This window comes from Loxodonta africana, chromosome 10 (assembly GCF_030014295.1).
Source record: "Loxodonta africana isolate mLoxAfr1 chromosome 10, mLoxAfr1.hap2, whole genome shotgun sequence".
NCBI classification, from domain to species: Eukaryota; Metazoa; Chordata; class Mammalia; order Proboscidea; family Elephantidae; genus Loxodonta; species Loxodonta africana.
Window position 1 is genome coordinate 31,215,091 of NC_087351.1, and position 71,629 is coordinate 31,286,719.

Consider the following 71,629-nt stretch of genomic DNA (forward strand, 5'->3'; position numbering starts at 1 on the left):
AAAGGAATTGAAGGATTGGTGACCCACCTCCTTCCAAAGGCTGAAAGGAAAAACAGATTTACAAAGCTTTGCCAAGAATTAAAGAGACAGGAGGTATTTTGTCTCCATTTGGCCTCGCAAGATTCCCATGGGTTCCTACTCATCAATTATACCTTAAAGGGGAATTGTACTGCTCTGGTAAGGGCAACTGGAATTAAACCTCAGTTCTTTACCTTGAATTGTGCCAAGAATAGGTTTACTCACCTCCTTTCCTTCTGTCTTCTACCCAGCCTCAGGTCAGGAATATTTAGTGATATAGCAGGAAGCTGTGGACCATCACTGACCACTGGAAGTAGCACTAGATTGGGATTCTGGACCTGGGTTCTTAATCCAACTTTGCCACTAATTGGCTGAGTGACCATGCAAATCATTTTACCAGTCCCATCATTTAACACTAAGATTCAATGACATTATAATCTTAAAAATGAAAAAATAAATTCTAGAGAATATTCTCTTTTGGAAAGCAAGGTCTTGGAGGCAAATGTGAACTTTACCATGTTGTGGAGAGACAAAAAAAAAAAAAAAAAAAGTTCATTTCTCTCCTAATACTAAGAGTCCTCCTTTATCTGGTTGGTAGAAATTGTTAGGGTTGGCTTACTTATTTTTCCTTTCAGCTTACAACATCAGATTTCAAGGATCATGAAGATTAATTCCCCATGGTCCACAGATCAACTGATGTCAGATAGGTTGCTGGCCTGAGGTACAAGGAAGAATGATAAAGAAACAGCTTTCAACCTCCCAAACAAACAAAACATAAAAGGCTGGTGGTGGGAGATTCTAGCCTGTATTGGCAAAGAGAAAACCTAGACAATGACTGGACGCAGTAGGAAAATCCCCTACCTTTTGAGAATAGAAACTCCATTTCCACAGGGAAATTATATGCATTGGAGGTTGTTTTAGGACAAGGCTGAATAAATTAAATATGTCAACACCATATGTTCTGCTTTGGCAGGAGAGCTAGGTGGGAAGGAAATCTCAATGTTAAGGAATGCCCAAATCACACTCCAGCTGGCTATTTTGTCAAGAAATAAGGAGAAACACACAGCTATTTGGTCAAAACACCTTTAATGATAGAAGGAAAGACACTAACATCTCCCTTGTCTGCTCTTTACATTTTACTATGTTAGGAAACTTTGGAGCCTACACCTTTGGAGGAGAAGCCATCATTCAAGTCAGTTTAGCAGAACCCTCATTTTCTCCTCCTCAGAACTCCTGTTCCAAATGATCCTATGTTAACAGTAAATACTAAATCTCATTACAAGACAGAGAAGCAGGGAGGATACCACCTGGAGTTGGTTTCCCAACGTCTGGGGCTCTTAAGAACCAGATGGTGGTAAACACATAGGCCCCAGTTCATAAACAGGCAAAACAGGGAGGTGGAAAGGGGCCTTGAGAGAGGAAGATGAGGAAAATACAAGGGGCCAGGGAATAAAGGAGGGAGTTATCTAAAACTAGAACACTAGTGCAAGGAAATCCCCCATGATCCCTGGTGCACTGCTGCACACTGTGTCAAACATTCATCAGATCCATTCAATCAGAATTTAAAGTCCCCTCCCTTATATCACATCACTTTCTTAATCAAATAGATTCCCAACGAGCCCTGTGGTTCGGCAACACTCCATCATTACTCAATTCAACTCAACTCTCCATCATTACTCCAACCACCCTCACCAACAGTGCTCCTTAAAGTTATAAACTAACTTCATGTTTCCCAAAATATTCCATGGGAAACTTCTTGGCAAGAAATCTGCTTGCTTCCTAAATTCCCATAATAAGGGAATACGAGCCGCTGGAGATATCTTGGCATATTGACCAGTTAACACCTTTGCCTTAATGTGACTATTGGTGGTTTACCAGAAGAGTGTCCTATACCCTGTTTCTCCCTATCCCTAGGGCTGAGCCACCAGTTACTGACTGCTGCATCTTCATTGCTGGCACCTTCTGGAGCAGAGGGAAGAAGGAATGTACAGTTTGCTACTTCTCTTCTACGATGGGGTTCTCAGGCACTGCCTTGGATGCAGGAGGCCGAAAAAGGAGGAGGGGGGCTTTCTTCTCCTTGGCCTCTCTGGATGCCGTTCCTGGGAGCACTTTCCCAGCCACAGTTTTTGGGCCAAACAGCACTGGTGGTGCCAGGCCTGGAGTAGTGGAGGAGGAGCTGGAACTCCAGGGCTTGGTGGGCAGGCCACTTGACAGGAAAGCCGTGTACTGGTTCCAGAAAGACAGTGGACCCACCCCCATCAGCTGGGCAGGAATGTTCTGGGACACGAAGCCCTGCAGGTTGACCTGGTCATCAGAGAGGAGTGGCATTGGGCCCTCCGGGGACAGCTGCTGGCCCCTTCGGGCTGGCCTACAATTCCAAATGGGGGTGCTCAGGTGCACCTGGGAAAGGGAGAGGAAGGGAGGAGAGGGGAGAAAAGGTCACCCTGGGGAAGTTGGAAAGAGTTCCCCTTGGGAATGTGAGAGCTGTAGAGAATCTATTTTCTTCAGGTACAAACAATGAAGAGGGGAGAAGTTCCTCAGGGGGACATCCTCCCTATGAGCACAACACTCTCCAAGCTCAGGGACTAGAGAAAAGTCACTAGGGACATACCATGTAAGAACTCAGAGAAAGGAACAAATAAGGGCTCATAAATCTTGGAGGCCCTTCTATGGAGCTCTCGATTTCTGCTCCTTGGGTCAAGGGGCAGCAGATACTGAAAAACAGGTTCATGGGATAGTAGGGTCATCTTTCCGGGGGAAGGGTGAGAGCCCCGGGGAAATGATGGAGGGTGAACACCCCGGGACCAAGGAAAGAGCAGCAATATTCTGAGGGCCGTGGGGGGCAAAGGGCTGTACCTGGTGGTGAGCCAGCAGCATATGCTTCTTGAGGGTAGCCCGCTCGAGAAAGCCCTGCTTGCAGAAAATACAGGTGAAGAGCGGCCCCTCCTTGGTGTGGGTCTTCTGATGCTCCTCCAGAGCTGCCTGGGTGGGAAAGGTCTGGCCACACACTTCACAGGCTTTTCTACTGCTGCTCTCTCCTGGCTCCTTTCTTATTGCTTCCTGCATGCCCAACCCCTCCACCAAGACGGTGCTGGGGCCTTCCCCTTCTGGGGTGAGTGCTAACATTGGGCTTGAGCTCCTCTCTGGTTTGCCCCCCACTTCTGTGCCTCCTGCAGCATCACTGCTTCCCTGATCCATTGGCTGTGGTTGATCCAGGCTGTCAGATGGTGGTGGTGGTGGTGGTGGCAGAGAAAACTGTTGAGTGGCTTTTTCATTACTATCCATCTCCTTCCCAGCTGTGGCCACCGTCGCCACTTCTTCCTCTGCCCCAGATGCCTCTTCCGAGTCGCCTCGTACTGATATTGCTTTCTCACCTCCACTCTCGGAGCCTCTCCCTGCCAGGGAATCTTCATCGGTCACATCATCCTCTTCTTCCTCCTCCTCCTCCTCCTCCTCATCAGACAACTCCTCTTCTGGGGATGCCTGCTGGGATTGCTGCTGGGGGAAGCTCCCTGCCCCAGAGCCCGTAGATTGTTCGGAACCATTCTCCTGGGCAGCTCCCCCGCTTTCAGAGAGTGTGGTCCCACCATTGGGGATCTGGCCCCCCAGGTGCATGCGGACATGCTGCTGCAGAGTGACGGCATTGGTAAACTTCTTCTGGCAGATGGGGCAGGAGTTCTGGGCCCGGGAAGCTGGACTAGCCTTGTGGCCAACGAAATGTGCACGCAGATTGCCCCGAGTGGAGAAGGCTCTGCCACACACTTTGCATTTGAAGGGCCGCTCACCTCCATGTTGACCATAATGCAAGCGCAGAGCCCGAGGACAGCTCAGCACCCGGAGGCAGATGACACACTGGTTAGGTCCAGATGAGGCTGAGGATGAAACTGCAGGGGCAGAGGTGGTGGGGGCTCCTGAGGCAGTAGAGGCCACTGCCACAGCTCCTTGACGGTCAATCTTTTCTACCAGTTGCTGCAGCTTTGATGTCTCAGAGGGCAAAGCTCCCAAGGGCTCTAGCACATAGGGGAAGGGAAAGCTGCCAGTGGACTTGAAATGGTTGGTAAGCAGTGCCCAGCTCGGTAGTGAAGTCACCAGCTTACTTAGCTGCATGCGGGTTGCGGTGCCACTTTCTGCCACACTGGTTATGGCTGAGCCCTCGCTCCCTGGAGGAGTGTTTTCATCAGCTTTACTCTTGGGCTCCACGGCTTTCATGAGCACAAACTTATTAAAAGCAGGGAGCCCAGGAGCTGTGGCCGTGCCTGCACTGGTGGAGAGCAGTGTCAAGCTCTCTGTGGCACTGAGTGCTGTGGTAGAGGCCACCAGAGGCTTGCGTTCAACAGCTCCACCGGGTGTGGCCTCCTCCTCAGCTTTCTCTGGTGGCACAGACATACCATAGGGCAGGCCGCTGCTGGTGATGACGTAGTCTAGGTGCTCTGGCACGGGATGTGGGTTCATCTGCACATGTGGATACTTCTCACGGTGCCGGTGGAAGTGCACTTTGAGGTTGCCACGGGTGGTAAAGCGGTTGCCACAAACATTGCACTTGTAGGGCCTCTCACCAGTGTGGGAGCGCAGGTGGATCTGCAGGGCACTGTCACTGCCAAATACTTTGGCGCAGAAGCGGCATTTATGCCGTCCTCCAGGCTTCTCCAAGGGACCCATTACCTCTCCATAGCCCAGCTCACTTCCATTCTTTGGCTTCAGGAGCCCTGGGGAGGCAGCGGCCTCAAGGCCACGGGCTGCCCCCAGACACTGTGCTGCCAGCAGTCCCGTGGTACCTGGGAATGCCAGGTGAGGTGAGGCAATCAGCTGGTCTGTGCTGCCTGGCAAGGCTGGAGAGGGGGCAGGGGTGGGTTTGTGGCTTCGCCCAACTCCTCCAGCAGAGAAGGGATGCTGTGTCCCCAGTGGGTGGTAGAGGTGGAAGAAAGCCTGCTTGGGTGTTTCTGCCCCTGAGGAGGAGGAGGAGGAGGAGGAGGAGGAAGGTGCCAGTGTCTTGCCAGTTTGGACTGGCTTGATGGGGCTGAAGAGGGGTAGCAGGGGCTTGGTGGAGGATGGGGTCCCTGTCCCAGGTAGCTCTGAGGGACTGGCAGGGGCACCGACAGTCTGGCCTAAGGAGCCCAACAGCAGCACCTGCCGGCAGATTTGCTCAGTCATCTGCATCTGATGGATTTGCCGCTGCTGCAGCACCCGTAGCTCTTCCAGGATCAGAGGGATGTTCAAGTGGCCACTGCCTACACCTGGGGGTGGAGGAGGAGGTGGGGGAGGAGGGGGTGCAGAGGTCGACTCTGGAGGTAATGGGGTTGCACCCAGTTTGGGACTGGCCAAAATTAGGCCCCCACCTCCCCCGGCTGCTGTACCTGTGGCAGCGACCAGGAAGTGCCCCGCGGGCTCCTCTCCTCTCCGTTCAGGGCCCCAGGTGGGATCCGTGGGCACGGAGGACCCAGAATCCGGGGGACTTCTGTGCTCTGCGTCCATGACCGGGGGACTCTTGTGGCCCTCGGGCCGGGGTTCAGTGGAGGAAGAAGAGTTGTTGGGGTTTTCTTGGCCCCCAATTATCACCATTACAGGGGGTTCAGTAGAGCATGCGTTCTGGTGGGCGAGGAATTCAGCTGGGTCTGTAAATTGTGCGCAGCACTTGGCACAGACTTGGGGGTGGTCCTCCTCGCTAGCATCACCTGGGGAGAAGACAGGGAGAGAGAGCGTGGGTGGTGCTGCGGAGATAGTCCACGGAGGCTCTCGATAACAACAAGCCCAGTAACGGCCAGTTGGGGGTGGGGAGATGAGCTCAGCAGGCCATGCAGATGGCTGGAGCTCAGTCCAGTCCCGCTCCGACCAGAAACACCCCAGCATGGGGCGGTGGGGGGCGGAGCACGCGCACGTTACCCCCGTCCCTCTCCGAGACCCCCTCAGCCCCGGGCCGCTGGCGAGTGCAAGGGATGGGTGTGCGGGTGGGGGCCTATGCAGAGAATCGTGCATTTCATCCCGGCCACCCAAAGTCCTTCCCCCGCGCCTCCCCTCCCCCACCACCCCTCCCGGGGCCCGGCCCTACCGCACCTCCGAGCTCCGCCGGCTCCCCGCAGGGCCCCCCTAAACGAGAGCTCCTCCCGGCTTCGTGCGCCATGGTTGTGGGGAGGTGGAGGGCCGGGTGGGGTGGGAGACAATGGGGATGGGGACAGGGGGAGGCAGTGGTGGCCGCCGGGGCTGCGGCAGTCTGCACCCAGCGACCCAGACTGCGGAGATGGAGATCGACGGCGGCGGGGGCAGGGCGCAGCGGAGGAGGGGGAGGGGAGCGAGGAGCGGGAGGAGGGGAGGAGCTGGAGCGAGAAAGCTGGGAGAGGGGAGATGGGGGAGGAGCTGCTGGGGAGGGGCGAGTGGGGGGAGGAGCCGCTGGAGAGGGAGGCGGGGGCTGGAGGAAGAGGGAGCCGGGAGCTGGGGGGCGGGGGTTTGGGGGCGACAGTCCAGAGCCAAGGAGCGTTTGCGGACGTTCAGTGACAGGTGCTGTGGGGCCCAGTAGGGTCTACCTTTCCTTGCCCCCTGCACGCTTCCCCCCTTCCCCAGATGTCTTTGCCTACTCCTTCCCCCTACCCTCCAGCAAACTCAAGAGGGCACAGTGGGGAAGAGTAGCCCTGCTCAATAGAGCAAGGCATTAGGCTTCTTGTATTTTTCTTTGGATAAAGGATCCACTTGAGCCTGGAAAACGTGGACTCCAGAGAGGGTGGTCTGATCTCAGAGGTTTGAGGGCTGGAGGTGGGGGAGGGGGAGTACCCCCCACCAATATAAGCGCACAAGCAACCCCCAAAATACTCCGATTTTTGGTCCAGTCTTCCTCACCTCAAACCCAACCCTATCCCCATCCCCTACACACAGACACACACACACAAACGCACGAAGTTTCTCAGGGTGCGAGGTAGCAAGGTAGAATTTCCTAGGAAGTCATTTCAGGACACCTCTCTGTGGAATGGAAGCCCCTTCACTCCCCACCCTCCTCCCCCAGAATAGCTGAATGCAAATTACTCCGGAGATGATCAGGCCAACACCTAATTTATAGAGTTCATGCTTCTTTAAGAAGCCGTCCCCTATTTAGAACCTTCTTCTTTACCCCCTCCCATTCTCCTTCTTTCGCACACTGTCATTATTAAGGACAGTTGGGCTTGGGGAGATGTTAGCCTGAAGAGGCCTACAGAGTCCTGCCTAGCTTTAACCTTGGGGAGAGGGATTCCTGAAACAATTGGAAAATGCAGTAGGAGCTACCAGGCAGCCTCTCCATGTCTAAAGCCCGTTTCAGCCCCAACATGGTTTTTAATGTCTAGAAACGACTAACACTGGTTCACCACTACAGAGGCAGCCTCCTATCCAGAGAGCGGATAAGAAGGGGTAAAATGCCTTCTAGACCAGGTACTTTGCCTTTTCTCTATACCTTGGAGTGAGTCTTTATGAGTACCCAAATAAAAACCCAGTGCTATCTAGTCGATTCTGATTATGAGTACCCACTTCCTGAAATAGTTTATCTTACTTGCAGGCAGTGACATCAGAAGCCTTGATTCTGTGGTTTGCTTGGGTATCAGTAAACCCACGTTGTTGGAATCTCAGTTCTGTTCTCGCCTGGCTGGTAAATTGAGACCTGGTGGTCAGTTACACTAACTGTATGCTACCATTTCCCTCTTGGTAAAATGGTAGTATTGTAGCTGCTTTGTTTTCCTCAGAGAATATTGGGGGGACAAAAAACTGAAAAGCTTTTGACAAATTAATACCTACATATGGGACTTTCAAATTTTAGGGGTGCCCCAAATATTATCAATTAGCGAATTTACATTGTCAATAGCAAAATAGGAATTCATCCTGAAATAACATGTATTAAAATTAGATTTTTTTCATGTTGCTTATTAATCTTACTAATTTCTGGGGTACGATCCTGGCTAATATTATTGGCATGTATCAAGGACAAAAAAGTTTCCACTGAATTAATTCTGACTCACGGTAACCCCATGTGCGTCAGAATAGAACTCTGTTCCATAGGGTTTTCCGTGGCTGATTTTTCAGAAATTGGTCACCAGACCTTTCTTCTGAGGTACCTCAGCAGCCAAGCATGTTACCATTTGCATTTGCACACCACCCAAGGACTCCATACCCAGGATAGGGAGTCTTTTTTTGGGGGAAGCGGGGAGGCTGAAACAACCAAATTAAAATATTAGCATAACATCCATTCTACTTTTCAATATAAATTTGCCTGTCTTTTTAAATTGAAAACATTGAACTGAACTACGTTCTGAAACTTCAGATAATTGTAAGAATCTTGAGACTGTGAATCAAGGCTCTGAAACCTATGGGCTCTTAGTGCTTCTGGGCCCCACACTTACAATGAAGGAGACCCAAAAACCAGTGCCATTGAGTCTGAAGAAGAGGAGGGTCTATTTCAACCATGGCAAGTCACAGGTTGCCACAATGTGGTTTGTTTTTACAAATAAGGAAATTGAAGCTTGGAGAGGTTAAGTGACTTTTCTAAGCTCACACAGTAATTCAGTGAAGTAGGCATTCAGGTTTTTGACTCCTAGCCAGTGTTTTCTCAAGCACATCAACATTGTGTGGCTTCTCTGATGCTAGAGAAAGGGCCTTGTGTGGCTCCTACCTGCCGCTTGCTCTCTGGCCTCAGAAAGGGAGAGGGAATCAGATGGAGGCTTTCTACTGAGCATTTGTTAATTAGCATTGAACATTTGATATCAAGTTGCTGTTTTGTCAAGTCTTCTGACAAGAAAAAAAATCCTTTTCTTTTCATCTTCTCCTGGGAAACACTGTCCCCATTCTTGCTCTTTAATGAAACTTGCTTTCTGATGCGTAATTTGATCTGCCCTCTTCTTTAAGGTAAATTTAGTCCCTGGTGAAAGGTGACAGAGCAACAGCCACCTGTAAGAGGAGCCCTCTATTTCTCAGCACTTTGCACTCACTGCCTAGCCTTAAAAGGGGGGAAGACTTCTTAGGCAACCATGAATGGAGTCACAAACACAGGAATAAACTAAGCTGGTAATGGCATCCCTGGATAGCAGATAAGGTGAGGTAAACTATCCTGGGTCACATGCAAAGCCTGGGATGGATATAGGGCTAAGACCTATATTTACAAAGACCTAAAAATGACTAAGAATGACTAGGACAAGGGCACCAGGTGGCTTCCGCTCCAAGCCTGGTGTCCCATCACACTACTGCTTTAGTCTTGGGAGAGAATAGTTGGGGAGAACAAAAAGAAAAACAGATGAATGGAGTGCAGAGGTATATCTGAATAGTGGTTCTCAAATGTTGTTGTGCATTATAATTGCTTGAAGAGCTTTTCAAAAGAGCAATGTCCAGGCCATACCCCACACCAATTAATTCAAAATTCCTGAGGGTAGAATCCTGGCATCAGTATATTATTAAAAGTCCCCAGGTATTATGATGTACAGCCAAGGTGGAGAATCACTGTATCATAAGAATGCCCTTCCCATCAGTCCTTCCAGTCTGCTCCTCACAAATCTTACCGGGGCTAAACCTAGGCAAAACTGGGACAAAGGCAAAGTTAGCTTCGCAGTGTTAAATTTTCCCATCAGGATCACTCTCTACTTTGCCCACAACCATAATTTAGCCCTTTTCTATCCTTTCCCTGTGAAAAACCTGCCTCCAAGTAGAACTATGCTCCATCTCCTTGCCAAACCCGTTGCCATTGAGTCAATTCCAACTCATAGCCACTGCATAGGACACAGTAGAACTGCCCCATAGGGTTTCCAAGGAGTGTCTGGTAGATTTGCACTGCAGACCTTTTGGTAAGCAGCTGTAGCTCTTAACCACTACACCACCAGGGTTTACCTGACAGTGAATTTAAGTGACTGTATTACCTTTCCTAGGGCATGTGCATCTTGAGCCGTATTTCTAATTGTGAATGAAAGGCTTTGTTCTACACAGACAAGTAGCAGAGTTCAAGCATCGTCTAGGCAGTAAGGAAACAAAGTATACTATGTAAGCACCTGCCTTAATATACCCTACCATCAACACTGGAGCCCTGGTGGTACAGTGGTTAAGAGTCAGACTGCTGACCAAAAGGTTGGCAGTTTAAATCCACCAGCTGCTCCTTGGAGACCCTATGGGGCAGTTCTACTCTGTCCTATAGGGTCGCTATAAGTCAGAATCGACTTGAGGGCATCCAGTTTGGTTATTTTTGGTTTTCATTAACATTGGACCTAAGGTAATTGGTAGCTTCCATAATTATGAATTGATTCTGTAACTGCTGTTACAGACTACTTCTAAGGGATCATGTCCCGTCTTCTCTTCCCCACTTCTTTCTCCTAAGCACACACACATATTCCTTTGCCACCCACATCTACTACGCACCTATGGCCTGTACCACACAGTGGACAGAGAGGCACAATGATTTGTAGACCTGGTGCTAAGTGAGAAAATTTCCAGTATAGGAATAGCTTAGATTAAACATGGAGCCCTGGTGGCTCAGTGGTTAAGAGCTCAGCTGCTAACCAAAGGGTCAGCAGTTTGAATCAACCAGTTGCTCCTTGGAAACCCTATGGGACAGTTCTACTCTGTCCTATAAGGTCACTATGAGTCAAATCGACTCCACGACAATGAGTTTGGTTTTGTTTTTTTTTTATAGCAAACATAAATAGATCTTTCAATGGACATTTTCTGGCATGAAAGGACACAACACTTAACATGCAATTTGTAACATTTTGGAGGTAGAATGGATGTTAGGGTTCTGACTCTCTCATTGAACACAGTGTTTAAGAGCTTTGAGTTAAAGTCCAGCACTTTCTAATCTGTGTGATCTTGAAAAAGTTTCTTAATCTCTCTAAGGTTTGGATTTCTCTTCTTTAAAATGGGGGTAATAGTGGGGAAGTTGGCAGGAATAAATAAGAGGAAGTGCCTAAAGGGCTTAGCATAGTACCTGGCCAATAGTAAATGTGCCATAACTATTAGCTATGAGTATTCTTGTTTAACATTATAAGGAGGGATCAGTGCTTGGAGAAGGACATCATGCTTGGTAAAGTTAAAAACAGGGTCAGCGAAAATGAGGAAGACCCTCAACAAGATGGATTGACACAGTGGCTGTAATAATGGGCTCAACCATAACAACAATTGTCAGGATGGCATAGGCCCTGTTGTACACAGGGCCACACTATGAGTTGAACTGACTTGACAGCACCTAAAGAGAACAACAACAACAGTATTGTTTAAAGGCCAAAAGCTGAAGACTTAGGAGGAAAAGGGACTCCCCCAAGGTCACATAACTTCAAAGCCCAAGTTGAAATGGAAACCTAGTTTTCTGCTCCCTTATCCAGTCCCCAGTTGTACCATGTTTGGATTATTTCTATCTACTCTGAAATGTGTTTTTTCTGACCCAGGGATACCTAGGACTGAGTTGCCCAGGGCTCTATAGCCTGAGAGATGTGAAGAGAATAGAGTCTTAAAAACTCTGTTTTTGCCTTCTTTCCCTTTTTGCTGTTCTCACCGTCTGCCAACTTCCATCTAAAAGACTCTCCTCTCTCCCTCTAGATCTGCTTGGCTGTTGTCCTGGTTTCTCCTTCTCCTCTCTCCCTCTAGATCTGCTTGGCTGTTGTCCTGGTTTCTCCTTCGCACTAAATATCTGGGTTTCTGATTGTTTCCTTTGTTTCCCAGATGTACTAGTTTGCATTTTCCCCAGTCACATCCCTTATGTGCTTTAATCCAGATTTCTAGACTCTGTAGGGAAGACAGAAATTTTTCCCTCTCTCCAGAGTTTTTAAGTAAATAGACTATTTCCTGCTTATCACTTAGGTGCAATAGCTATTCTGTTAGATTTACCAAAAGCCTGATCAGGGAAGCTAAGCAAAAACAGGGCTGGAAAACAGGTTCTTCAGACTGTTTCTTGGTGATGTCCTGGATCACTGCAGAGATAAGCCTTTTAAAATGTGCCATAAAGCTCAGCATTTGTTTGTCCACATATGGTAACCCCTCCCAAAAAACCGCATTGCTGTCAATTCCGACTTAGGGTGACCCCATGTATTACAGAGTAGAACTTCTCCATAGGGTTTTCTTGGCTGTAATCTTTACAGAAGCAGATCACCAGGCCTTTCTTCTGCAGTGCTGGTGGGTGGATTTGAACCACCAACCTTTAGGTTAGGAGCCAAGTGTAAGCCCACTTGTGCTTCCCAGAAACCTACCCATGTATAGTAAACATTGCTTGAAAGAAGGCAAAAGGCTCACTATGGGGTAGAAAATGATACTGGTGAGGAGTGAGCTTCTTGGATCAAGAAGACACATGAGACTATGTGGGCAGCTCCTGTCTGGAGGGGAGATGAGAGGGCGGGGGCGGGGGGCAGAAGCTGGCTGAATGGACACAAAAATAGGGAGTGGAGAGAAGCATTGTGCTGTCTTATTAAGGGGGGAGCAACTAGGAGTATATAGCAAGGTGTATATAAATTTTTGTAAGAGAGGCTGACTTGATTTGTAAACTTTCACTTAAAGCACAATAAAACTTGAAAAAAAAAAAAAAGGCAAAACACTCTTGGAAATACTAGTGGCACCCTAGCCTACTAAATAATGTGTGCTGAGGGTCATAATTTCACAGATATACCAAAGGATGCAGTGTTCCTCCAAAGAAGAGTCCTGCATACCTAATTTAAGGGCGTGCAGAACAAGCAAACACATCTCTGGGGTAGAATGAAAAGTCAGGAGACTGAAGATCACAAAAGCAAATTGAGACCTTGTCTGTGCAAATGTTAAACTTATAAAAGCAGGAAGGAATTTTAGATATGATCAAATATAACAAACTCTTCTTACAGATGACAGCCAATGACACTCGAGGCCATGCAAGTAGCCCAGGATCATTCCCTCTCAGGGAAATTCTGATGAGGAAATAGGCTTTGTTAAGACAGATCTTAAGAGAAGTTACTATAGCTTTCTAGCTCCTTACATTCATGTTTCTGCCTTTTATGGCTCAAAGGCAAAGCTTCTACTGAAATTTGTTACTGCCATTGGGTTCAAGCCTGTACTCCTTCGATGGGGATGGTTTTGCCACAGCAACGCCATGCACCTAAGTATTTATAGCTCCAAGTGGGAGATATAGCTCAATGGATTTGAGAACTCATTCAGGGTAATCGCTAAAGATTTCTGTTGACCCTTTCTCTCACAGATTTTTCCTCAGCTGTGGTATGGGGAATGGGTGAACAGACTTGGGAGAAGTGGGAAGGAGAGGAGAGGATTCCTCAGAGGGTTCAGCATTGTTCCACAGTGAGCCAGCAGGGGAGCAGGATTGTGAGGCGACTCTGAGGCTCTGGGGGAAGTCTCCTGTAGAGCACAAGGAGGAAACATCCGGCCTGTAGCAGCATCAAGGAGGGCTAATGTGTCCCTGGAGGGAAGGATGCCACCAACAGAACCTCTGAATATGGGCACAGTGGGATCCCAGCAGAGCAGTAACTTGGGGAGGACGTGTTCTACCCAAAACACAATCTGTTAAGGTTGTTTCATAATCCATGGAGCGCTGATTTGACCTCAAGTCTTTCTTTTTTTTTTTCCAACAAGTTTCAGTCACTAAAGATACGTTATCCTGGAGCTCTTTCATGGCACACATCTCATAAAGAAATGCTGAGCTGGCGTTCACCCAGTGTTCCTGAACTTTGGTCATATTTCCGAACTTGTAGGAGGAGCCACTGCACTCACAGTAGCATGATAATAACAGTACCCACACATTAACTACTTACTTAGGCTAGGTACTTTTCTAAGTGTTTTACTCATTTCAATTTGGCACAGTTAAGCAGTGGTGCCAGAATTTGAACCCTAAGTTTGGCTTCAGAACCCTTGCAGCTTAACCCTACACAACATTGTTGGGTAAACCAACTGTTTGCTAAATAGACCGTTGATCCCTGAGCCAGGACTTCCAGACTTTCACAGGTGCCTGCATATGTAGCCACACCGTTGACCAGTGTGCCCAAAACTTGCTTGAGCCTAAGAATTACCAGGACTCTTGCAAAAGATATAGATTTCCAGACTCTATCCACAATCTACTCACAATCAAGCAAGTTTGAGGAATTCAAACACATAGCGAAAACCACCCTCCTGATACCCCTGTGCATCAGGAAACTTTGATTTTTGTCCTGACAAGGCCCTGCCTCTGAGACATTGGTCAATGTCATTTCTTAGTACAGCAGTTACTCTATTGTCTGGCCCTCTCAGATTGGAGTTTTTAAGAATACACGAAAAAACTGTACCCCATAAAGGAAATCTGCTTAAATAACAGATTTTAATATCCTCATAAAATGATACACATGTATTTACGGGTGTGTTAGAGTATGTTAACTAACGTACTTTTTTTTTTAAAACTGGCCTCCCTTGAAGCACAAACCCAAGCCCCTCAACCAGATCTTCATCACATCCTCCAGCATCTACACCAGGTGACTGGGATACACACCCCAAACCAGGCTACCTTCCGACCGACAAGAGCTGTCTCCCTCTGGGAGCTCTGATTCGCTCTCAGCTCAGCTCAACAATGAGAAACTTTTTTCTCTTCTCCCTCAGGGGAAACTTCACGTTTATCCAATTCATTCTCTTGCAACCCAACTCTCCAGAAAGAAAAGGGGGGAAAATCCCACCCCTAAGAGAAGGTCTTCAGGTCTGAGGACGTTACTTAGCAACGGCACAAAGACCAGTGAGCAAAGGGGGACCTGGGGAGAAAACTCTGGGGTGGGGAGATAGAGCCAGTTCGAAAACTCCATTTCATCCAGAGAAAAACAACAAGGAAAACACAAACAGAATCAATCCCGAGAAAAGCTGATCAGGGCTTCTCCCCAGCACAGGTCACCTCCTTACCCCTCACATAACAACTCCTTCAAGCCTCCAGTGACCAAGCCCCCCCCTTCCTGGTTTCGCCCATGGCCCGGGTGCCCTCCCCTTGCCCTGGCCTGACCCACACAGCCTTGGACTCAGGCTCCCCCAGCCCTCCCCAGGCACCCACCGTTCTCAGACGCGCTGGGACCTTCGCAGTCCGAGATTAACTGTTGGGGTTTCCGCTGCTTTCGCCGAGACATTCCCGGGCAGAGAGAGGTGGGAGAGGGAGGGGCAACGCTCACTTAGTCTCAACCGGGGTGACCTGCCCCGTTCTCCCCCTTGGGTCTGAAGCCAACTGATGCTTCCCCCCCTCCAGTGCAATCACTGTGAAGCAGAGATGGTCTCCCTTCCCAGAGACAGACTCTCTGACTCCCTGTCCCTCTCTCTCTCTCTTTCTCTCTCAATCTCTCCAAGTCTTTAAAGGGGAGACGCCCCCTTTTTTTTCTTCAGCTTCTTCCCTACGCTTCTGCAGCTCCCATTGTAAAAGCAAAAATCCTAATCTTTCCGCACACTCTTTTCTTTTGTACTGCAGACGAAAGGATTTAACCCTCTCCTCCCTGCGATGGCTCTGGTCTCTCCCTGTGCTGTCTGCTCAGAGACCTTCCTTTGCTCTCTTGTCTAACTCTTCTTCCAAGATCTTTACAGTGCTTTTTGGTTTTTTCATAATTCCACACCACCTCCCCGACCCATGTTTGATGATGTGCCTGCTTCTGGGGTACAAGCTGAAATAAGAACTTTTTGGTATATCCTAATCACGAGGCCAAGAAGTCAACTATTTCTAGTTGAAAACGGGAATATGAAAAGTTGGCAAAAAGATTCAGTGAGGATGGACTGTCATTATAATAATATATGTATAACCAATATATGTATAGCTCTTTATAATTTACAGAATGTTTTCATGCACATGACATATTTTGAATATTACAAGTCTGAGTTTAGTACGTCAGATTTTTTTACTGTTCCCATTTATAGATGATCCCATTTGTAGAAGAACCAAAGGCTCAGTGGGGTTAGGTAACCCATTCAAGGTTGCACAGCTACGCAGTAACAGAGACAGTCCCGGAACCCAGGTGCAGCTGATAGTCTAGCATTCTTTTCTCTATATTGCTGAAGACACAATATGCCATCAGACTGGTAGCGTGGGGTGGGGGGGGGGGAAGGTGATTCATCTTAAGGAATCTTATTTAAAATAGGAATTGAATCAGTGGATTTTCTATCTCTCTCACTCCCCTATCCAGCTCCCACGGTTGAAGGAATGCCTCTGAGAAGATGAACTAGATGAGTTTCATCGTACTCCAGAATGCAAGCCACAAGAAGATGTTTTCTGTTCTACATAAAGGAACTTTCTAATAGTGTGACGGACTTTCTAGTGAATTTGTGAGCCCTCTGTAATATGTTCACATGGAGGCTGTGGAAAGGATTTCCTTGTGGATAAGAAACCAGACCTTTAAAAATTCTTCCATCTCTAAAATGTACCGTTTGTCGACCAACTAGGTCTTTCCTGCTTAGACACTTGAGGGTAATTAATTTATTATTCTTTAACTTAAGTGCTGTTCATACCTGACTTTGAGCAATTCTGTGATATGGGGCATAGAATATTCCAGATGTGCCCTACCCTGTAGCTATAATGCCTAGGTTCCCTTCTACTAGCCCTATTTACCTTTTACTCTTCTGAGATGACAGACCATATGAAATACCTATAGTTGGGAAAGGGGAAATTATTTTCTCTTTTGGAATTTAGTGATATAAATTTATTTGGTGGCTGACTGTCTTCAGAAAAAAGCAAAGCAAAACTCACTCATAGTTTTCTTCATTTCTTTTTTTGTTTTTTTTTTTCCTTTACATAAAAAAAAAAAAAAAAAAGACCCTGGCTAATTTAGCAATACTAAGAAAGGAGAGGAAGACAACCGACGGTAGTTGGGTTGCTGGTGATAGATGAGGCAGGTACCCACATCTGAAGAGTTTTGGGAAGCTCTCTGATCTTCGCTTTGGAGTTCCCTGAATCTTCATTATTTTCCCGGTGTTTTGGGGTCAGGACCCTGGGTGGCTCCCTCTCATTCCACTCTTGGAATTCTTGTTGCTGACATTGTTTCATTCATCTTGGTAAGTACTCTGTGGTAGACAGATGTGGTTAGAACTAGGGGATTGTAGGAGAATTGGGGACATTGAGGCCAGGAAAGCTTATAATTCCTCACTGGAATAGCTTGTGTTCTGTCATTTACCTGCATTTTTGAGGAACAGAAAGGGGGAAGGAGCACAGCTTTCTCCTTTTCTCAGGAGTCTATGAAATCTCCATGGGCAAATTTAGGGGTCTGCATTTGTCCCTTTCTTGGGTCTTGGTTGTCTTCATCTTTTTCCACTTTTTCTCCCTTCTTGCTGCGCTTATTGTGAAAGGAAGGGCTCTTTCCCCTCCTCGCCTTTCTTCCGCCCTCTCCCGCTTACCATTTTTTTCCTTTTACCTCTCCACTGTGGCCTCTTGACCTCACCACAGAGTTACAAAAGTAAAATCCTTGAAGAGATGCTGCTGTGAGAATGTTAATGAGCCTTCCCCACAAAGGGGCAAAGACTTTACTTCACTGAGTTGGAAAAAAGCCCCTTTGAAAAGGGGTTTCTGTGTGTGGTGAAGTGGAGAGGGGAGGGGAAGGAGAGAGAGGGAGGGAAAGGAGAAAAGAAGGGAGAGAGAGAAAATCAGAGAGAGAATGAAAGAAAGAGAGAGGGAGAGACAGACTTAAACTTAATACTAGAAGAGAATATTAAAATAACACTTTTCTTTCTTCAATTGGTGATCTAATCTTTTGGAAAATGTTCTGTGGTCTTTTGACCTTGCAGACTAAGTGCTTACATTCCCAGGAAGCTGAAGAGGCACTCAAGGGCATTGGAGATAATAAAGGAATAGGAAAAAGGGACTTATCCTGGCACCCCACCCCCAGTTCCTTCTCAAATGTGGGAGCCTGAGTGGCTTCAGGGGGAATATTCTGGATGAGGAAAGCAGGTGTTGAAGATAGGTTTTTCCTTCTGGCTTTTTTTCTGGTTTCTTCTTATGACATTTTTTAATTTTACCAACATTTTCTATTTCAGCTTCCCCATTGGCCATTGACCCAATATAGCTTAAAGTATTGTTGAGGTGTTTCATCATGGAGTCAATTTTTAAGCCAGACCACTTGAGCACAGTATCTGTATCCTTCATTTGTGTGCAAAGGTTGTCTCTGAGTTAGTTAAAATGGATGTTAAAGTACATCAGTGACAAAATTAAGTGCTTAATTTTATGTTGTTGCTTTTTAACAAAAACTGGATATAATGTTTGAATCTCAGAGAGTTTAGTACAAATTGTTTTGTGATGTTAGCACAACACCACTGTTAAAGAAGCCCCGGACTGTGAGGAACAAAGAGAAGGTGACTAGAATGAGATGCCTGCAAGACAAAGGATAAAGATCCAGTCAGGAATGCTAATTCTCAGAACCCTGAATTCTCCTCTGTATCTGAATTCCCAGACCCACCGATTCACATTCCTGGGGTCCACCCCGGATCTGAATCTCAGAGAGTGGGGGGTGGGGGGTGGGTATGGAGCTGGGATTTAAGATTTAAAAAAAATTTTTTTAAATGATTCCTCGGCAGAGTCAATTTGAGACAATTGCACTTGACTGGTGGTTTCTAAACCATGGGCTCTAGATTCCTAGGAGACCGCCTTGTTGTTGCAAGGGAATCCATGTATCCATGAACCAAGCCCTGTCTGTTGATCAAATAAACAACATGTCTCTTAAATGTATGTACTATTTGCTAAATGTTTGTTGCTGTTGTTGAGATTAATACACTTTTACGTATTAATCTCAAAAAACTACTTAAAAGTACTTCTATACGCATAGTGGTTTTTTGCCCTAAAATACAATTATAGTCATGTGGGGGTCCAGGAAACTTTTTGGCATTTCATTCAACACCTTTTCTCTCATGACAATACTCTGCTCTTAGCCTTCCTGTCTTTCTAGTTTGTATGTAGAAGAGCAAACCTTGTGGAGGCATTTCCTGTACCCTCTGATGAGTTAGAATCATATAAGGAATTTGGTTTAATGGCAAGAGAACTGAACCAGGAATCTAGAAACACATGTAATGTTTTCATTGAAGACAATAATCACAGCTGCAGCACGTTCTGTGTGCCAGGCCCTTTGAATACATAATCTCATTTAATCCTAAAACAACTTTGCAAAGGAAGCTTTTTATAACCCCTATCTTATACACGTTGTTGTGTGCCGTTGAGCCGATTCTAACTCATTCCGAACCTACACATGTAGAACACCCAAATTTACGAATGAGGAAACCATAGAGCAGAGAGGCAAAGTAGCTTTCTTGCTTAGGGTCTCATAGCTAAAATGCAGGGTTGAAATTTACCCCAGCAATGCCCAGTTGGACAGCCTGCATTTATTTTTTACCACCATGTGACACTTGGTTGCCATCCTGTTAATGTCTGCCTCTGTTATGGGCTTCCCTTTGTGGCTGCAGACCTGGAACATGACTTAAATTTCCAATTTCCAAAGAAGATTTGAAGACTGACAGGAAAATATCCACAACAGATATGGTTCTTATAAGTACATATAGCGCCACATGTTGTCTTGCTAGCATTAAGGGACTAAGTCAATAAAGAAGAGTGAAGGAAAAACACCCTTTGCAAAACTTTACTACACTAGAAAGCATTGGCAAACAATCCCTGGTCTTATTAGATGATTTCCGCCTGGCCTCATTCAGGTGGCAGTTGCCATGGTGTTTTAGGGGAAGAGGGAGGGAGAAGATCAAGGAGGGTCATTCAGACTGAGTCTTGTCTGGTGTTTCTTTTCATAGTTCATTCTGCAAAGGATGGAAGGAATTTAAACATTCATATGAGGGAGGATAGAACTTACTCTTTTTGCTTTTCTTCATTCTCCATGTTATGCATGTTAAATACAGGGGAAATGGAGTTTGTGAAGAGAGAAAGGCAGTGGACCAGGAAAGGGAGGTGGTGGGGGAAGGGCCCTGAGCCTAGCAGCTTGTGGGAGAGGGCTGGGTTAGGGGTGGGTTAGAATGTGTGTGTGTTTTCTAAGGAGAAATTATAGGAACAATTTGTTAAAGTTCTGAGGGCCCTGAGGTTGGTCATTTGAAAGAAAACAATGATTCTACCAGATGGGAGTCAGGTAGAAACAGTGGGGCTGGGATATGATAAGAAAAATGATAAGAAAGGTAAGAAAATAAAAAATGAAAGAAAGAAAAAACAACAATAAGAAAGGAAACATATCAAAGAGATGGGAAAAGGGAGCTAAGCTTCATGGCCAAATATTTGGAGGAATAGGAACATATGGATTGATGTTAAGTCAGAAAACATGAATAATTGACAATGTGGAACCTTTAAGAGGAGACATGGACTCCCTATGCTAGGAAGCTGAAAGAGACTTTAGGGATCATCTCCAAATCTCTCACTTTCCCCGATAAGACCCAGAGAGGTTAAGCGACGCTTTACAAGATTATCCAGAACCATATTTTATCTCAGGGAATTGTTCTTTCCCTACCATGGAACTGGGGGAGAAACAGGGTGAGAATGAGTGGGAAACTAAGCATAAGTAAATTTTAAAAGAGAGATCTTAAATTAATTTCTCCATCCTCTCTAAATTTATGACTTTTTTTTTCCTTGTGGGGACCACTGGGATTTTTGGAGCTAATTCCATTCTTTTAGCTTCATACCTTAAATTATTTCAGTCAGATAATAATCTGTTCTTTCATTTTAGAGACTATCCTTAGGAAAGTGATCCCTCAGTGACTAATTTCAGTACTGAGAAAATTCTTGATGTTGTCTAATTGATTCCTAATTATATTTTTAAGTGCAAATCCTTTTAATTTGCCCTTGATAGAATTTATTCATTCATTCAACAAATATTTTGTGAGCCCCTATTATGTGCTAGGTACCTAGCAAACCCACTGCCATCAAGCCGATGTCGGCTCCATGAGGCACCTAGTATACAAGAGGAAATAAGGCAGATGCTGTCTAGTTGATTATTATATAGATATTTTGTCTCAAAACCCAGTAACCCTTTGTCTCATAGGTGTTGGTTTATCTCCCTGGCCAAGTTGGAGCAGAAGATATACTCTGTCTTTTTGTTTCTCACAGTGCCCAGCACCAAGGCATAGTAGCTATATGTGATCTCAGATACATCAGTTTGGCGGCCCAGGCTAAGAACACTGGGTGGTTGGTTGCTTAAAGAGGGAGATGATGAGCAAGAAGGGCATGGATCTCCCAGCCAGTGCCATGAAGACCTTGTATTCGTATAACCATCTACCCTACCCTTCCCTCACCAGGTCCTGATCATGGCCCATCCCTTAGCCCCATGCTAAACATGAAATGATTCAAATATATATTTGACTTACTTTTAGTTCTATGCTGGATAACTGTTCCTGTATATATATAAAACAACAACAAAAAAAAAACCCAAACTCGTTGCCATGGAGTTGATTCTGACTCATAGCCACCCTATAGGTCAGAGTAGAACTGTTTCCAAGGAGCACCTGGTGGATTTGAACTGCTGACCTTTTGGTTAGCAGCCATAACTCTTAACCACTATGCCACCAGGGTTTCCAGGAATGTGTGTGTGTGTGTATATATATATATATATATGTATATATATATATATATTTTATTGTGTTTCAGGTGAAAGTTGACATAGCAAATGAGGTTCCCACTTAACAATTTTTATACAAATTTTTCCATGACACTGATTACATTTTTCATAATGTGTCAACATTCGTATTTTTTCCATTCTGTTCTATTTCCATTAATCTAGCTTCCCTGCCCCTACTTCTTGTTCCCATTTTTTTTTTTTTTAATGTCTTTCTTGCTTTCTAAAAAATAGCATTAGCTTTCTAGTATGTTTATTGCTGTATAAGCTCAGTGAGTAGACTTTGGAGTCAGACAGACACTGGTTAAAATCTTGATTCTTCCACTTATTGGTATGGGATCTTAGGCAGATTAGTTTTTGTTTTTTTTTTTTTAGATTTACTAAGCTCCCTTAATTTCCTCATCTGGGAACAGGGATAATAATACATTTATAGAGCATCAATTATATCCTAGGTATTTTTTATAAGTACTTTACATGTATTATCTCATTTATTTTCTTAATCCTATAAAGGTAAGCATTATTTTAATACCTGTTTTTTATAGAAAATGGAGGTACTTTTTTTTTAAAGAATTAAATGAGAATTAATGTAAACAGCTGGATATTGGACATATAGTAAAAAAAAAAAAAAAAGCACTCAACAAATGACAGCCATTATTTGTTCAGTTTGTGATTTGCCATGATTGCTAGCTCTTTCTCAGTTACACTTATGCATAATTATTCACGGACATTTGTTATTTTGCATATCCCCATGTGAGAAACCAGGTGTGTCCTCCCTGTGAGCAGGAATATGATACTTTTTAGGGGACCCCAGTAGGCAAGCCATGAAGGCAGGCAGTGACATTGTAGAAACTGCTGTAGAGAGTGAAAGTGGTGTCAGGAGGTTCTATTGGAAGAAGATGGGATGGAGTGCCTGGTAGTAATTATGGGCAGCTCACATGGGAGGAGAAAGGAAGGGGAGACTCTTAAGTTTGAGTGAAGGGGCTCAGAGGATTTGGGAGCAGAGTTTCCCAATAATGGGGAAGGACTTAATAACCAAATTGTCTGTCTGTGAGATTTTGGTCTTTGCCCCGTTTGGAAACCCTGGTGGTATAGTGGTTAAGTGCTACGGCTACAGTTTGAATCCACCAGGTGCTCCTTGGAAACTCTATGGGGCGGTTCTACTCTGTCCTATAGAGTCGCTATGAGTTGGAATCGACTTGATGGCAATGGGTTTGGTTTGTTTTTGGTTTGCCCTGTTTGGGAACCCTGGTGGCGTAGTGGTTAAGAGCTACAGATGCTAACCAAAAGGTCGGCTGTTTGAATCCTCCAGGTGCTCCTTGAACCCCCCCAGGGCTTTCTACTCTGTCCTATAGGATCAATACGAGTCGGAATCGACTCAATGGCAACAGATTTGGCTTTTTTTTTTTTTTTTAAATCACTCAAGGGGAGTTATTCTTTCTATTACTTACTACCATCTCTACTCTCCAAACTTCCATCACCCTTTCAAACACAGCATTTTTAAGCTGCTCATCTTTATAGGGTCACCCTGAAATCCCAGTATTAACTTTGTTTTCTTGAAATGGAAGAAGGGATAGACACTACCTTCCCCCCCGCACAAGGAACCTGAATTATAGCCTCAGAAAATCAACTCAATAAAATCCCACTATATCATTTAAAACCTTAGAAGAACAACTTAAAAGTGTCATATCCATTATAGTATATGAAATCCCTTCTAATTTTAAGATCTGTCTAAAAAGAGAATGGTAAAATAATCTATAACATGATTTTTGAAATAAAAAACCCCACATTTATAAGAAGTCATAGTTTGGCCATTTTTTAATATCCACTAAGTATCCACTCTGTGCCAGCTGGGCATGATGTATGTGAATATAACCTCATGTTCTTTTTACCCTCCTGGGGCTTCTATTGAAAGTCCACTTGACAAATAGAGCTTATGACATGTGTTTGCATTTTTGGAAAACTCATTGAACTTGGGTTCTAATCAGACTCTTTCATTCTGCAGTTGAATCACCTTGAGAAATTGTCTTTACCTCTCCCAGACCTCAGTTGCCTTGTCTGCAGTGATAAGGTTAGACCAGATAAAGTTCTCACCCAGCTTTAAATGTCTGTGCCTTTATATGTGAGTATCTGCATCAATTAACAAAATATGTCTGTTGCAACAATTTCTACACAGTGTCCTACAATAATAAATCTATGGGGGTTAGTTTCTAAAGGCAACAACTAAGTGCAAAAGTCACCTAGAGTTAAAGCCGAAAATCCCTGAAGAAATATACCACTAAGCACAGCACAGACTGGTGTCACTCTAGTATTGGAACGGATGGTGATTTTTTTAACTGGTCATTGGATGATGTAGGTGGTCTGCATTTAGAAGGAAGGTCAAATAAAAAATATGCATTTCTGAAGATAGAATCACACTCATGCTTATATTAGAGAAGGACAAGGGAATGGAGACTGTGCTCATTGAATAGGGTTATCTGCATTCTTTACATTGTTGTTTCTCTCTTTTTTTGCAGATGTCATTAGAGTCGAATTTGCGTATTAAAATTTAATTTGAATTAACTTGAAATATTAAAGTCTATTTTAGGCCTGCTAACCTCGGTAACCTTCAGAAGCAAGTCCCGTCAAAAGCAGAGGGGTTTAAGGGTTCATGATGCTGCATCCCCAGATGGCAGAATGACCTCAGGATTTAACCCCAAGCCCAAGCCAGAGAAAGCCTTTCTTTCTTTTCGACCTAAGTGCCAAGCTAGATCTCCCAATTATAGGTACACTCTCAACAAACATTTATCAAGTGCATTATATATTTCACTCACTCGGTCTGCACTTAGGTGGCAAGTAGAATAAAAAAAAAAAACCACAACACACATTTCTTACCCTAGAATCACACTCACGCTCGTATTATGAAAGGGACAGGAGACGCAGGAGTGTTGAGGCTACAAAGGTAAATAAGACAGGGAAATAAGACAGGGATACTGCCCCTCCCGGAGAAGAGGGGCAATATTAAACAAATAAGCACAATACAAACAAAAATACCAAACCAGTTGCTGTGAAGTTGATTCGGACTCATGGCAACCCCACGTATTCAGAATGGAACTGCCCTCTATAGGGTTTTCCATGGCTGTGATCTTTTGGAAGCAAGTGGCCAGACCTTTCTTCCGAGGTGCCTCTGGGTGGGTTCAAACCACCAACCTTAAAGGTTAGTAGTCAAGTGCTTAAACATTTGCACGATCCACGGACTTCTAATACACAATGTGAAAATCTTCCATAGATGTGTGGGTAAAGTTCCATGGGGGGAAGAAGGGAGGCTTGACAGACGCTGCCTGGGTGAACTGAGGAAGGCTTTCCAGGGAGGTCATGTGTTAAAATGGGTGTTATGGATGACAGAGCTTAGCTGAATAGAGAAACGCGACAAAGTGTTCCAGACCAAGGAAATGCAGGCATGAAGGCACAGAGGTATCAAAGAGGATGGAGTGCACATGGCCAGCAAGAGTTTTCACGTAATTAAAGAATAGGAGGGAAGTGTGGGGAAAGAAAATTTGAAAGTAAGGTTGGGACTGAATTGTGAAAGGCCATATATGTTATATGAAGAAATTGGAACTTGATGAGGAGACACTGGAATTTTTTCATCCATCCCTTCATGCTTCCATTAAACAAATGTCTGTGGTCATCACTATATATAAGGCACTGTGCTTAGGTGGTATAAATGCAAAGAGAATAAAGACAGACACTTCTTGAGAGAACATTCATCTGGTATAAAGATTAGAACAGTAAAGGAGGTAATGTTAATTAAAAAAAATTTTTTTTTAATTAATAGAAAAAAGCCACTGTTAATTGGCTGTTTCTTTGTGACGAGTCCTATATGAGGCTCTTCACTTACATTATTCTGTGAGTAGACGTTATTATCCCCACTTTATCTGTGAGGATGGCACAGGTCTAGGTAGTATTTCATTCTGTTGTACTAGGGTCGCTATGAGTCAAAGGAAACCCTGGTGGCATAATGGTTAAGAGCTATGCCTGCTAACCAAAGTCGGCAGTTCGAATCCACCAGGCACTCCTTGGAAACCCTATGGGGCAGTTCTACTCTGTCCTATAGGTTCGTTGTGAGTCAGAATCTAGTCCATGGCAACATATCATGAGTCAGAAAGGACTCCAGGGCACCTAACAACAACTAACCTGTGAGGAAACTAAGGTTTAGAAAGGTTAGTTAGTAACTTGCTGAAGGGCATGCAGCTATGAATCAGGAAACTGAGGCTTGAACACATTTATTTTACAACAAAGTGCGTGCTCTAAAGACAATGTGCATTCTGGGATGTGACTTTCTGGGTTTAAATTGCCTTCGCCACTTATCAAATGCATGACCTTGGGCATTTTACTGCTCCGGTTTTCTCATATGCAACATGAGGATAATAATAGCACCTACTTCATGGAATTGTGGTGGAGACTGAACGAAAATCTGTTAAAGCCTTTGGGTCAGTGCTTGGCAAAGCTTTCAAGCTCAGTACATTTGATAGCTATTATCATGATGCAGGAAACCCTGGTTGCATAGTGGTTAGGTGCTATGGCTGCTAACTAAAAGTTCGGAAGTTACCAGGCGCTCCTTGGAAACTCTATGGGGCAGTTTTACTCTGTCCTATAGGGTTGCTATGAGTCGGAATAGACTTGACGGCAATGGGTTCGTATCATGATGCTGTCCTGTGCAGGTAGCAAGTGCTGAGTGTTATGAGAGATGCAGACCAAGTGTGTCCATGGTCAGAGGAAGGAAATGTTACTTCCAATTGGATGGTGGCAGGGTAGATTAAAGGAGGCCATGAGGAATTCATTTCAATTGGGTTCCGAAAATAAAAGTAGGACTTGAACATTTAGATTCTAAATTTTAGAGTGGAAGGCTATATGAGGAAGGCAGAAAGGAGCTAGTCACCTGTAAAGAAATAAAAATGCAAGCAAATCAATTGGATAATTACTGAGACTGGCAAGAGCTATGAAGTAAATTAAATCGAGTAATAGTTAAGAAAATGAGGAGGAAGGATGGGGCCGATAGGTAAAGAGTTAAGTGATTCTTTCTTGATGTAGAATACTGTTCATTTGAATATTAACTGCTGTCTGTGAATGGATACAGAATATTGGCCCAAACTGACTGAAATACAAACTCTCTGAAGTAGGGACTATTTATAATGCAAATATGAAAAACACCTGAACATTTAAGCAGACCAACAACAGTGAACGCTAATCTTTGTGAGACATTCAAGCCATCATGATTTTGATGACAGAAAAAGCAATAATTATTCTTTGTCGGGAGTTGTCTTAAGCTAGAACTATATAAGATTAGCCCAGGCCATTCTATTCTTATCGCTCATTCATTCATTCAACAAATATTTCACTGAGAGCTTACTATGTCCCGGGAACTATGCCGTGCCTGGAGTTCTCATTCTCTTGCTCCAAGACACAGAAGGGACACGTCAGGAGAACTCCAGGCAGGTTCTTAAACAGTACTTGTTTCCGGATATTTTTGGACCAGGGATGGAGAGAACCTGGTAATATACAGGAACCAGAACGTGTCCTGAGATGATCTACTGAGAGAGGGGCTGAGGACAAAGTACCCTAATCGAGTTTTTGAAAAGATTTCAGTGTCCCGAATTTTATTTGAACTAATAGACATACACTGCCTGTCTTCCACATTCCTCTGCATGCCTCACTCCCCTGGCCCACCCCTTCGCACCCCTCTTCCTGTACCTGTCCTCATCTTTTGCTATCCAAATTGACTAAGCAAACCTCCCTCTTTCAGTCCATTCCAACGCATGCAAGTCCTTGCAACCTGTCTCTGGGTTCAGTCCCAAGCCTGGCGGGGCGGTAAATGGATTCAGAGTCGCTGCGCAAACACAAATCCCCATGGAAACCAAACAACTAAGAAAACAATAAAGGGAGGAAAATGTAGCCGTCGCCTGACCTCTTAGCTCACCCTCCAAATTCTTTTCGATCTTGGGCATGAAGGCAAGTACTTATTTGTGTAACTTGTTGAAGGAAATACCCTGACCAAACACAAAAACAAAAACAAAAAAGTAGGGAGAGGAAAAACTAAGATCCTCTTTTCTCCTTGACACGGGTAAGTGAAGGGCAGTGGGATGGCTCCACCTGGTGGTAGAAATGCCAAATTACCTCCCAAAGAGGAAAACCTAATTACTGAGTCTGCAATGCAGCCTATTAAGCAAGCAGCTGCAAGAAGAAAAGGCAGCAAAGATGCAGCGTTCAGGAGCCCCTCCTAGGAAAGTATTGTTTAGCTGTGATGCATTTAGTACTTTCCCTTTCTCCCATATTTTACCCTTTATCTTGATGGCTCAATTTTTTGCATCCAATCCAAAATACAATATGGGGACATGGACTCTAGTCTGGTATCTTCTAACTTTGCACTAAATGTTTTCTACGTGAATGTCTTCTTGTTACCACAAATTCAGTGTAATTCAGGAGCTGGGTGATGCGCTTCTCTTTCTTTCTTTTCCCTTCTAGAAGATAGCCTTTGCTGACTTACATAGGGATATCAGAAGTTTGGTACCACTGTCTTTTTCTAAAATAATACTTTATTGTGTTTTTGGTGAAAATTTACATAGCAAATCAGCTTCCCGTTTAATAATTGTTACACAAATTTTTCAGTGACGGTGGTTACATTTTTCACAATGTGTCAACATTCTCATTAACTCTATTATAAATGCGCCATTTCCAGTAATCTAGATTCCCTATCACCTTACTCTTCCATCTTTGCTTTAGAGAAATTGTTGACCTTTTGGTTTCATATGGATGATTTTTTTAAAGGTGTGCAGCACTCACAGGTGATATTCTTTATTAGCCAATCTGTTATTTAGCTAAAAGGTGACCGCAGGGGATAGTTTCCGTTTGTCAAAGAATAAAAATTCATACTCTGTTAAAATAAAAGTAAAGAGATTTATTGAAGGTTCAAAAGTGATTTGAACCAGGGAATGTGAGGTTCACAAAGTGAAACCAGATGCTCCAAGGTGGTAGAGTTGCAGAGACATATTTATAGAGTGAGAACAAAGAACTTAAGGCATGCTACTTTGACTGGATATTGTAAACTTAGATCAGCATAAGGCAGGATTACTTGAATTGGGGGCTTTACAATGATGGCTTTAGATGAGATAATTGCAGAAGTTTGTAATTATGGTGGGGGGAGTCTATGCAGGTGATCCCAAGGTGCTTACAATGCATTCTTTCTGAGAACATTCTGTTAAAGCAGTTCCCTTGAGCAAAAGATTTCCTTTAAGGCTGTCTGCTCAGGAAATTTCAGATAAGGATTTGCGTCAAAACTCCCTACACTGCATTCTTTCTATATCTTTGGCTTAACTACACAGAAGAACATTTCCTGAGTTATGGGCTTAAGTCTGTCTAAAGGTTAATGGCAGTTAAAGAAGTGCACAGGAGTTAGAAGGGAGCCAGGACTCAGACGTAGATCAGGCATTTTACTAAAGTCAAATGCTTCGGTTTTGGGGCTGTCACACAGTCCTTCCTTTTGATCAAGAGTTTCAGTAAACATTCTTTGATCACTATTGTAAGAATGATTTCCTCTGTATAGGCTTCCTGATGATATCCATTATTCAGGTGGATGCTTATCTTAATAAGCCTTTAAGACCCCAGACATCACCTGTATATAGGTGGTGGGGCACTGTCTAACATCTTCCCATGCCTTTGCTTAGCATTCTTCTTCTGTAATTCGTAGTCAAGGGGCTATGTGGAGTGAGATCACATCAGAGGAACATCTTGACAGTTCAAAAGGCTAGTCTAAGGTGTGAGATCCTTTGACATAAAAATGAGTTTCATCTATATACATAATTCTCCTCATGGACATCAAGTTGGATCTTTGAGTCAAAACATTGGGTGTAAATTTTAGACAGTATTTGACTGTTACAATAATGATTACAATAGCAATAAGTATCATTAACCCAGTTAATGATAGAGATTTGACCCAGGAACTAATTTCAGAGGGAGCTAACTAAAAATATTGAACCAGGAATCAGAACTAGAGTCTTTTATATCTAACCAGGTAGCCTTTTGGTGCACCTTTTCAATGTCTTGTTCTACCCTATTAAAGGTGTTAATCTAAATGCAATAGGAGGTATTAATTATAGCACAAACACCTCCATGGTGGGCTAAAAGGAAGTCTAAAATGATCTAGTGATCCACAACTACTTTGTAAATAGAATCTAAAGATTTTTGTTGGGCATTCATGCCATTAGCAATGTCATTAACAATTTGTTGCATTGAGAAGGACACATATTGAGGTGCCCATTCTAATTGTGCTGTTCCATAAAAGGAGAAGATCTTAAAAACCTATATCCCATTCCAGGATTGAGTCTAATGGGGTTATGATATCCATAAATGTCTTCCAAGGTATCTCTTCTAATTCTGGCTAACAATTTAGGCTGTTAGTCCAATGTAAACTATCATGATAGCAGTGGGGATCTAAAGGCACCCCTAGCTGGCCCAAGGTGTATTGACCTGTCATATTCCATCTGTCTAAACAGGGTAATGTCCAAGAATAGGGTCCATTACTTGGGTTTGGTCTTTTTTTTAGTGGAATACTCTTATCTTCCTCATGAAAATATATATCTATAAGGAAAACAGATCATATTATTTCTGGTATAATTGTGTGGTAAGGGAATGTTTTTATTAACTTGTTCAAGTCAATACTCTGCTGAAGAATTGTTGCAAATAGATAAATGTTACATTTTTAGAGGGTTCCAGAGTCTATAGGAGCTTTGGTGGCACAGTGGTTAAGAGCTACAGCTGCAAACCAAGGATTGGCAGTTCAAATCCACCAGTCCCTCCTTGGAAACCCTATGAGGCAGTTCTACTCTGTCTTATACGGTTGCTATGAGTTGGAAACAACTCAACAGCAACAGGTTAGAGTCTAGTACAAAGAGGGGGGATGAGCCGTACTTTATGCAGTCATGTAATTCCTTTCATTTACCTGATAAAATCTCAAAGTATCTAGGGAATTCTCTGTGTTGGAGTGAAAAGCTAATTTGGAAAACATGAACTTCTCTTTGTTTTGCAAAGAAAGCTCTCAAGTGTTCCATGGCCTGGTCAGGGATTGTAGGTTAGGTGAAATTAAAACACGATACCTGAGGTTGCACTAACATTCCAGGAGGATGCCATAGTCTAACATGTATGGCCAACTTAAAGATGATGTTGAGGCTAACAGTAGCATTGGGAGTAAAACAATAATTCAATATAGAGGATGTTAATGGATCTGAATTCTGATGTCTGGATTTTGAAATCTGGTGGCAAACCAGCAGCCAGTTAAATTACTGGCACTAGCCACTGCTTGGGATAATCTGACAAAGATATTTTCATGCCATGCATTAATGAGAGTCATGCTACATAGTAAGAGAATATTTGAGATAGGCTTCATAATGGAAGAAGACAAACCAAAAGTAGTATAACAAGGCAAATGTCATAAAAATAGTGGATGTAATAAAACAAGTCCCTGCTTCAGTAATTTGCATAGAAAAAAGAGGATATTAAAACAGGGGATCATTTCAACAAAGTGCAATACGGTAACTAATAAAAGTATGGCAAAAAGCACAGGGCAAAATGCAAAGGTACCGATAGTCTACACGACAGTTCTCACCAGACAATAAATCCAAGTTTGTAAAGCAGATCAATTTCAAAAGTAATAGGAGTTAAATAAAGTCCAACATCTTCAAGAGTCTGTATCAGATGGAGTCCACTTGGGGTCTTGTTCCTTGGCTTGGGGGAAGCTGTCTACTTCAGACATTGTCTGCTTCTAGCCACCAAGGCATTTGAATTTCAGTTTGAGTCATTCTGTAGGCTGAACGGTCCAGGTAGAGGCAGCCCTGGATTTCTTTAACTGGGACAGGTGTATTCAACTCTTAACTCCTTGTGATTTGGCAGCACAAGGGTTAGTGAGAAGGAACAAGTATAGGCCTTTCCAATGAGGCTCAAGGGAGTCTTTCAATTAATGTCTGTCATGGATTGAATTGTGTCCCCCCAGAATACCTGTCAACTTGGCTAGGCCACAATTCCCAGTATTGGGTGATTATCCACCATTTTGTCGTCTGATGTGATTTTCCTATGTCTTGTAAATCCTGCCTCTATGATATTAATGAGGCAGGGTTAGAGGCAGCTATGTTAATGAGGCAGGACTCAATCTACAAGATTAGGTTATGTCTTAAGTCTATCTCTTTGGAGATATAAAAGAGAGAAGTGAGCAGAGAGACACGGGGACCTCCTGCCACCAAGAATACAGAACTAGGAAGGGAGCATGTTCTTTGGATCTGAGGTTCCTGTGCTAAGAATCTCCTTGACTGGGGAAGATTGATGACAAGGACCTTCCCCCAGAACCAACAGAGAGAGCCTTCCGCTGGAGCTGGTGCCCTGAATTTGGACTTGTAGCCTACTAGACTAAGAGAGAATAAACTTCTGTTTATTGAAGCCATACACTTGTGGTATTTTTGTTATAGTAGCACTAGATGACTAAGGTACCATCTCTTCCAATAAACATAATCTCCAGGCTTAACGGGAGGAAATTGGGACAAGTCTGATTTTTGGTTACCAAAGGTGCTTTCACTTGTGTGGAATACTCCTTGGAGTACTGAATCAGGGACTGACAATATTTTAGTAAGTTAGCTTGAAGTAAATTGGAATTGGTCCAGGCCGACTGATAAGGGAGGGCCATAGCCCATCTAGTAATGGTTTCATATGGTGTCAATTTATGTAATCCAAATGAAGTAGATCTTAAATTTAAAAGGACAAAAGGGAGCACTTGGACCCAAGGCGAGTGAAGAGACATGGGAAATTTGGCTAACTGAGTTTTAATGATATTGTTGGTCCTCTCTGAAAGGCCTGAAGATTGAGGATGGTAAGGATAATGGACTCTTTGAAAAATAGGGACAATTTTTACATATTTTCTTTATTAATTGGCCAGTAAAGTGGGTACTTTGATCACTGCAAAGAGTTTTGGGGGCTCCCCAAGTGGGGATATTTTCCAAAAGTTTCTTAGCTATGAAGTTTGCAGTGGTTCAATGGCACGGAAAAGCCTCTACCCAATGAGAGAAACTACAGACCATCAATAATACAAATTTGTGGCCATTCAAGTGTGGAAGTTGAATAAAATGAATTTGCCATTCGAGCATAGGCCCTGAAGGCAGAGGGTATTTCCCAGGTGGGATTTATATGGTTTCCTGAATTAAATTGAGAACATATAGATCAGTGTGAGGTGACATAATCAGTGCCTTCAAAGAAATGGCCCCACCGATATTTCTTCAATATTTACATTATTTTATCTCCTCCCAAATGGGAGTTCATATGTAATGCTTTCATCATGGAGATTTGGAGAGATTTGGGAAGAACGGGTGTCTTGGTCGTCTAGGGCTGCTATAACAAATATCACAAGCGGATGGCTTTAACAAAGAGAAATTTATTCTCTCACAGTCTAGTAGGCTACAAGTCCAAATTCAGGGCATCAGCTCCATGGGAAGGCTTTCTCTTTAGGCTCTGGAAGAAGGTCTTTGTCATCAGTCTTCCCCTGGACTAGTAGCTTCTCCACAGAGGAACCCCAGGTCCAAAGAAAGCACTCTGCTCCCAGGGCTGCTTTCTTGGTGGTATGAGATTCCCAACTCTCTGCTCCTTTTCTTTCATTTCTTGTAAGATAAAAGGCAGTGCAGACAACACCCCAGGGAAACTTCCTTTATATTGGATCAGGGATGTGACCCGAGCAAAGTTGTTACATCCCACTCTAATCCTCTTCAACATATTCCAATCTTGCCTCATTAGCCACAGGCAGAGATTAGGATTTACAACATATAGGAAAATCAATCACAAAATGGAGGACAACAACACAATGCTAGCCAAGTTGACAGATATTTTTGGGGGACACAATTCAATCCATGACAACAGGCAAGTGATTAAGTCCCATCCATATCCCTGAAGTAGACTCCTGGGAGCAACCATATTTTTTCCATATCTCAATTTCATCTTTTGATTTACAAAAAGGTGTTCAAGGGAGATTCTACCAGGAGTACAGACATCTTTAATAGATCAGAAGGGTAGTAGTAAGAATGGTCTTTATCATGGTGACCATGGCTAAAAATTCCCTGGATTTGTTATGTTGAGAACAGGTAGGACAATGAGAAACATGTTCTGCAGCTCTAGAAAAATCACCCCACCAACACTGTTGTAATGGAGTGATCATTTCATCTTGTCCTAAATGTGCATATTCATGTAAATTTCAAATCATGGGAACATGCAAAAATTTTGGTGGGATAAAGTATTATCAGGCCCTATCCATAACTTTGTTACTGGGGTTTGGTAGCAGCCATCTTTTTCCTAAGTCTCAGTTTTATCCTTTGGGGCTATTTGCTGGTGTCTGAAAAGCAGCTCTAAAGCCGCATGAATACCATGATTGTATTCAATGGTTGTTGAGGAAGTGGTGGTTAGAAAGTACTTGAATTATATCTTTCCTTTTCATCACGACTGGGATCAGAACTGTCACAATCATGGCAAGAAGCCGCCGAGAAGCAGCTTGTTTGGCTGTGTAATCAGCTAAGTTTTTTTTTTTTAATTTCCTCTGTTTAGATATTCCTTTGAGTTTGTGGGTTGGTACTTTAATTACTGCAATCTTAGAGGGAAGTAAAAGGGCTTCTAAGAGGTCTGCTACTAAGAAACCATTCTTGATCTGGTTTCCTGAAGAGTTCAGGAACCTCCTTTTTTTCCATAGCATCCCCAAATCATGGGCCACCCTGAATCCATACCTCAAGTCAGTATAAAGATTTACTGACTGTCCAGAAGTCAATTTGCAAGGCCTCGTGAGTGAAATCAATCCAGCTTGCCGAGCTGAAGTAACTTCAGGGAGGGTGCTGCTTTCGAGAACTTCCATGGATGTGGTAATGGCATATCCTCCCTGGTAATTAATGCTAGTAGGATCAAGTCTTAAATATGACCCATCGATGAGTAAGACTAGGCCTGGGTTAGCAAGAGAAATTTCTTGTAATTCAGTCCTGGAGGGCAAAAGTTGTTCTGTAAAGTCTAAACAATCATGAAAGGGGTGGTTATTATTGTTAGGCAAAGGTAAAAGAGTCACAAAATTTAAACAGGCTACCGTATGTAGTTGAATGTTAGAGGAAGCTAGTAGCAGGACTTCATGAGAAGTCAGTCTGCTAGCTGAAAGGTGCAGTGTTAAAGTGAAGTTAAAAATAGTGGGTACTGCATGAGGAACATAAACATCAAGGAAATTTCCTAAAACTGTGCCATTTTTCTGGTAGTCTGGCAGTGGCAGCAACTGTTCTGAGGCAAGGAGGATAACCCCTAGTGACTGAATCAAGTTGAAGGCTATAAAAGCCAACTGGTCTTTCTTGTACTCCATGTCTCTGAGTGAAGACTTGTAAGACATCCCCAGATGTATGAAAAGTGAAAAATTCAAATTATAGTTAGGGAATCCTAATGCTGGTGTGCTAATTAATGATTCCTTTTCAATATGACCTCTTTGTCGTCTTCTGAGAGTTGAAAAGCACCAGGCTCTGGCTTCTTTAAATATTGATATAATGGTTGTGCTAAAAAAGAAAAATTAGGTATCCAGACTGTGCAATAACTACAGTCCTAGGAATCCTCTCAACAGTTTTTTGAAGTTGGAACAGGGAAAGCTAAGATAGTTTCTTTCCTTTTTGGATCAATAGTGATCCCTTTTGCTGAAATTAAGTGGCTATAATTGGTATTTAGAACTATCTTCTTCCACCACCCATTCCTTATTCCCTTTGCCCTCAGCAAGCACTTTGGCTGGTCATGGTTCTTTGCCTGGTGGGGTGATCCAGACCTTAATTCCTGAAGGGTCTGGGTCATTAGCAGTCATGTCAGAATTGGATTGCTGTAGTTTTCCATTGACTTTAATCACCGGGCATGGTAGCACCAAGAGACACCCTAAGGGGTCTCCTCTTTCCAGATGTACTATTCTTTACCTTCATTATGTAATATCGATCCGATTTCCTCTTAGTGATCAGAATCAATCACACCAGCCAGTATGGTAACTGCCTTCTTTGCCTGTTGATCCAGAGGCATAAGGAGTCCAAAGTGGCCAGGTGGCATTCTTAACTTCCAGTTCAATGGAATCAGTGATGTGTCTCCAGGTGGGAGCATTCCTCCCTTTGGAACTAAGACTTCCAAACCTGCAGAGAATAAAGGCGCAGTGATAGGTAGCAAAAATCTTGCAAGGGGGTCACTAGGGGTAATAGTGAGTGGTACCACACTCATTTCCACCCCTTGATTCCTGGACCCATGAATCCTGGCTATAGGAGAAACAGCACCATATATTGGACACTGGTTTAGAGCATCTACAACCTCCTGGAGAATATTTCCCCAAACCTGCAAATTATTGCCATCTTGCTGGCACTGCATTTGTGTCTTTAGAAGGCCATTCCATCATTCTATCAAGCCAGCTGCTTCAGGGTGATGGGGAATACAGTAAGACTAGTGAATTCCATGAGCATGAGCCCACTGCCACACTTCACTTGCTGTGAAGTGAGTCCCTTAATCCAAGGTAATGCTGTGTGGGATACCATGACGGTGGATAAGGCATTCTGTAAGACTACAGATGGTAGTTTTGGCAGAAGCATTGCATGCAGGGAAGGCAAATCCATATCCAGAGTAAGTTTCTATTCTAGTAAGGATGAAATGCTGCCCTTTCCATGATCGAAGTGGTCCAATGTAATCAACTTGGTGCCAGGTTGCTGGCTGATCACCTTGAGGGATGGTGCCATATTGGGAACTCAGTGTTGGTCTCTGCTGTTGGCAGATTGGGCACTTAGCAGTGGCTATAGCCAAGTCAGCCTTGGTGAATGGAAGCCCATGTTGCTGAGCCCATGCATAACCTCCATCCCTGCCACCACGGCCACTTTGTTCAAGAGCCATTGAGCAATGATGGGAGTAGTTGGAGAAAGAGGATGACTAGTTTCCACAGAACGTGTCATCCTATCCACCTGGTTGTTAAAATCATCCTCTGCCAAGATCACCGTTTGGTGAGCATTCACATAGGACACGAATATCTTCACTTCATTGGCCCATCCAGGGAGGTCTCTCCACATACCCTTTCCCCCGAAATTCTTGTCTCCAATTTTCCAATCATGTTCTTTCCATGTCCTTGACCATCCAGCCAAACCATTGGCCACAGCCCATGAATCACTATACAATTAGACATCTGGCCATTTCTCCTTCCAGGTAAAGTGAACATCGAGGTGCATTGTTTGAAGTTCTGACCATTGAGAGGATTTCCCTTTACCACGGTCCTTCAGGGAGGTCCCAGAAAGGGGCTGTTGTGCTGCCCCTGGCTGCTTTTGAGTGGTGCCTGCGTATTGCACAGAACCATCTGTAAATCAGGCAGGAGTTTTCTCTTCTTCAGTCAACTGATCCTAAGGAACTCCCCATGAGGCCATAGGTGCAGACTAGGAGATGGAAGGTAATGGGACAGGAGTGGAGACCATGGGCATTTGCACCACTTCCTCATGCAACTTTCTTGTTTTTCAGGTCCTGCTCTGGCCCTATCTCATATATACCACTTCCATTTAATGATGGACTGCTGTTGTGCACGTCCAACTTCATGACTCTGTGGGTCAGACAACACCCAGTTCATGATGGACAGTTCAGGCCACATGGTGACTTGGTTCCCATGGTTAAGTGTTCAGTCTTTACTAAGGTCCTGTAACAAGCCAAAAGCTGTTTCTCAAAAGGTGAGTAGTTATCTGCAGAGCATGGCAGGGCTTTGCTTCAAAATTCTAATGGTCTGCACTGTGATTCACCGATAGGGGCCTGCCAAAGACTCCAAACAGCATCTGTATCTGCCACTGGCACTTCAAGCACCATTGGATCAGCCAGATCGTATGGTCCAAGTGGCAGAGCAGTTTGTACAGCAGCCTGTTGCAGAACCTTCTCTTGTTCTGGGCCCCACTGAAGACTAGCAGCTTTTTTTTTTTTTTGATAATTTTTATTGAGCTTTAAGTGAACGTTTACAAATCAAGTCAGTCTGTCACATATAAGCTTATATACACCTTACTCCATACTCCCACTTACTCTCCCCCTAATGAGTCAGCCCGCTCCCTCCTTCCAGTCTCTCCTTTCGTGACAATTTTGCCAGTTTCTAACCCTCCCTACCCTGCTATCTCCCCTCCAGACAGGAGATGCCAACACAATCTCAAGTGTCCACCTGATACAAGTAGCTCACTCTTCATCAGCATCTCTCTCCAACCCATTGTCCAGTCCCTTCTATGTCTGATGAGTTGTCTTCGGGAATGGTTCCTGTCCTGTGCCAACAGAAGGTTTGGGGACCATGACCGCCGGGATTCCTCTAGTCTCAGTCAGACCATTAAGTCTGGTCTTTTTATGAGAATTTGGGGTCTGCATTCCACTGATGTCCTGCTCCCTCAGGGAATCTCTGTTGTGCTCCCTGTCAGGGCAGTCATCGGTTGTGGCCGGGCACCATCTAGTTCTTCTGGTCTCAGGATGATGTAAATCTCTGGTTCATGGGGACCTTTCTGTCTCTTGGGCTCATAGTTGTCGTGTGACCTTGGTGTTCTTGTTCTTCATTCTCCTTTGATCCAGGTGGGTTGAGACCCATTGATGCATCTAGATGGCCGCTTGTACAAACTGTTTCTTAACTATCACTTGCATCAGGTCTATCATCTATCCCAAACACTTTAGTTGCTACTACATCCAGTCTAAAGTACCCGCCCTCCTTCCTGAGACCTCTTGCTCTGACCGCATGCTTACTGAATAGCCTTACCAAGTAGCCCTGTCCTTACCTCCCTCTGCTCCAGTTTGGTCAGGCTCCTCCTGGTGCCACATTCACTCCCCCTCTTGACTGCCTAATGCTCTCCTTCCCTTCCTGAACTACTCCAGCTTCTGTTGGGCTCAGTCTCCTTTGGAAGGTTGCAATACTTTTAGTGTTCTCCCCACAATCTAACAGATGACGCTGTTCACTGCTTTTTATAGTGTATGTTTGTTTTGTCATGCCAAGTAAGTTGTCATTTTTGACAGAGGAGGGATCAAGGCTTTTATGCACCTTTTATAATGCCACTTCTCTGGACACAAGGCTAAGCATACTGTAAATGCTTCATTAACACTTGCTGTGAGTCACATTTGACCTCTCCTTGCATAGCACATTGTTTCTACATTGATTATACCACTTATCATAGTTTACCTTCTTTTAAAGGTGGAGCCCCTATCTTTTTCCTCTGCTGCACTGGAAGTAACTCAAGCATAGGGACTATATTGTACTCAACTTTGCATTTTCACAGCATTTAACAGAATGCTACAGTTAGAAGGTAAAGAGCCCTGGTGGTACAGTGGTTAAGCATTTGTCTGCTAACAGAAAGGTCAGCAGTTTGAACCCACCAGCTGCTCCACAGGGAAAGAAGTGGCAATCAGCTTCTGTAAAGATTGCAGCCTTGGAAACCCTATAGAGCAGTTCTACTCTGTCCTATAGGGTCACTATGAGTTGGAGCCAACTCGACAGCAATGGGAATCTTTATGGGAGAGGATCGTCAGGTCTTTCTCCCATGGAACTGGCAGTCGAGCTCTTAGCCATTGTGCCACCAGGGATTCTGCTTATAAGAAAGCAAAAAAAAAAAAAAAAAAGAAAGAAAAATAAAAAAACAAAAAACCTGACTTGCCGTCGAGTCAGTTCTGACTCATAGCCACCCTATAGAACAGTGTAGTAGAACTGTCCCATAGGGTTTCCAAGGAGCGGCTGGTAGACTTGAACTACTGACCTTTTTGGTTAGCAGTTGAATTCTAAACCACTGCACTACCAGGACCCCACTTACAAGGTAGGCACTAATGTATTCCTGTTTTACCAATGAATAAACTGGGCACTGGAATTTGAATCCAAACAGTCAGGCCTCAGAATTTGCTCTTAACCTGTCCCCTACACTTTCTCTTTAAGTGTGAGACACATTTTAACATTAGTGAAATGTTCACGTAATGGATGGAGTCAGAAAATAGTATAAATTGCAGATGTACATCGACTGCCTGGAGATACGCGCCTGAGGAGACTTGGAAACAGATCAAGGCATCCAGGGATCAGGGCACAGCAAGGAAGGCAGGCTGCAATGTCCTTGTAATTAAGAAAAGGAAAGTCTGAATTATGTGGTTTCATTGTCACCTGCCTGAAGGAGGATGTTGTAAACGTAAGGGGAATCGTCTTCTTGAAGCTCCAGGAAAGGGGGTCAGAGGTTGAGACTCTTGTGTTGAAGCAGCACTCTCCCAGGAGAGCAGCTATGGATACAGCTCCACCTGGGCCTGAGTAAACAGGTTCTCCAGACCACCAGCCCCTGTTTTTTCTAATTTGGTGCTCAGAAAGTGACCTTCTGATGATAATTCCACTTTTTAGGTTCCCTGATTACAGGAAAGGGATGCCTTGGATAATGTACCCAACCTCTGTAGCCACTGGTGAGGAATATCCCATAATTCGCTTTCCCCAGAGTATTGTAAAAGAGAAAAAAGTGCTCCAGATTTGGTCTGGGTTGGAACTATTTCTCATGATGTGAATCACACTTTCTTCTTGGAAGAAATTAGCATTAAAAATTAGTTTAAACAATTTTCTGATGAACTTTAAAGGCATTAAGACTTGTTCTGTGAAATCAGTCACCTGTCTACTCAACAGCTGTCTTGAGACAAAAGTCTAGTGACATTTAACCATATTTTCTTTTCATTCTGGGTCCCCTCTGACAGTCATCACCTAACCATTTTCTCTTCTTATAAATCTTCCAAGAGTGGTTACTTCAATTGGCCTACTACAGCGGTCAGGAAGAATCTGTTAATGGCATCACAAAATCAGAGCCATTCCCAGCTAATGTAAAAGCAGGTTCTAGAAGCAGCCAGAAGTGCCTTAACACTATTACATCAATGTTATTATTTCATAAGTAGAGCCAAAGGAAGTAGCCGTGGTGGAGCAACAGTTAAGAGCTCAGCTGTAACTGAAAGGTTGGTGGTTTGAACCCACCCAGTGGATCCATGGGATAAAAGACCTAGAGATCTGCTCACATCAAGATTACAGCCTAGAAAACTATATGGGGAAGTTTCACTCTGTTACACGGGGTCAAACAACAACAGAGCCAAAGGAGGCAGGTCCCTGGGTGGTGCAAGTAGTTAGGCATTTGGCTACTAACTGAGAGATTGGTGGTTCAAGTTTGCTCAGATGTGCCTTGGAAGAAAGTCCTGGCAATCTACTTCTGAAAGGTCACAGGCTGTTGAAAACCCAGGAGAAATTCTAATCTGGCACACATGGGGTCACCATGAGTTGGAATCAACTTGGGCAACTGGTTTGGTTTTTGGTTTAGAGCTAAAGGAATATGTTTTCCTCTTATTGCATTCAGAAGAAAATTAATAATCACAGTGGGAGTGCGTACTTGCCGTTATTCAGGAAGAAAACAGCTTAGTTCCTGCTAGTGGAGGGACTGAACAAGAGTGGAGTGTCTACCTTCTTCTTCCCTGACTTGGGAACAGAAGTCTAGGCTATGACAGGCAGATACTGCTCTCCTTGGAACCCTGTGGCTACCATGACCAGATCCCAGAGTCTCCCAAACATATTCCAGGGGAATGTGATAGCCCTCTCAGTAAAGGAGCCTAGCAACTAGACTAGAGGTCTCCTTTTAGAGATTAGCCCAACCTATCTCCTGCTCATAGCTACGTATTCTAGCTGGGGGTCCATTGAAGAGAAGGATTCATTACAAGAGGAAGGGATAAGACATGATCCATTCCCTTCAGAGGGGAGTAACTTTCTGCCCTCCATCCTAACTCTAAGATTTTTCCCTACCAGGACACTGGAGCAAGGAGGTCCCCAGTTGCTCTAGAACTTTCCCCAAAGTATGGATTCAAGATCTGAGGAAAGTTCTATGGAGAAGGGGGATACAGGAATATTAGACTGCAAGCTCCATGAGATTTCAAAGCTAGTTGGTGCTCAAAAAAAGTGTTTATTAAGTGAAGTGGGCTTCTCTCCTTCATCCCCATACCTCTTTCTGTCATCCCTTAGCCACCTGGCAACCTGCCTTCGCAGACCAAACATCTCAGGGCCATTTTCTATTAGCAGAGCTCTCCAGAATCTCTCAGCTCTCTGTTCTAGCACCTCACATGACTCACTACTAGGATATGATTTCTTCTATGGATTCTTTCAAATCCCTATTGGCACCTCTTCCTCTAGTTTTGTGTGTAAACATGATGAAATAAAAAACGTACTCTACATGTTGACTAATTACTGTTTTTTACGTTCTTTTCTTGAGTTCTGTTTCCCCGACTTTTATTTATCTCTGCTAGCTCTCTCTGGGTCTTTTCCGAAGTTTTATTTATTTATTTATTTATTTATTTATTTACCCCTCTCTCCATAGCTGTGCTGACCAAAAATCTAGTCAGATTTTTTCATTGTTATGTAAATATCTCTTTACCTTCATGTTGCGTACAAGGGTCTGGGAATAGTGGTTTCTGGCCATTGGTTTGTGACAGAGCTGGTGGTGTCTGATGACATGAGACACTCTGGGGCCTGGAAGAAGGATCCCAGGCAAGGCTGAGAGGTCAGGTTGAAAGAGTCAACAGAGAAACAAAACCATTGGCCTGGACTGGGAGGTTGACCAAGGCTGCAGAGATCACCCACAGGCAAGGCCACCAAAGCATTTGGAGAACTGTTCTAGAGTATGGTTCCGGGGCAAAACATTGAGAGAACAAGGCCTTGGCTGTGAGATGGAGAGAAGAGAATAGAGTTTTAAGCCATAGTAGCCAGGAGGACATTAAGCATAGAGCAGTTGCCAACATCACCAGCTTCTCATTTTTTCCTTCAAATGTCAGGTCCTGAACTTTCTCTTTAGGGATGCCTCAGCCTTTCCTCAGTTCCTCCTTCTTAGTTTAAAAAATTTTATTGTGATGAAGAAATATATAGAATGAAACATTTGCTGTTTCAACCATTTTTATGTATACAATTCAGTGACATTAACTACATTCACCGTGTTGTGCAAACAACACCACTATTCATTTCCAATATTTTTCATTACCCTTAAGGAAGCCCTGGTGGTGTAGTGGTTAAGTGCTATGGCTGCTAACCAAAAGGTTGGCAGTTTGAATCCACCAGGTGCTCCTTGGAAACTGTATGGGGGCAGTTCTACACTGTCGTATAGGGTTGCTATGAGTCGGAATTGACTTGATGGCAATGGGTTTGGTTTTTTCTTTGGTTAACAGGAACTCAGTACCCCTTAAACAATAACTCATTTCCCCCTCTCACCTGCCCCTGGTAACCACTAATGAACTTCGGTCTTAGGCATTTACAAATTACAGCTCTTTTTGTATAATGAGGTCATACGATATTTGTCCTTTAGTGTCTGACTTATTTCACTCAGAATAATATTTTCAAGATTCATCCATGTCATAGCATGTACTAGGACTTCATTTCTCTTTATGGCTGAATTATATTCCATTGTATATATATACACCATGTTTTGTTTATCTATTTAGCTGTTGATGGACACTTGGGTTGTTTCTACCTTTTGGTTATTGTAAATAATGCTGTAGTGAAAATTGGCATACAAGTATCTGTTTGAATCCCTGTTTTCAAGTCCTTTGGGTACATACCTAGGAGTGGAATTGCAGGGTCATATTTTTTATGGTGTCACAGATTGAATAGTGCCCCCCCAAAATATATGTCAACTTGACTAGGCCATGATTCCCAGTTTTGTATGGTTATCCTCCATTTCGTGATCTGATGTAATTTTCCTGTGCATTGTAAATCCTAATCTCTGCCTGTAGTTAATAAGGCAGGATTAGATTATGTTAAAGAGGATTAGGGTGGGATGCAACACCCTTACTCAGGTCACAGCCCTGATCCAATGTAAGCGGAATTTCCCTGGGATGTGGCCGTCCAAGAGATAAAAGGAAAGAGAAGCCAACAGAGAGATAGGGTCCTCAGTACCTCCAAGCAAGAAGAGCCGGGAGCAGAGTGTGTCCTTTGGAGCCAGGGTCCCTACACTGGAAAGCTCCTAGACCAGGGGAAGATTGATGACAAGGACCTTCCCCTGGAGCTGGCACCCTGAATTCAGAGTTATAGCCTCCTGAACTATGAGAGGATAAACTTCTGTTTGTTAAAGTCATACACTTGTGGTATTTCTGTTATAGCCGCACTAGATAACTAAGACACATGGTAATTGTATGTTTAACATTTTTTTTTCTTTTCACCAGTATTATCTATGTTTAATTTTTTGAGGAATCATCAAACTATTTTCCACAGCTGCTGCACTATTTTGCATTTCTGCCAGCATTAATGAGGGTTCCAATTTCTCCACGTCTTCACCAACACTTGTCATTTTCTGATAATAGCCATCCTAGTGGATGTGAAGTGGTGTCTCATTGTGTTTGCATCCTGGAGTTTTGTACTAGCCTTTGTAGCTTTCCAAAAATTTTTTATTATGGAAAATTTGAAACATACACTATTAAAGAGAATACTAGAATAAACTCCTGTGTTTATCCAGCTTCAAAAATTATGAAGTTATGTATAATGTTATTCATCTATACCCCACCTGCCACCCAACCCCACTCCCCACCTCACTGAATTATTTTAAAACAAATCCAAGACATCATATAATTCATTGTGACTGAAGCTTCATCACCCGAAAAGAATGTTTCTTGCTGTTAAAAGAGTCCCCGGAAAAATTGTATGCAGATTTGGAGTCTGAAAGTGCTGGGGTCATTTGACTGCAAGATTGAGAGTGTAACCAACACAAAGAGGAAATGAAGGCAAGAGAACTTCAGACAGGTGAAGCAGGAGCCCTGATTGAACCTTCCTGATCATTGCGTTACCTCTTCAGCTCAGCAGAAGTGAATAAACTCTTACTTTTAAAGACATCAGTTTTTGATTGTATTTTCTGTTACCTGCTGTTGAAAGCATCCTTGTTTTATTTTCTTGATAGCATGTGTTGTTGTCCAGTATTTTTCTTATTTATTTGTCATTGATGGACTTCTGTGTTTTCTCATAGACTGTATGCTTCATGACAGCAGAGACTTTAGCCTTTGTTTTCACCGCTGAACTCCCAGTGCCAACAAACACTACCCAGCACGTAGTAATCACTCAGTAAATATTCATTGATGGAATGAATCAAAGTGCATTCAACAATATTTTTAAAGAAAAGTTAATGCTAATGAATATTTTTAAACAAAAGTTAATTGCTAATGAAGCGATCTTTCTAATTTTAAGGAAGTTAATCTGTTACTATATAAAACCTTTTTCTCACACTTGATAAAAATTTAATAAAGGGAGTACTCGAAAGAAGAAGCAACTTTATCTACAGCTTACTGCTTTTATTTAATTTCTTTATGGTTTAAAACCCAAATTTCAATAGTGAGATTAAGCCTATACATGGAGTTATGGTTATTTGGTAAAAGTTCAAATAGCATAAAATTAACCATTTTAAAGTGTATAACTCAGTGGCATTTTTGCAATGTGGTGGAACCATTACTTCTATCCAGTTCCCAAACATTTTTGTCACCTCAAAAGAAAATCCAATAAGCAGTCACTACCCGTTCCTCTCTTCCCCCAATCCCTGGCAGTCATCCGTCTGCTTTCTGTCTCTATCATTTACCTACTCTGCATATTTCATATAAATGGAATAATACGATATGTGATGTTTTCTTTCACTCAGCATAATGTCTCTGAGGTTCATCCACTTTGTAGCATGTATCAATAGTTCATTTGTTATGGCTGAGTAATAGTCCACTGTATATATACTATAATTTGTTTATCCATTCCTGCTTCGATAGACGTTTGAATTGTTTCCATCTTTTGACTATTGTGAATAATGCTGCTACGAACATTCGTGTTAAAGTATTTGTTTGAGAACCTGTTTTCAAGCCTTTTGGGTATGTACTTAGAAGTGGAATTACTGAGTCATAAGGTAATTATATGTTTAACTTTTTGAGGAAGCTCCAACCTGTTTTCCACAGTAGCTGCACTATTTTACATTCCCTCCAGCAGTGTATGAGGGTTTCGATTTTTCCATATCTTCACCAAGTTGTTCATTTCTTTTTTTTGACTACAGCAAAACTAGTAGGTGAAAAGTGCCAAACTACTTAAAAAATTAAAAAAAAATTGTGGTAAAATACATATAGCAAAACATTTGTCATCCCAACCATTTAAAAATATACAATCCAGTGACATTAGCTACATTCACTGTGTTGTGCAACCATCACCACCATCCATTTCCAAATGTTCTCATCACCCTAAATGGAAACTCAGTACCCCTTAAGCAACAACTCCCCCTTTCCCCTCCTCCAGCTCCTGGTAACTACTAATTAGTGTTTGTCTCTATGTATTTGCCTACTCTAGACATTTCATATAAGTGGGATCATACAATTTCATCCTTTTGGTTCTGATTTTTTTCGCTCGGCATGATGTTTTCAGAGTTCATCCATGTTGTAGCATGTATCAGAACTTCATTTCTCTTTATGGCTGAATGCTATTCCATTCTACCACATTTTGTTTATTCAACCCATTTTTTTAGATGAATGTTTCAAAATTATCCCATTTTGACCTATAATTTTATTATGCACTTGCAGCTCATTTTAATGTTATTTTATTAATTGTTAAGACCGTAGCCACAGGAACAGCTGTGCTAAGCACTGGGAAAACAGATGCTTTGGAAATGATTTTTTTGGTTCATCAGCTTTAGATTTAAGCTTGTTTTATTTGGTAAACATTTTTTTAGATATTTTGAAAGAGGAAGGTAACTTCATAAATAAAATTTTAGTTTGAGGAAGCTGATACCTTGTGTATTATTTGTTTTCTGAACAAAATGTTGAGAAATCATGTGGATAAGTTTGATACAAGAGAGAATGGATAGTTTTTGGTCTCCTACATCAGTCAGGTGAACTTGTGAGTTCCCTAGGGATGAACAACCACATGACCAAACTGTTGAATATCTATTATGACTGAAACACCTTTGGTTTAGAGATAATGTGATTTCAGCCATTCAGTTTACAAAGCTGAGACAGAAGCATAACAGTATAAGTTTGGAGAAGCTAATGGGTAGAAACCAGAAATATTGCACAAAATTTGCCCACATTTATTTGACCTTGGCCAATTCAGTGAAAGCTCATCAAGCTCACAAATCTAAACTGTCGTAAAATACTAATTTGGATGGATTATCCTGGGGTCCTGATCAACTGCCCTGTTTTCTTTTAACGGGGATTTTTATATTGAGCTTTATTTTTGGTGTGGGGGAAATTTAGTTATTGAAACATTTGAAAAGACTTTATGCAGTCTTCTAGATTGTTTAATTTTCTTCGTTTTGTGAAAGCACTAGTTTAAGAGAAAGTTAATTTCTTTAGCAGTCAAGGTAGAGTAAGCACTCTAGCTCCTCTTGGCATACCCATGCTGGTTTCAGGAAGTCTCCAAAGCCAGGCCTGTCAAGATGCACACAGAGTACACTTCTAGTTTCTCTTCTAGCACTAGCTCCTAAGGTATATAGCCAATCTGAAGAGAACTGAAGAAAGTCCTTCATCAAGAGAACTATAATCATCTTATGAGGGTTTGACCAATGTCGCCTAGAGGCTCAAATGCCCACTGAATGTATTTGGTATGCCACTCTTCTGGATGTCTAAGTGTGCCATTTTTTGCTGTCTTCTGTCTTTAGTCTCACTCTCTAGTCTTGGAGAAGCTGAGAGCTGTTTATCTGTAGGGGATACCAAGGAACTGCTAAGAAGTGGTATTTTACCTTAAATTGTGTTTGCTTCTGTTGTACTGATGATATAATGTTGTTATATAAAAGAGTAAAAGCAAGAAGAAAACACTCTCTAGTGCTCACTTTGGCAGCACATATACAAAAATTGGAATGAGGCAGAGAAGATCATCATGGCCCCTGCACAAGGATGACCTGAAAATTCATAAGTGTTCCATATATTTGAAGGGAGAGAGCACACAATATAGGGGAAGTCAGCACAGCTTTACCAAGGCTAAGCCATAGAAGCTTCCTAGACACATTCAAATGCCTTGAGAGACTGTGTAACTGGGGCTGAGGGCTGGAGACAATGATATTGGGGGACATTTTGGTAAACTGGTATAACATAGTTCATAAAAGCTTTCAAGCAGCCATCTAAAATACAGCTATTGGTCCCATCACTTTCAGAGAAAAGGAGGATGAGGAAAACCAAAGACACAAGGAAAATGTTAGTCCAAAGGACTAATGAACCACATAAAACACAGCCTTTATCAGCCTTAGCCCAGAATTAGATGATGCCTGGCTACCATCACAAAATGTTCTGACAGGGATCATGATAGAGGGTCTGGACAGAAAAATGTAAAACAAAACTGAAATTTACGAAAAAAGACCAGACTTAACTGATCTGACAGAGTCTGGAGGAACTCCTGAGATTATGGCCCCTGGACAGAAGCCACTCTCGAAGTCTACCTTTCAGCCAAAGATTAGACAGGCCTATAAAACAATAACACACGTGAGGAATGCGTTTCTTAGTTCAATCAAGTGCATGAGACCAAATGGACAACACCTGCCCCAAAACAAAGATGAGAAGGCAGGAAGGGACAGGAAAACTGAACAAATGGACACAGAAAACCTGTGGTGGAAAGGGAAAGGGTGGGGAATACTGACACATTGCGGGGATTGTAACCAATGTCACAAAACAATTTGTATATAAAGTTTTAAATGAGAAACTAATTTGCACTGTAAACTCTCACCTAAAACACAATAAAATTAAAAAAGAAAAGAAAAAGAAAAAATAAAACAAAACTCTCTATAGCTAAACATTAGAACAGATTCTAAGTGTGAAGACTTTTTCAGTGGGGTGGCACACTTTCAAATCTCAGTCTTAATCCCTGGGCCTCTTATCATTCTCTTTAGGGCCAGCTTCACCTCTTGGTTCCGCAGAGTGTAGATAAGGGGATTGAGAAAAGGAGTGATGGCTGTGGGAAATAGGGCAGCTGCCCCATCCAGGGGGCTGTTGGTTTCAGGCCTCAGGTAGATGAAGGCACAGGGCATATAGTACACGGTGACCACGGTTACATGGGCTCCACAGGTTGAAAATGCCCGGCGCCGTCCATCAGCTGTGTGGATTCTCAGGATGGCCTGAACAATTTTTATGTAGGACAGGAGGATCAGAGAAAAGCAACTGGCAACCACCACCCCAATGTCCACAAAGGTCACCAGCTCGTTGGCTGTTGTATCTGCACAGGCCAGTCTTAACACAGCAGGGATGTCACAGAAGAAGTAATCTACCTGGTTGGGTCCACAGTAGGGCAGGCGGAAGGTTAGGATGGCCTGGAGAGCTCCATGGATCGACCCTGCCACCCAAGCCCCAGCCACAAGCAAAGCGCTCAGCTTAGCAGTCATGAGCACAGGGTAGTGGAGGGGCCGGCATATGGCCAAGTACCTGTCATAGGCCATCAGCGTGTAGAGGAAGCACTGGGTGCTGCCCAGGAAGTGATAGAAATAGAGTTGAGCCACACAGCCACCAAACAGGATGGGTTTGATGCCTACAGTGAAGTTCATCATAAGACGAGGGACAATGATGGAGGAGATGCCCATGTCAATGATAGAGAGAACACCAAGAAAGATGTACATGGCGTGGGCATGGAGCTGGGGGTCCGCATAGACGGTGATTAGAATAAGCAGGTTCCCCAGCTGAGTCAGGATGTAGATGAGCAAAAAGAACACAAAAAGAAATGTTCTTAGCCTGATTGGGTAGGGAATTCCTGTCAGGATGAACTCAGTCAACAGTGTGCTGTTGACTCTTTCCATCCCCTGGAGTGATCTTTCCTAGAGAATGGACAACAGAGGAGTTAGCATGAAAGTGAGAGGAAAGTGAGGAGGAACAAGAGAAAGAGATTGTGAAAACCTGGGGCAGTGGTGGGGAAGTTTCTCTCTTAGGTAGAGAGATGACAAATAGGGAGATGCTATGAGCTGTAGCAGGGGTTTGCCTGTTGGTATAAATAAACTCTTGTTGGAACACAGCCATGCTTATAGGTTTACAAGTTGTCTGTGGCTGCTTTGGTGCTATGATGGTAGAGTTGAGTGTTGTGTTTGGCCAGGAAAGCTTAAAATATTTACTCTGGCTCTTTACTGAAAATGTTTGCTGACTTCTGTTTGCACCTAGAGCACTTTTACCAAAGAGTAAGAGTTTCCTGGAAACATGTAGGAAAGGACATTTGTTTCACTAGATGATCTGCCACTGCAGAAAGTTCCAGAGGCTATTGGCTCATTCTTATTTCTGCTAGGACAGAAACTCACCTTAAGGGGGCACATGCTGAAGGGATCAGAGTAAATTCTCACCCTCCTTTGGTGTAGATAGAATGAAATAGAATTTTCTTTAAATGGCTAATTGTATGTGAAGTTGTTAGTGCTGTACAAATTTGCTCTCCAAGTTCTTTACAATTCAAAGGAAGAGAAATCTCTAAGCATATAAGTAAGGACTAACAATACCAGGCATCATTGTTGGTACGCGGTGCTATGCATTTCACTTGCTTTATATGTAATAATTTAGCCTTGGCATGTGGTAAAGGAAGACAGGAGAGGAAGAAGAAAACAGCCATGGCCGTAGTGAGAGAGATTAAGGAAGTGTTCTTAGCCTGACTGGGAAGGGAACAAGAATGATTGGACAGAATGACAGGAAATGTCTCTCAGGGTTGAAGTTATCTTAAATTCTTAATTCAATCCCTTGATCAACATTTCCCCACCTGAAGAAAAAAATTGGATTTAAAGAGCTTTTAAAATTCCTTCTATTCCTGATTCTCTGATTTCTAAACTCATGGCTTGAGGTGGTATGCCAAAGAAACTGAAATGGCTTAGTTTCGCTTTGGAATATTTCATGTCCACTCAGAAGCAGGAGCATGAGATTAACAGGGCATATCAGGAGCTTCCTGATTAATGATTCTCTCTACCTTCACTCTGGTGCAGGGTTCCCTTCTGCCCTGGGTCAGAGGACTGCAAATAGCAGGGAACAGGCAACTTTTATGGTGGAGTGAAGCACCATGCACAGATGGTCCTGCCTCTGACTGAACAGCCCAAATGTGAATATTATAATGGATATGGACCATCCAGACCAGATCCTCTGGACTTCGGTGGAATGAAGCACTGGACTCAATTCTGGCAAACAGTGAACAATAATGAGTAGTTGTACTCAATGATCTTGATATTAAATACTTAATTTTACCCCACTGTATCTATGCTCTGTGAAAGCTTAGCCTTCATGATTTAACCATTTCTGTTATGGAAGTTCAAAAAGAAGCAGTAAATCTTCCCACCCCATGCCATGTTATGCTCTTCGAGGGAATGAGTTAACATTTGTGCTTTTTTAAATAAACATTTGAATCTCAGGAAAACAGTGATGGTTGAACTTGAAAAAACTGACCACAAAGTTCCTTCAGATGCCAAGGGCTATGGACACTGGCCTTCTCCTCCTGCTTCACGACTTCAGAAAGTGCACAGGGTTTAAGCACCCACACAGGCCCCCTGAAAACTGCATGACCATGCCCAGCAGCAGTCCTGGCCTGAATGAGCTCAGGTGGCAGCTCTGGTTTGGGTGTCAAGGGATGCTATAGTTTACTGGGGTCTCCAAGGTCTGACTTTTAACTCTGCAGATTTAGAAGCCTGCTTTTGTCAGATCTCTCTGGAGGAATCAGGCTCTGGGAAATCAATTCTCACTATTCCTGAGAGGTTGACTTATAAACCAAACAACCAATTTTTTAATTTACAGTGGGAGATCTCTTTTCCAAGAGTGAAATGGTGTATCTACTACTCAGGGCACCCACTTACTAATACCAACTTCCCTGGAATTAAAATTAGGAATTGGCTGAATATCTCTGAGTTTTGAATCAGAGCAAAGGGAATTTGACGGGGCATACTTAATTTAGGTCACTTTATGTCCGATGAATTACACCTGGTAAATCACACAGCACCTTCAACTAAGGGAATACTTGAACCTTCCCTTCAGATAAAATTACTTTTTTTCTCTAGGCAGTAGTGGGAATATATGGACAGTTTCACTCTTTAAGTATTTCCTTCCTGAGTCTATATCTCTTTTAGACTTCCTTTACTATTTCCAATGGCTCCATTAAAATGACTTTATAAGTTTGATGGTTGTATCTATAAAAGATTCTAAACTGATGTTGCTGCCCTGTTTCAAAATTCAGATGTAGTAAAGTGAAAGTTCTAAAATCAAACTAGAGTCAAATTTTGTTGCCATGAATCCATGAAGTTGCCCAACTTCTTTCATTATCTGACATTCTATCAATGTAGAATTTCTTGAAAAAGTGGACCATTGCATGGGGCTTAGTAGTATTTTCATTTACAGAAACTTCGACTTTAAAGATGTTGATGCAATGTGTTTTTCAACTGTGATCTGATAACAAATACAAAAGGTCATTTAGTACCAGCATCAGATATCAGAATCATTGTTGTTGTGTGCCCTTGAGTCAATTCCAACTCATAATGACCCTATATGACAGAGCAGAACTTCTCCAAAGGGTTTCTACGCTACAATCTTCACGGGAGCAGATTGTCAGAGCTTTTCTCCCTCAGAATCATTAGTGGACCGCGAACTGAATATAAATCTACTATGTTGATCATTAAAAAATTGTTAGTGACTGATTTGCCCCGGGGATTAGACAAGTTTTCTAATGAGGTAAAGGGCACAGCCTCAACCCCCATTTCAGCAGATGAGTTTTGCTTAATTCTGATCCCATGCTACACCCCTAACTCCAGTAACCCATGTCTCAAATGGCTACAAGAAAAGCTTAAAAACATTATTATTATTTTTTGAAAATTAAAGCATATTTTCTTTATTTGTAAAGAATATTTAGAAAGCTAATATAATCTATTATCATTTTCTGAAATTTATGACAAGACATGCAAAACTGAAGATATTCTAAAGAGGAGTAAACCAGAATGATTACATACAATGAGATGAAAAGAATTTGAGTTATTAAGTCTGGGAAATGAGACCAGAAGTTCCCATTAAAATGTAAAGTGCTTATTAGCAATGACTTTTTTTGAACTGCCTGTTTAGAATACTAACAATGACATCAGATTACAGCGTAATTCATAGCCATCTTTCAAGTTTTGGGTGGAGACCCTGTTGTACAGGTGGGAGAAGGGACCTGGCAAGGACAAACAGTGATGAGCAAAGGTGGAACCACCACAGAATCCTAACACACTCTTACCTCCTGTGGATGGTGTTGAAGCCAGGCAGTGAATGAACCTCTGAGGAAGGTTAGCATTAGAGAAAGATGAAGCCAGTCAGAGGCTTGCGGAGATAGTATCATCCTGATCTAGAAAGGCCAAGTGGCAGCTTTATAATTACACTGGTAGAGCAGTAGAAGAAAATTTCTGTGAGAGCAGAAAGGGAAATATTTTGAGGGATTAAATAAAGATATTGAGAGATGAAGTAACTGAGAGTGGAGAAATCCCTTGCACAGGCCATCTATATTTGGGAATATCTTCTTTTCTTGTCAGCTCCTCTCCACATTAGTGCTCTAGTCCTATAGGTGATGTTTAACTCTGGATAATGGGATAGAAGAGTGGCAGGAGCTACTCAGAAAAGAGGGAATCATCCTTACCTAGAGGTGTTAGCATCCACTGAAAATCCTTTTAGTATCTGAAAAGAAGGGATACAAATCTGTTCTTAGATTTTCAGTGGTTTTGGATTCCACAGAGTCAGCAGCTGTTACTGTGAAGAACTCACGGCAGAAGATGCAATTAATCAGTTCAGGGCTGGATCAAAGTGAAGGGCCAATCTACTGAAACTTGAATTATTATTTGCCTGCTTATTTGTAAATACCCTCTTCCATGTTCCTTGCGAACTGGGGGAAGAGTTGTCGCTCCCACTGAGGTACCTGCTAAGGTTTGTCTTTCCTGTGCTCTGTTACTTCTTTAATTTTCCCCAGAGTCAATTAGGGTGTGTGAGACCTTTAGCTCAGGGAATATTGTGATTGCAACCCTATGATAAGCCAAGACTAATAGCCATAGTCTGTTTTCTGGGAAGCTCCCTGAGTTTGTAGCTTTTTCCAATTTTGTAACAATAACGTGAGACAAAGTCTATGGCGCTTAACAGTGCTTGTCAGTAATTTCAGATCTATGGTTTCCTTTTTTCCCCAAAAACTAATTTGAAAGAAAAAAAAAAAGAAGAAGAAAAAACTAATGTTTGTTACTGGTCAAAAGATATTTTCTTATTGGCACATTCATATTTCGTGAAATTCATATTTCTTTTTTAAGACAGAGTCTCATAGTCTAGGAGAATCACAGAAACTCAAGGTTAGAAAGGACACAAGAGGTCATCTGGTACAACTGTCTTCTATAATATTTTGAGTCATACTCCCTGAGCAAGATTTTGTTAGTATTACTCCTGTTTCCTAGAATACTTAGAGCTTAGTCTGACTTTTTTGTTTTAGCTTGGTGATTTTTGGAACTGTCTGAACTTCTTCTCCAAACTTTTTTCAAATGTCTAAGGATGGTCTATGTCTTGAGAGAACACCTTGAATGTGATCTTGTTTTTTAGCTCTAAACTTTTGTGGAGGGTTCTATAGCTCCCAAACCAAACTTTCTCTGGAAAGGACCACATAATAAATATTTTAGGCTTTGAGGGCCATACATTCTCAGCTGCAACTACTGAATGTTGTTACAACTGTAGTGGGAAAGCAGCAGTAAAAAATACACATATAAATGGGTGTGGCTGTATTCTGATAAAACTTTATTTATAGACAAGGAAATTTGAATTCACATACTTTTCATGTGTCATGAAATAATATTCTTCTTTTGATTATTTCAACTATTTAAAAAATGTAAAAACCATTCTTAGATTGTGGGTTTTTCAAAAGCAGGGGATTGGCTAAATTTGGCTGATCAGGGGAAACACAAGCCAGGAGAACTGGCAATGGATGTGTGTGGCCTTTGTGCTGAACCAGAGTCCTATACTGATGCCCACAACTTACTTCAGGAATTGCAACTTAGATTTGAGATGTGAACTTCCAAGAAATTGTGAACTCTTAAGTTTGATTGTCCCCTTTCCCTGGCTGTGCACTGGTTTATAAATACCCAGGAATTAAGTAGGAAGGCAGATTTCTCTGGGAAAATTTTTGGAGGAATGCCAGATCCCCTACAGGATAAGTTGGATTGAACCATGAGGGTTGACAAGCAACCAGACTCATGGTACAATGCAAAGTGGGAATGTGGAGCTGGGTGACTGTGCTGATATTTCTCCTTCACATCCTAGTCTTCTCTGGTGTTTTTCTGCTTCTTCTTTCCAGAAAGCATGACTTCAGCATGAAATCCAATCTTATATTGAGTCATGTGTAAACCAAGCAGCAACTTGGGAAACTCAAGTTTTTTTTTTCCTTTTCTTTTCTCCGATTGTGCTTTCCTTCCTGATCCTGGGAGATTATCAGGTGGACACTGTCATAAAGGTGGTTGTGATTATGTTTTGATATGATTTTAGTTTGCAGAAATCAGAGTTACATTAAGGTTACCTTAAGTGTAAAGTTCATTCTATGTTTACATGTGGAAAGTACAAAACATATGACTCCTGTAAAACCATGGGTGTAGTAGCCCAGAATCTATCTAGCTTCAGGGGATACAATGACCAGGATCAGCCCAAAGCTGGTTTCCATGAGGTGGAGGCCAAACATACCTCTACTCCCCAAATTTTTTACCAATTCTGACACCAGCCGTCCCTCCTGTGGAGCTATCTACTTCTTTGCTGGGTTGGATATCTGTTGCAATTGCCACACGGAACTCATTATTAAAGGTTGAATTGCATCCCCTAAAAATGTGTGTCAACTTGGCTAGGCTGTGATTCCCAGTATTGTGTGATTGTCCCCCATTTTGTCATCTGATGTGATTTTCCTTTGTGTTGTAAACCCTACCTCTATGATGTTAATGAGGCAAGATTAGAGGCAGTTAAGTTAATGAGGAAGAACTCAATCTACAAGATTAGGCTGTATCTTGAGTCAATTTCTTTTGAGATATAAAAGAGAGAAGCAAGCAGAGAGACAGGAGGACCTCATGCCACCAAGAATGAAGAACCAGGAGGGGAGTGCATCCTTTGAACCCAGTGTCCCTGAGCTGAGAAGCTCCTAGACCAGGGGAAGATTGATGAGAAGGACCTTCCTCCAGAGCTGACAGAAAGAAAGCCTTCCCTTGGAGCTGGCATCCTGAATTCAGACTTCTAGCCTCCTAGACTGTGAGAGAATAAATTTCTCTTTGTTAAAGTCTTACACTTGTGGTATTTCTGTTATAGCAGCACTAAATGACTAAGACACTCACAGATTGAGGATAGGCTCCTTTTGTTCCCCCCCCGCCACCCCACACCAGGATAGGCTTTGCTTAGCTTCCACATGACAGATTCCTCTTGGCCCTGCTCTCTGTCACCACCAACTCAGCTACAGGGCCCGTTCTGGCCTGTCGCTGTCTTTGGTATTACAGCCCTTGACCCATGTTGCCTCCTCTCTGTCTGCTTCTTCTTTCCTCTTTCTTCTTTCTGCTTTGTTCTGCTACTTCCCTTCATACTTCTTTCTGTCTCTGAAACCTCTGTGGGGTTAACTGCTTATATATGCAACTCCTTGTCAATTTTAAGGCATGCTCCCTCTTAGTGCAGGTCACAAACTGAACAATCCACTCTTGGTAGACTACAGACACTTCATTTGCATAGTAGGCTACAGTTCATTTGCATAATCTATTGACCAATCTCTGCAAGGTGCATACCAATCACAGGGCAGACTGCAGCACAGGACTAGACAAAAAGTATCAAACCACCAGTTGTTTACAGTTTACTCAGGAAATGTCAATCAACCAGGACAAAAGTAACAAGCCCTCTGGGATAGAAAACAAGGGCAAAGGTAACTTCTCATGGCTTAGAGGAAAAATCATTCAGCCTTTTTTTCCAAAGAACCAAAGCAAAAAGTCACATAAAGGAACTCATTTCAGCACAACTCCCAACAGCTAGGCTGCCTAGACAGGCAGGATCTGCAGCAGAACCAGGTCTCATGGAGAATGGACTGGTCAGGAACTGGGAGTGAATTTGCATTACAGGAAAGCTCTGGTGACCGGAATATTTTTGTTGTTCCCAACAGAAGGAAACATCGTTTGGTCCAAATTGTGTGTTGTGCTATTATGGTGACTCAGTGAGTCACTATCCTGCTTCTTGTAGTGGATTGTGACCCATTTCATCAGAGGAAATTTTTCTGGTTTCACAGTTGTTTTAGTCATCTAGTGCTGCTATAACGTGAACACTACAAGTGGATGGCTTTAACAAAGAGAAATTTATTTTCTCATAGTCTAGAAGGCTAAAAGTCCAAAGTCAGGGTGTCAGCTCCAGGGGAAGGCTTTCTTTTTAAGTTCTGGGGAAAGGTCCTTGTTGTCAATCTTCCCCAAGATTAGGAGTTTCTCTGCGCGGAAACCCTAGGTCCAAAGGACATGTTCTGCTCCTTCCACTGCTTTCTTGATGGTATGAGGTCCGCACATCTCTCTGCTTGCTTCTCTCTTTTATATCTTGAAAGAGATTGGCAAAAGATACTATCTAATCTTGTAGACCTCATCAATATAACTGTCACTAATCTATCTCATTACATCATAGCGATAAGATTTACAACACATAAGGAAATCACATAAAATGGTGGACAATCACAGAATACTGAGGTCATGGCCTAACCAAGTCAACACATATTTTTGGGGGACACGATTCAAACCATGACAACAGCCATCCAAGTTTGGCAATCTCAACTTATGGCCCTTGTTCTTCTCAAATTTCTGTCACAGTTTATTTTAGAATCTTCAGATATTTATACTGCTACTACTAATTAATTACAATAAGGATTATGATGCTCATTGTCTATCGAGTGCCTATCGAGTTTCAGGAGTTTTACAAGTGCTAATTTATTTAATCCTTATTTAAAAATATTGTTTAGATATGAATATCCTTATTTTACAGATGAACCAACTAAAGCTCAGGAAATTAAATAAGCATTTAGCACAAGGTTACATACGCAGTTGGTGGCAGAATCAGGATTCAAACCCAATGTCTGACTCAAAAATCATGCTCTTTCCTATCCACTGTCTCATGATGTCTCTCTAATGGGCATGCTAGGGTTTAATCTCAGAATATTTTGTTTAAAGGCTGGGGAACTACTGCTCTGTTCAGGTCTCTCTGTTGTGTTCCCTGTCAGGGTGGTCATTGGTGATAGCAGGGCACCCTCTAATTCTGGTCTTCAGCTGATGGAATCTCTGGTTCATTTGGTCCTTTAGTCCTTTGGGCTAGTTTTTTCCTAGTGTCTTTGCTTTTCTTCATTCCTTTTTTCCCCGAGTGGGATGGGACCAATAGATGTATCTTAGATTGCCACTCGAGAGCTTTTAAGACCCCAGATGCTACTCACCAAAGTGAGAAGTAGAACATTTTCTTTAAAAACTTTGTTATGCCCATTGACCTAGATGTCCCCTGAAAGTATGGTCCCCAGGCCCTAGCCCCAGCTACTCTGTCCCTCAATGTGTTTGGATGTGTCTAGGAAACTTCTTTGCTTTTGCTTTGGTCCAGTTGTGATGACTTCCCCTGTATTGTGTGTTGTCCTTCCCTTCACTGAAGTTGATCCTTGTTTATTATCTAGTTAGTGATTTCCCCTCCCTCTCCCTCCAAATCCTCATAACCATCAAAGCATGCTTTTTTCTCTGTTTGAGCCTTTTCTTGAGTTCTTATAATAGTGGTCTCATGCAATATTTGTCCTTTTGTGACTAACTTATTTCACTCAGCATAGTGCCCTCAAGATTCATCCATATTGTGAGATGTTTCACGGATTCATCATTGTTCTTTATTGCTGCATAGTATTTCATTGTGTAATGGACATTTAGATTGTTTCCATCTTTTTGCTATTGTGAATAGTGCTGCAATGAACATGGGTGTGCATATGTCTATTCTTGTGATGCTTCTTATTTCTCTCCAGTATATTCCTAGGAGTGGGATTGCTGGTTCGTATGATATTTCTATTTCTAACTTTTTAAGGAAGGGCTGTTTCATTTTCCAAAGTGGTTTTGCCATTTTACATTCTCACCAGCAATGCATAAGAGTTCCAATCTCCCCACAACCTCTCCAACATTTGTTATTTTGTGTTTTTTTGGATTGGTGCCAGTCTCGTTGGGGTGAGATGGTATCTCACGGTAGTTTTGATTTGCATTTCTCTAATGGCTAATGACTGCGAGCATTTCCTTTGTGTTTGTTAGGTGCCTGAATGTCTTCTTTGGTGAAGTGTTTGTTCATATTTTTGGCCATTTTTAACTGGATTATTTGTGTTTTTGTTGTTGAGGTGTTTCAGTATCTTGTAAATTTTAGACATTAGAGCCTTATTGGATGTGTCGTAGACAAATTTTTTTTCTTCCAGCCTGTAGGTTCTCTTTTTACTCTTTTGATGAAGTCCTTTGATGAGCATAAGCATTTGATTTTTAGGAGCTCCCACTTATCTAGTTTCTTTTCTGGTGTTTGTGCATTGTTAGTTATGGTTTGTATATTATTCATGTCACATATTAGGGCCTCTTGCATTGTCCCTATTTTTTCTTCTGTGATCTTTATCATTTTAGATTCTGTATTTAGGTCTTTGGTCCATTTTGGGTTTGTTTTTGTGTATGGTGTGAGGTATGGGCCCTTTTTCATTTTTTTTACAGATGGATATCCAGTTATGCTAGCACCATTTGTTAAAGAGACTGTCTTTTCCCCATTTAATGGACTTTGGGCCTTTGTCAGACATTAGCTGCTTATAGATGAATGAATTTATGTCTGGGTTCTCAATTCTGTTCCATTGATCTATATGTCTCTTGTACCAGTACCAGGCTGTTTTAAGTACCACGGTGGTATAATAGGCTCTAAAATCAGATAGTGTGAGGCCTCCCACTTTGCTCTTCGTCTTCAGTAATGGTTTACTTATCCGGGGCCTCTTCCCTTTCCATATAAATTTGGTGATTTGTTTCTCCATCTTGTTAAAAAATGCTGTTGGAATTTGAATTGGTATTGCATTGTATCTGTAGATTGCTTTGGATAGAATTGACATTTTCACAATGTCAAGTCATCCTAACTTTTAACATGAAATGTTTTTCCACTTACGTGGGTGTCTTTTGGTTTCTTGCAGTAGCATTTTGTAGTTTTCTTTGTATAGGTCTTTTACGTCCCTGGTTAGATTTATTCCTAAGAATTTCATCTTCTTGGGGGCCATTGTAAATGGTATTGATTTAGTGATTTCCTTTTCCAAGTTCTCTTTGCTGGTGTAGAGGAATCCTATTGATTTTTGCATGTTAATCATGTATCCTCTACTTTGTTGAAATCTTCTATTAGTTCCAGCATTTTTCTTGTGGATTCTTTGGGGGTTTTCTGTGTTTAAGATCATATCATCTGTAAATAGAGATACTTTTACTTCTTCCTTACTAATTTGGATGACCTTTATTTCTTTTTCTTAACTTACTGCTCTGGCTAGGATGTCCAGCACAATGTTGAATAACCGTGGTGATAAAGGGCATTCTTGTCTGGTTCCTGTTTTTAAGGGGAATGCTTTCAGTCTCTCTCTGTTTGGAATGATGTTGGCTGATGGCATTGTATAAATGCCCTTTATTATGTTGAGGAATTTCCCTTCTATTTCCTATTTTGTTGAGAGCTTTTTATCATGAATGGGTGTTGGACTTTGTCAAATGCTTTTTCTGCATCTACTGATAAGATCATGTAGTTTTTTTCTTTTGTTATATTTATGTGATGAATTATGTTGATTGATTTTTTAATGCTGAACCATCCTTGTATACCTTGTATTAATCCCATTTGGTCACCATGTGTTATTTTTTCGATATGCTGTTGAATTGTATTGGCTAGAATTTAGTTCAGGATTTTTGTGTCTATGTTCTTTGGGCATATTGGTCTATAATTTTCTTTTTTTGTGGTGTCTTTACCTGGCTTTGGTATTGGGCTTCATAGAATGAGTTTGGGAGTATTCCTTTCTATGCTCTGAAATATCTTTGGTAGTACTGGTGTTAACTCTTCTATCAAAGTTTTGTAGAATTCTCCAGTGAAGCCAAACAGGGGCCAGAACGTTTTTTTGTTTGGAGTTTTTTTTTTTATAACCTCTTCAATCTCTTCTTTTGTTACAGATTTATTTAGTTTTTCTACCTTGGTTTGTGTTAGTTTAGGTAGGTGGTGTGTTTCTAGAAATTTGTCCATTTCCTCTAGTTTTTTAAAATTTGTTGCAGTACAGTTTTTCATAGTATTCTGTTATGACTCTTCTATTTCAGTTGGTCTGTTGTGATATCACCCTTATCATTTATTTGGGTTATTTGCTTCTTCTCCTGTTTTTCTTTTGTCAATTTGGCTAGTGATTTGTTGATTTTGTTGATCTTCTCAAAGAACCAACTTTTGGCCTTGTTGACTTTTTTAGTGGTTTTTCTATTCTCTATTTCACTTATTTGTGCTCTAATCTTTATTATTTCCTTTCTTCTGGTGCCTGAGAACTACCTTTGCTGCTCTATTTCTATTTGTTTGAATTGTAGGGTATAGTGTTTTGATTTTGGCCCCTTCTTCTCTTTGGATATGTGTATTTATTGCTACAAATTGACCTCTAAACACTGCTTTTACTGTGCTTAAGATGTGTTTTCATTCTCATTTGATTCTATGAATTTTTTTAGTCCATCTGTCTTGGTCATCTAGTGCGTTTATAAGAGCAATACCACAAGAGGATGGCTTTAACAAAGAGAAATTTATTTTCTCATGGTCTAGTAGATTACGAGTCCAAATTCAGGGTTTCAGCTCCAGGGGAAGGCTCTCTCTCTCTGTTGTCTCTGGAGGAAGGTCCTTGTCCTCAATCTTCCCCTGGTCTAGGAGATTCTCAGGCACAGGGACCCCGTGTCCAAAGGACGTGCTTTGCTCCTGGTGCTGCTTTCTTGGTGGTATGAGGTATCCAACTCTCTGTTTGCTTCCCTTTCCTTTTATCTCTTGAGTGATAAAAGGTGGTACAGGCCACACCCCAGGGAAACTCCCTTTCCCTTGGATCAGGGAGGTGACCTGAGTAAGCATGGTGTTACAGTCCCACCCTAATCCTCTCAGCATAAAATTATAATCACAAAATTGAGGACAACCACACAATACTGGGAATCATGGCCTAACCAAGTTGACACATATTTTTTGGGGACGCAATTCAATCCATCACACCATCCTTGATTTCTTCTATAACCTAGTAGTTTTTAAGCAAGGCATTGTCAATATCCACGTATTTGATTTTTTTCCTTGCTGTTTCTGTTATTCATTTCTTCTTTTATGGTATTATAATCAGAAAGATGCTTTGTATTATTTTGATGTTTTGAATTTTGTTAAGGCTTTCTTTGTGGCTTAACATGTGGTCTCTTCTGGAGAATGTCCCATGTGCTTTGGAAAAGAATATATGCTTTGCTACTGTTGGATGGAGTGTTCTGTATATATCTATGAGGTCAATTTGACTGATTGTGGCATTTAGACCTTCTGTGTCCTTATTGAGTTTCTGCCCTTCACCAAAAGTGGTATGCTGATAGAAACTTTCTTAAAGTGGGCAAGAGAGGGAAAGGAAGGAAAAGAAAGAAAGTGAGGAAAGGGAGAAAGTTGCAGTGAAATAGGTTTCAGAAAGGAAATTGTTGAATTTTATGGGCCCAGGTTTGTGCAAGGATGCACTTTGTGAGATGTGGCAATGTACTGGTGCAGTTCATGGTTCTTAAAGTTGTTTGAAGCTTGATTTGAGTCCGTGGCTTGATCTGATACCTTTCTGTGCATTGAAGATGGCTGAGTAACTGTAAGCAGGTGTGCTCCACAAAATTCTCTCTGTATTCCACAAGAGTAGTGATGTTTTATTGTACTTAAACAAAATTCAAGGGGCTGTAGGAATACAGGGCAGACGACATAAATTCTGATTGTGTGAATCAGGGAAAACATCTTGTAAGAACAGGGGCTTTCCCTGGTTCTTGCAGGAAACATAAAACATCAGTTTACCAATATGTAGAGGGAGGAAGAATAGTCAAGATAGTAGAATAACTTATATAAAGTCTCAAGGGCAGGAAAATAATAGGAAATATTTAAAGAATGGCAGGTAAATTAATGGGGCTGGAAGAGGAGAATGGAGGCCTGGTGGTGCAGTAGTTAAGAGCTTGGCTGCTAACCAAAAGGTCGGCAGTTTGAATCCATCAGCCACTCCCTGGAAACCTTATGGGGCAGTTCTACTCTGTCCTATATGGTTGCTGAGTTGGAATCAACTCTACAGCAATCAGATTTGTTTTTTTTGAGAAGAGAGGAAGCAGAGATGTTTTGGGATATAAGGTATGTTGGGGTCAGATTGTGGTAGACTTTGAATTTCAAGCAAAGGAATCTGGCTTTATCTATATGCAGTGGAAAGCCATTGAACATATGTAAGGAGAGGAATGAAGTATTTAGCTCTATGTTTCAGAAAGAAAACTCTGATAGTATGGATGGGGATGGGAATGACAAGGAGACCACTTAGGAAGCCAGGCAGGTATTTCTAAGGCAGAGTGAACAGAATTCGGTGAATTACTGCATGGGATAGAGTGATGGGCTGAAAGGAAACACAAACATCTGCACAGAGATACAAACCAAGTTCTTGGAAGGATGGATTTGTTTTGAGGCCAGCAAAGCAATTCTGAATGCCTGGAGGCCTGGAAAATTAAGAGTTAAGTGAATGAATGGAAATGGATGAAGTAGATGGGGCAGTATTATGGAGGTATTATTTTCTCCCGAATTTGCCTGGAATAATTCTCCTCCTCCTAGGTAGAGCATTCATTCTTCATACTTAACATTTGTGTATAATGTGTTTTTTCCTGAGAGGCAAGTCAGACAAGTGTAAAACAGTTCTGGCCAATTTAATTGACTATAACACCATAAGCTTCTTCCCAGTAGAATTACATCAATTCAGTTTAAATCAACATCAATTTATTGAAACTTTGCCACATGTAAGAGTAACTGAAAAGAGCGGTTGCAATGGTGACAAAGGTAGGCCCTGAGCTTCTGGTTACTTACTTTCATTTGCAACCCCTTGACCTGCTGCTAGCCTCTTCAAAGCAGACTTCATATCCTGGTTCCTGAGAGTATAAATAAGGGGGTTCAGTAAGGGAGTGACAACAGTGTAAAACACAGCCACTGCTCCATCCAGTGAACTCTTGGAGCCAGGCCTGAGATGGATGAAAATACAGGGGACATAGTAGACTGTGACCACAGTCAGGTGGGAGCCACATGTGGAGAAGGCCCTGCGCCGCCCATTGGCAGTGCGTATCTTCAGGATAGCATGGACTATTTTGGCATAGGAGAGCAGAATTAACATAAAGCAGCTGGTGGCCACTACTCCAATGTCCACAAAGATTACAAGCTTGTTGACAGTAGTGTCAGCACAAGCCAGTCTCAACACTGCTGGGATGTCACAGAAAAAGTAATCCACCTGGTTGGGCCCACAGTAGGGAAGGCGGAAGGTCAGGGTGGCCTGGATCGACCCATGGATGGAGCCAGCCACCCAAGCTCCAGCCACAAGGATTGCGCATAACCTTCCATTAATGAGCACAGGGTAGTGCAGGGGCTGGCATATTGCCAGGTACCTGTCATAGGCCATTAAGGTGTAAAGGAAGCACTGGGTGCTACCCAGGAAATGAAAGGCATATAGTTGAGCCACACAGCCACGAAATGGCATAGCCTTGCTGGCAGGAGTGAAGTTTAGAGTAATGCGAGGGACGATGACTGATGAGAGCCACATGTCCAGGAATGACAGCATGCCCAGAAGGATGTACATGGGGCGCACATGGAGCTTTGGGTTGGCCCAAACGGTGAGCAGAATGAGCAGGTTCCCCAGCTGAGTCAGAATGTAAATGATGAAGAAGACCAGGAAGAGGAAGATCCTCAGATTTGGGGGGTGAGACAAGCCCAGGAGAATGAAATCAGTCACCAGCGTGTCCAGGGACATGTTGTTGGTCTTGCTCATGCCTTCCTGTGTGTGCTAAGATGAATGATAAAATCAGACAAGAGAAACATAGCCCAGTGAGGTCGTGTCTTAGTTATCTAGTGTTGCTCTAACAGAAATATAACAAATGGATGGCTTTAACAGAAATTTATTTTATCACAATTTAGGATGTTAGAAGTCTGAATTCAGAGTGCCAGCTTGAGGGGAAGTCTTTCTGTCTCTCTTGGCTCTGGAGGAAGATCCTTGCCTCTTCAGTTTCTGCTTTCTAGTTCCTTGGAGATCTCCATGTGCCTTGGCATCTGTATTACTCCATCTCTCTCTCTGCTTGCTTGTTTAATCTCTTTATATTTCAAAAGAGATTGACTCAAGATACACCCTACACTATTGCTTCCTCATTAACATAACAAAAACAGCCTATTCCCAAATGTGATTATAACTGCAGGCATATAGGTTAGGATTTACAACACATATTTTGGGGAATATCACTCAATGCATAACACGTGGTAAAAGGATGTTTTTGTCTGATGACCAGAGCCTAAGATGTAAATAGAGGACTTCTATATTTTAAGTAGAGAAAGCATTTGCTATCAATCACCTTGGCAAGACAAGTTCTCAGAGGCTGGTTAGTTTCTTAAATGTCCTGAAATGCTCCTTCTGTGGAAGACACTACATACAATGTTGGAAGTCAAGGAACAGGGTTGTGTCTCACTGATAGTGTAAGTGCATATGATGAGTCTGTGCCCCAAAGGGGACTACAGAGAAGTGGATTTTGGTGGTAAGGAGCAGTGTGGAATAATTATTCTGCAATTATCATCCCTATTGTTGGTCTCTGGCTTAATATCTCTGAAATGTTTCTTTTCACTACCTACAAGAACCTTTGAGATATGGACCTTGAATACCTTGATAGTGTTCTTTCATTTAGTTTCCTCCTTTCTTCTGGACATATATGTATCCTGATTCATACAGTTAATGTCTCCTCATTCTTCAGGATCCACTTTGGTGGTCACCTCCCTTGGGAAGAGTTTTCCTCCTCTAGAGCACAGTCTTTTGGGACACAAGAGCTTATATTATGAAAGGCGGTTGCAGTATAGTATGATAGGAGCAATTTACTTAAATGTTTTTTTATTGGTTTCTTATAGTATCACAGGCATTAGCGAACTGCAATGAACTGGTATTGGCCATTTTGAATCAGGCAATCATATGCTCTACTATGCCAGGAATGACAAAGAGGAACAGCATTGTATTCATCACTAAAGAGAACATTTTAAGATCTATCCTGAAATACAATGCAGTCAGTGATCGGATAAGACCCATACACCTACAAGGAAGACCAGTTAATATGACTATTACTCGAATTTATGCATCAACCGCTAATGCCAAAGATGAAGAAATTGAAGATTTTTGCCAACTTACACAGTCTGAAATTGATCAAACATGCAATAAAAATGCATTGAAAGTTATTGGTGATTGCAATATGAAAGACGAAAACAAAGAAGAAAGACTAGTAGTTGGAAAATATAGCCTTGTTGATAGAAACAATGCTGGAGATTGCATGATAGAACTTTGCAAGACCAATGACTTTTTCATTGCAAGTACCTTTTCTCAACAACATAAACGGCGTACACTTGGATCTTGCTGAATGGATTATACGGGAATCAAATCAACTACATCTGTGGAATATCATCAGTCGGAACAAGGCCAGGGGCTGATTGAGGAACAGACCATCAAATGCTCATGTGCAACTTCAAGTTGAAGCTGAAGAAAATGAAAATAAGAGCCAAAGTATGACTTTGAGTATGTCCCGCCTGAATTTAGAGACCATCTGAAGGATAGATTTGACGCATCGAACACTAATGATCAAAGACCGGATGAGTTGTGGAACTACTTCAAGGATGTCATACATGAAGAAAGCAAAAGTCATTAAAAAGACAGAAAAGAAAGAAAAGACCAAAATGAGTGTAAGAAGAGACTCTGAAACTTGCTCTTGAACATGAAGTAGGTAAAGCAAAAGGAAGAAATGATGAAGTAAAAGATCTGAACAGAAGATTGCAAAGGGCCGCTTGAGAAGACAAAGTAAAGTTTCGTAATGAAATGAATGAAATGTGCACAGACCTGGGGTTAGAAAGCCAAAAGTGAAAAACAAACTTAGCATTTTTTAAACTGAAAGAACTGACAAAAAATTTCAAGCCTCAAGTTACAATAACGAATGATTCTAGGGACAAAAAATTGAATGACACAGGAAGCATCAAAAGAAGATGAAAGGAATACACAGTTACTATACCAAAAAGAATTGGTCGATGATAAACCATTTCAAGAGATAACATATGATCAAGAACTGATGGTACTGAGGGAAGAAGTCCAAGTTGCACTGAAGGCATTGGCAAAAACCAGGCTCCAGGAATTGGCAGAATTCCTTTGAGTTGTTTCAGCAAATGGATGCAATGTTGGAAAAGTTCACTCATCTATGCCAAGAAATTTGGGAAATAGCTACCTGGCCAACATATATGTGCCCATTCCAATGAAAGGTATTCCAGGAGAATTCAGAAACCATAAAACAATATCATTAATATCACATGCAAGTGAAATTTTGCTGAAGATAATTAAAAAATGGTTGCAGCAATGCATTCACAGGAAACTGCTAGAAATTCAAGTTGGATTCAAAAGAGGATGTGGAATAAGGGATATCATTGCTAATGTCAGATGGATTTTGGCTGAAAGCAAAATACCAGAAAGATGTTTACCTGTGTTTTACTGACTATGCAAAGGCATTAGACTGTGTGGATCATAACAAATTATGGCTAACATTGCAAAGAATGGGAATTTCAGAACACTTAATTGTGCTCATGTGGAACCTGTACATAGATCAAGAGGCAGTGGTTCAAGTAGAATAATGAGTGGTTGTATACTTTCACTATACTTATTCAATCTGTATGCTGAGCAAATAATCTAAGAAGCTAGCTGGACTGTATGAAGAAGAAGGTGGCATCAGGATTGGAGGAAGACTCATTAACATCCTGTGATATGCAGATGACACAACCTTGCATGCTGAAAGTGAAGAGGATTTGAAGCAATTACTTCAAAGTGTTGAAGGTCAAAGACTACAGCCTTCAGTATGGTTTACACCTCAACATAAGTAAGACAAAAATACAAGTGGGCATCAGGATAAATGGGAAAATATTGAAGTAGTCAAGAATTTCATTTTACTTGTCTCCACAATCAACACCTATGGACGCAGCAGTCAAGGAATCAAATGATGTTTGCATTAGGCAAATCTGCTGCAAAAGACCTCTTTAAAGTGCTAAAAAGCAGAGATGTCACTTTGAGGATTAAGGTGCACCTGACCCAAGCCATGGTATTTTCAATGGCCTCATATGAATAAGGAAGACTGAAGAAGAATTGATGCCTTTGAATTATGGTGTTAGTGAAGAATATTGAATATACCATGGACCACCAGAAGAATGAACAAATCTGTCTTGGAAGAAGTACAGCCAGAACGCTCATTAGAAGCTAGGATGACAAGACCTCATCTGAAGTACTTTGGACATGTTATCAAGAGGGACCAGTCCCTGGAGAATGATATTATGCTTGGTAAAGTAGAGGGTCAGTGAAAAAGAAGAAGACCCTCAAGGAGATGGATTGACACAGTGTCTGCAAAAATGGGCTCAAACACAGCAACAGTGGTGAGGATGGTGCAGGACTGGGCAGTGTTTTTTTCTATTTTACATAGGATCATTATGAGTTGGAACTGACTTGATGGAACCTAACAACAATATAAGTTCCTTCAGAGGAGCAACACCTGCCTGAGTGCTGGGCCACAGTAAGTTAATTAATAATTATCTGTTGACTGACTGGTGGACTGAATGAATATTGTCAACCTTTATTCTTGCATTATGATTACATCTCTTATGCTTTCAGCCACATAGTCAAGGACTGTAGGGCAAGGGATTAGCCTCATACTTCAAGAAATATGAGTCTATTTCCAGTGTAAACAAAGTGCAAAGGACCATCCATGCTTTCTGCTTGCTCTAGAATGTTATTTAAATTTGGTTGACTTAAGCAGTTTATTGGTTTAGGAAATGGGTTTTTAAAAATAGTTTATTGGTTTGGGTAATTTGAATTATAACAGCCTAGAATAGTATAGCATCTGACTTTTAGTGTGTTGTTATTTTTTTTAATTAATTTTTGTTGTGCTTTAAGTGAAAGTTTACAAATCAAGTTAGTCTCTGATACAAAAATTTATATACACCTTGCTATACACTCCTAACTGCTTTCCCCCTAATGAGACAACACTCTCCTTCCCTCTACTCTCTCTCTTTGTGTCCATTTGGGCAGCTACTGACCCCCTCTGGCCTTTCATCTCCCTTTCAGACAGAAGATGTCAACATAGTCTCATGTGTCTAGTTGATCCAAGAAGCCTGTTCTTCACCAGTATCATTTTCCATCCCATATTCCAGTCCAATCCCTGTCTGGAGAGTTGGCCCCAGGAATGGTTCCTGTCTTGGGCTAACAGAAGGTTTGGGACCATGACCTCCAGGGTCCTTCTAGTCCCAGTCTGACCATTAAGTCTGGTCTTTTTATGAGAATTTGGGGTCTGGAGCTCACTGCTCTCCTGCTCCCTCAGGGGTTCTCTGTTGTGTTCCCTGTCAGAGCAGTCATTGGTTGTGGCTGGGCACCATCTAGTTTTTCTGGTCTCAGGCTGATGTATGTAGTCTCTGGTTTATGTGGCCCTTTCTGTCTCTTAGGCTCGTAGTTACCTTGTGTCTTTGGTGTTTTTCATTCTTCCTTGCTCCAGGTGGGTTAAGACCAATTGGTGCATCTTAGATGACCACTTGCTAGCGTTTAAGACCCCAGATACCACTCTTCAAAGTGGGATGCAGAATATTTTCTTAATAGATTTTATTATGCCAATTGACTTAGATGTCCCCTGAAACCTTGGTCCCCAAACTCCTGCCCCTGCTTCTCTGGCCTTCAAAGCATTCAGTTTATTCAGGAAACTTTTTTGCTTTTGGTTTAGTCCAGTTGTGTTGACCTCTCCTGTACTGTGTGTTGTCTTTCCCTTCAAATAGAATAAAACTTATCTACTATCTAATTGGTGAAAACCTCTCTCCCTCCTTCCCTCCCTCCCCCCTGTATGTTGTTATTTTAATAGAACTTATTTGCATTCCAGGATATGGAATTCTCAAAAACCTTTAAAAGTTTCAAACATTTGAGCCAGAAGTTATTTTAAAACTCCCTTTGATGAATGGTTTGTTCAAAAAAAGATTTTTTTTCCTCAAGGTAGTGTTTTCGTTATTCGTACTTGTTGCAGAAAACGAAAGTTTTTATAATTCTGAAAAAACAATAAAAACTTTAAACTAATTAGAAGTTAGCTATACAGAGATGTGAGTATTAACAGATTTAACCGCTAGAATGCTACTTGAAAATTTCCTTTTTAGAAACACCAATCTCAACCATATTTTACCTTCATTATTATTTAAAAAAAACCCTGGTGGTTCAGTGGTTAAGAGTTTGTCTGCTAACCAAAAGGTCAGTAATTCGAATCTGCCAGGCATTCCTTGGGGCAGTTCTACTCTACTCTATCCTATAGGGTCACTATGAGTTGGAATCTACTCTACAGCACTGGGTTTGGTTTTTGGTATTGTTTAAAAAATAATTACCTGGATATAATGTTAAAACTCAATAATTATTAATAATACTGATTGTGTCCTGCTCTATATAGGTTCGTAGAAAATGTTAACTATAGACTTTGCCTACATGCACACACACCAAAAGAATATATTACATTTCTATTACCTGATTTTCAGGAAGAAAGAGGTATTTCTTTTAGGTGGATGGGCAGCATTTTCTTTGGCTAGAACAGAAAGAGATGGCAAAGTTTGAGAGCATGCATATGATATAAATTATAAGCCAAATTTATTTTCTGTAAGTAAGAGGAGATATATACTCTAAATATGCCTATTCCTTAGGCAAATGATGTGTTTCTAAAATTTTAAGATACCAATCAAATTTTTATAAATTGATCATATTAGAATTGTACTAAAAAGATACTTAGCAAACATCCGTAGAATTTTAATGCATAGTAAAAAAAATGTTCTCCAATTTAACTTTTTCACCAATCTGCGTTTTGTGCTTCCTGTTGTGCGTAAATCTGGGTGTAGTTGCTCAAGTGCTCAGCCGGGAGAAGTCTCATTTCCCCTCTCCTCATCTGGACCTGGGCATAGTAGCTGGCAGGATAGGGGCACTGGTGGTCGTTACGGTGGACGCCTTTTCCAGGCAGAAGCAGCCAGCAGAAGATGATTGTTTTGATTTGGGGTGGTGTACTGGGGTTGCAGATGAAGTCAGACTATGAGGAGGTGGGTAAAGAATTCCAGAAGGTGGAAACACTTGTAGGAACAGGGATGTGTTTGCACTGTCTGAAGAGAGAGAGTGATTTTAGAAAAGAGAACAGTCTGGGGCCAGCTTAGAAGAACCTAAAAGAAGAAAACTACTTGAATGTTTCTCCCCTTACCTATGATGTTTCATTATAGGTCTGCCAATCCTTTTAAGTTTCCGAGTTTTAAGCTATTTAAGTTGAGGAGTGAAGCAAACTTAGACTCCCCAATTAAAAAAAAATTTTTAAGCATCTACACCTTGGCTAATTTGATATGTATTAGGTAGTCTGAGAGGAGAGACAGAACAAGGGGGATAGATGGAATTTGGTTATAGTGTGGAGGTAGAACCCGTATTTTTATTTTCTCTGATTATTCCACAAGCGTCCTTACACTCTAAGTAAAAAAACAAAAAAAAATCTTGCTTAAGAAAAGTTGCTTGCAATGGAGAGTATTCCAGTCTTCAAGTAAGTGGATGGAGTGTGCTCATCACTGGGGAAAATGAGTGTTAAGGAATCTGGCTCTGACTGTGTTTGCAAAATAATGCTGAATCTGATACATCATTTATATCACTTTCTTAAAAACAGTTGCCATAGAGTTGATTCCAACTCATGACAACACCATGCATGTTAGAATAGAACTGTATTTCATAGGGTTTTCAATCGTTGATTTTTTCAGAAAGAGCCTCTGGGTGGACTTGAATCTCCAACCTTTTTGTTAGTACCTGAGTGTGTTAACTATTTGCACCACACAGGAACTCATCGTTGTTGTTGTGTGCTACCCAGTCCATTCAGACTCGTACT

The 71,629-nt window shown here is 42.1% G+C and overlaps 3 protein-coding genes and 1 non-coding gene across 6 annotated transcripts; 1 reads left to right on the forward strand and 3 right to left on the reverse strand.

The window, feature by feature from the left end:
• Nucleotides 1-654: 654 nt before the first annotated feature.
• SALL2 (spalt like transcription factor 2) lies at nt 655-15,559 on the reverse strand. 3 transcript variants are annotated; one of them, XM_064292275.1, is made up of 3 exons: nt 14,978-15,559; nt 2,876-5,690; nt 655-2,251 (listed from the first exon to the last, which is right to left on the reverse strand). In XM_064292275.1, exons 1-3 carry the CDS (start codon nt 15,048-15,050, stop codon nt 2,014-2,016), a joined length of 3,126 nt encoding a protein of 1,041 aa, XP_064148345.1. In that variant the 5' UTR covers nt 15,051-15,559; the 3' UTR covers nt 655-2,013. The 3 variants fall into 3 exon arrangements, with proteins under 3 accessions (XP_064148345.1, XP_064148344.1, XP_023396392.2); XM_023540624.2 differs by lacking the exon at nt 14,978-15,559 and adding an exon at nt 6,070-6,269 and having other exon boundaries at nt 656-2,418; nt 2,875-5,690; XM_064292274.1 differs by lacking the exon at nt 14,978-15,559 and having other exon boundaries at nt 655-2,418; nt 2,875-5,892.
• A 31,756-nt stretch (nt 15,560-47,315) lies between these two features.
• Nucleotides 47,316-47,421, forward strand: LOC111748403 (U6 spliceosomal RNA). Its single transcript, XR_002784148.1, has one exon. It is a non-coding gene; the product is annotated as a U6 spliceosomal RNA (small nuclear RNA).
• Nucleotides 47,422-48,328: 907 nt separating this feature from the next.
• LOC100668399 (olfactory receptor 10G3-like) lies at nt 48,329-49,372 on the reverse strand. Its single transcript, XM_003421590.3, has one exon. It carries the CDS (start codon nt 49,268-49,270, stop codon nt 48,329-48,331), a length of 942 nt encoding a protein of 313 aa, XP_003421638.1. The 5' UTR covers nt 49,271-49,372.
• Nucleotides 49,373-63,522: 14,150 nt separating this feature from the next.
• On the reverse strand, nt 63,523-64,540 carry LOC100668119 (olfactory receptor 10G2-like). The gene has a single exon (XM_003421589.3). The coding sequence runs from the start codon at nt 64,477-64,479 to the stop codon at nt 63,523-63,525; it is 957 nt and encodes a 318-aa protein (XP_003421637.1). The 5' UTR covers nt 64,480-64,540.
• Between the last annotated feature and the right edge of the window lie 7,089 nt (nt 64,541-71,629).

Bases quoted from the DNA above. Each gene is read 5' to 3' on its own strand.
- SALL2 (XM_064292274.1), bottom strand. From the start codon at position 5,865: ATGCTGGGGTGTTTCTGGTCGGAGCGGGACTGGACTGAGCTCCAGCCA. The intron at 2,419-2,874 runs GTACAGCCCTTT...TCCCTTTCCCAG, and splicing joins TGCTGCTGGCTCACCACCAG to GTGCACCTGAGCACCCCCAT.
- LOC100668399 (XM_003421590.3), bottom strand. From the start codon at position 49,270: ATGGAAAGAGTCAACAGCACACTGTTGACTGAGTTCATCCTGACAGGA.
- LOC100668119 (XM_003421589.3), bottom strand. From the start codon at position 64,479: ATGAGCAAGACCAACAACATGTCCCTGGACACGCTGGTGACTGATTTC.